Raw genomic sequence first — 58,946 nt, forward strand, 5'->3', positions numbered from 1 at the left:
AAGAAAAGACTCAAGAGGTCGCATAAATAGCCAAGAAGTGGGAAACCTTTTCTTGGAGGGTCCATATCAAAGGATGGGCAGGTAATGGGTGATGAGGGCTTCAGCCCCCCAAAAAAATATTGAGGGGGGTACCACTGCTGGGCCCCATCTCCCCGCCCTACAGCGAGGATGAACACCACACATTGCAGCAGCTCTCTGCCGCCAACTGTTCACTCCAAGGAAGCTGCACAGCTCCCTCACAGGCCGAAGCCAGGCTCCGATGGGAGCCTGTTGAGGGGAGGGGGCTGGTCACGCGTACAATGTGTTGGGCGCCTGGCAGGTAGATAAAAGAAGAGGCTTAGAGAAAACTATTGCCTGTTGTCCTTGGACACATTGTGAGCCAGCCAGTTGACTTTGGTTTTCCAGCTCTCCCGCAGGGCTTCGTTAAACTTGAGTTGGAAGTGTTTCCTTGCCTCTTCATCCGTCTTCCCTAATGCCAACGAGTCCTAAGGAAGGAGGAAAAAGAAACTAAATTTATTGTTTTATTTTTAGTTCAGTTTCTTACCCGCCCTTCACCATAAGGTCCCAGTAACTAAAAACACAGTATTAAAAACAATTTAAGACATGGGTTCTCAAACTGGTCAGTGGACCACAGCATTGTCCATGCTCCATAACCACATTGATTTTTGACTCCGTTTTTATTGCTGCTTTCATTTCTTACATATTAATTTGTTGTGTTCTCTGGAATTGTAAACCCAGTACAACATGTAAGAAATGAAGGTACAGAAACATGATTGAAAATCGTGCAGCACCTAACAATTGCTGTGGCAGGCAGACAAATTCAGTGGTCCGTGGGGGGTGGAATTTTGGAGAAAACAAGGTCAGCCTGCTGTAAAGGTGGGTCCTTGCCTGACCTTAAGGTTTCCTTGAAACCTGCCTGATCTCTCTCTCACCTTGAGATACTGGATGTCTTTGGAGCAGCTTAGCTCTGGCAGCCCCGCTGCTTTCATCAGTGCAAACAGGTGTAGAAAGAGGAGGCCGTGGCATCGGAGGATCATGTAGGCTCTTTCGCAGTACTCTCTGAATCTGGAAGGAAAGAGGTATGAAATGGAAGTGAATGGATGGGAGGACAATGCTTCCCCCCCCAAATAAAATAAAATAAATTGTGCAACTTAACTAGGATTTGCACTAGATACAATTCAGGAACAATTGTACACAGCAACACACTGCAACATATACATGGGGGAACTTGGGCTTCGTGGACCGCTTAGTACAGCCCATTGCCAGAACCCAACTATACATTTGCTTGTTTTTATAGACAAGGTGTGTAATTAGTTAGATAATTTGTAATACCTCTTACACCACTGATTTATTAATTGCCTTCTGGGCCATAGTCTTAAGGTTATTACGTGCAAGGTAATTAAAAGCAATTTAACACACAAAAACAACGAATACATTTAAAACAAGACTAAAACCCTAGCAAGTGGCCTTAACGCGCGTTACAGACCATTCATCAAGCGGGGTTGGTGGGTGTCTTCAACTGTTTCCAAAAGTGCAGATAGTGGGCTCCTGCCGTATCTCAAAATGCTATTCCACAGAAGGCATCCACAATAAATGCCCTACTCTGAGTTACTGCAGTGATCTACTGGGTGTGTAAGGCACAAGGCGGCCTCTCAAGTAACCTGGTTCTGAGCTGTATACGGACTTATGTGTTAGCACCATATGTAGGTGTATTTCTGTCTTTTTAATATAAAGGTGGCCCATTAACTTTAGTGGGTCTGCTCTGAGTAGGACATTGGGTGCCAGCCCATAAACTTCCTCCCGTGTGCAGGTGTTAATACACAGAGATTCTACACAGACTCTCACTGTGCGTGTGCATACACCTTTTACGCACAACATCCATTGTATATAGTCCATCTCTCTGGCTATGTTTCTCAGTTACCAGCCACTTCCATCCTAAGCCCCAGGCAAGTTGGGGACGGGAGAGCCCAGCCAGATTAAATTGGAGGCAACTTTCAAAGCAACACAGAGCTCATCCTTTACCTTTCAAACTTCTCGCTGTTGCTGGTTTTGCCCTGCTGGATCACGTGGACGAAGTCGTAGGTCAAGATGAAAGGGACCCGCTCACGATTGATCCCGAACTTGGTCTTGAAATTTCCCAGGAAGTGACCAAAATCAATGTGAAACAGCTGGAAACAAATTTGGGGGGGGGGGGGGAGCAGGTTAGGGCTTCTAACTGCAAGCCTGGCAGCATCATCCTGAATGGCCTAGAATTTCCCCACACACAAAACGGACCCAAAGCTACTTGCACCATTCTAAAAACCAATAAATTCTGCACTAAGAAATAACACAATAGGTTTTGCAAGCCTTACAGCAACTGGTATTCAGAAGCATTACTGCCTCAGACAATGGAGGCAAAGAATAGCCCTCATGACTAGTGGCCATTAGCAGCCCCCTCCACAAATTTGTCCAATCCTCTTTTAAAGCCATCCAAGTTGGAGGTCATCTCTGCCTCCTGCGGAAGCAAGTTCTAATGTGAGGGGGTGGGGATTTTATCTATCGGCTGTCTCCATGCCATGAGTAAATTTACAAGCTGCTAATGTGTAGCCTCTTCGTTGCCTTTTTCTCTTTAAAAAAGTCCCTAACGCTGCAACCTCTCCTTGTGGGAGAATTTGAAAGCCACTGAAGAAGTTCAAGGGGTTACCTTCCTTATTGGTATAAAACTACCTCACAGGGTTTTTGAGAGGATTCAAAAAGAGGTGGGAAGAAATTAACCAGCTGCATCGCCCCTTGAAGGCGTATCAGATTGCCAATACCTGGCCGTTCTCTCGGATCATGATGTTGTCACTGTGGCGGTCTCCAATGCCAAGCACGTAGGTGGCGACGCAGTATCCAGCACAGGAGAGCGTGAATTCCTCAATGGCTCGGTCCAGCGCATCACTACACAAGAGGCAGGGAACAAAAACCCACTGAAGATAAGCTGGAGCTCATCCTTGCAAGGCAATGTAACCTTGCAGCCAGTGTGGTATAGTGGTTAAAGTGCCGGACTAGGACCTGGGAGACCAGGATTCAAATCTCCGCTCCGTCATGAAGTTCGCTGGATGCATACCTAATCTACCTCACAGGGTTGTGGGCGGGTAAAATGGGGAGGTGGTGAAACCATGTATGCTGTCGCCTCAAGTTCCTTGGTGGGACATAAATGATTCAAAATAACAATGGAGTGAGCTAGGTCAGAGAAAATCGCCAGCTTCTCCATGGCTGCACGTACATACACCATATGCATTTAAAGAGCATGACTTCCTCCCAGGAACTAGTTTGTTATGGGTACTGGGAATTCTAGGGGTAAAACTACAGTTCCCAGGATTCTTTGGAGGATGGAGCCATGTGCTTTAAATGTATAGTGTGTATGCCCCATACATTTCTGTTACAACCACAAATGGGATGTAATTGCTTGGGGGGGGGGTTGCCTTCTCTCATATATACCAGCCTCAGACACTGAGATCAGGTAAAACACCTTAAACCAGCCCCAAACATAATGTGTCAATGCAGGAAGGGATGTTCTCAGTTGCAGCACTCATTACACAACAGCCTCCCCTTCACAGATCTGGCAGGTGCCAACCCCAATGGGTTTAAGCCATCTTTTAAAAGATATTTATCCAGGTATTTAGATGATATGTTGCTGGGGCTGACAGTGCGATGCGCAGAACTTCCCACACTCACAAGGTGCTGAGGGTGGTCACTTTTTTCTGTTGAAAAGTAGATAGGACTGGAGGAGGAAGCTGGGTAAGTGACTCTCTTTCCCACTTCCTCTTTCAGCTTTATGTACTTTTCAAGGCTCCCAATAAACCCTCCAATGTACTCGAGGCACCAGCTCAAAAATTCTGCATGTGCCCAGTAAGCCTATCAAAGGTTGGCGACCCTTCATCTATTTGGGAAGTCATGAGGGTTTTTTTTAACCCTCCCTAAACCATTTTGCAATTTGATTTATATTTGTGGGCTTGAATCCACAGCAGCACTAAGCCTCTCATTCCATTCGTGCAAGCATTTACGCCAGGGGTCAGCAAACCTTTTCAGCAGGGGGCCAGTCCACTGTCCCTCAGACCTTGGGGGGGGGGGACAGACTATATTTTGAAAAAAATATATGAACGAATTCCTATGCCCCACAAATAACCCAGAAATGCATTTTAAATAAAAAGACACATTCTACTTATGTAAAAACACGCTGATTCCCGGACCATCCGCGAGCTGCATTTAGAAGGCGACTGGGCCTCATCCTGCCCCCGGGCCTTAGTTTGGGGACCCCTGATTTACGCCAGCACAACACAACCTCCCTCCCTCACCTCCTCTGGAGAAGATCTGGGGATGGAGTGGAGTGGAGGGCAGAGAGAGCAGTTCGCATGTGTGAACTCAAATCCTTGCACTAATTGAACAAGAGGCCTTAGATACAACCTACTGTTCTTACTTGCTCTAATGATAATTAAAAAATAACAGTAGTCATAGTAAGGAAATAGAATTGTAGAGTTGTAAGGGGGCCATCTATTCCAACCCCCTGCAATGCAGGAAGAAGTGTTCTTTGATGTTCCCTGCTTTGGGATTTATTTTAAATCAAGAGCGGACTAAGATAAAATAATACAAAAACTTACCCTGGGTTCTTGGACTTCAGCCAGTTCAACAGGGCGTCCTTGTTGAAGGCAGCAGTGGCCGCCATATTGCTCTTGTTGAGCTGAATGTTGGCAATCGTGTCCGAGTCCATGACCACTTCTATCAGTCCTGTCTTGTCTCCCGTGGAAAGGCAGCCATAAGGAGTCATCCTTAAAGAAGGTAAGAGTGAGGGGAAGATGTCAGGACCCTTTTAAAAAAAATCTGGGTGTTTTGCAGGGAAGCCACTGCCAGCCCAAGTGAGCAGGTACATAGCCAAAAAAAGGAAACAAAAACCCAAGCTCTTAAAAGGCCCAAGCCACAGTCACTGTTGGGGGAAGAGAGCAGGGACTCAAGGCTGTCCTGATGCCAGAGATAAATTTCAAAGACTCTGGAGCAGCGGTAGGCAACCTAAGGCCAGAGGGCTGGATGTGGCCCAATCGCTTTCTAAATCTGGCCTGCAGACAGTCCGGGAATCAGCATGTTTTCACTTGAGTAGAACGTGTCCTTTTATTTAAAATGCATCTCTGGGTTATTTGTGGGACCTGCCTGGTGTTTTTACATGAGTAGAATGTGTGCTTTTATTTTTTTTAAAAAAATATCTGGGTTATTTGTGGGGCATAGGAATTCGTTCATTTCCCCCCCTTCAAAATATAGTCTGCCCCCCCCACAAGGTCTGAGGGACAGTGGGACGGCCCACGGCTGAAAAAGGTTGCTGACCCCTGCTCTGGAGCAAGCCCTGAGGCAAGGGCTTTTATATACCCTGGTTGGGCAGTCAGGTGACAGAATGCTTGGACTGTGTTGAGTTTCTGTGCCTTAAAAGTGCCATTTTATGCTGGGCTATCAGTCTGCTCTGATTGCAGCAGACACAGAGGTAGTGCACCATTAGCAGCCTGGTTTGAGACTGCCCTACATACATAAACACACACCCCTACACCCAGGGTTAATTTGCAAATATCAAGAGAGACAGGAGTGAGAGACCCAAGCCAGCTTCAATGGCTTGCTCTTTTGTGGATCAGTAGCTATATAGATCTCTCAGCCCTAATCAACCTCAGAGGGTTGTTGTGAAGGTAATTTTTTTTTGGGGGGGTGGAGAACAGAAGAGAGAACTATGTATGCAGCCTTAAGGACCTTGGATGAAAGAGGGGGTATAAACATCATAATTGTTTATTTTGGAACTCACCTGAGATCTAGCCCTTCTTTCTTCCACAGGATATCCATCAGCTGGATCATCTGCAGGGTCAACATATCCTGACGGAGATCTGAAAAATTAAGAAACATTTCTCTTTTTTCCTCTATTCATCCCATGATTTCCCCCATTTCATCAGCGGTTATGATGATCAGAACATTTGCCTTTGTGTGTTCTTCATCTGGCCACAAGGGGGCACTAACAACATGCAGATTTGTGCATTCCCTGTTTTAGGGTGCTCTGATGATTAAAACTGGGAAAGTTGGGGTAGCATTGTGACTAAGAGACTAAGGGTTGTAACCAGCATTAGTTCTACTCAGAGTAGACTCCGTGCACATTAAAAGCAAATAGCCAAATCAAGAGGTAAATATATAATACTGTAACCTGCAAACTGTCACAAATATGGATGTAGATAGATATGCACATGCCCCAGAACAGCCTCTATGCAACCGCACCTCTTAATTCCCTTGTCAAAACTCACTAGTTTTAATAAAAAGCCAGAGCAGGCACGCATGCAGAGACACAGCAGACAGCCTCTTTCCTGAAAGGTGCTCCTAGGAGCCTTAAGTCCAGGAATGGGCAACCTGCAGCCTTCCAGATGTTGCTGGACCACAAACTCCTTATTCCTGCCTTATTGTAACAAAGCCAGAGTAAACGTAGTTGAAATAGTCACATACACTTCTAATTTCCCCCATCCTCTGCTCTTTCCCAGTGTCTATATTAAACTGTAAGCTGCTTGGGGCAAGGACCTGCCATATCGCTGTTTGTAAAAACACTACACAAAGACGGCATCCAACAGATAAGTGATAGCCAGCTGCGTAGTTTAACTACATGCTCCTTAGTTATCATGACCACTGCTACTGGGAGAGGTGTCTCCCTGGGAAAAAGAGGCTCATCCTATATCCCCAACCCAGCAAGAAGCTGTTCTGTGGTTTCCTTACCATCTCCATTTTTGAAGATGATCCCCACGTTGCTGGTGCCGCCTATCTCTTCATTGTTAAACACGATCCACAGAGGCTTCATCTTCGAGTCCATGAAAGTGCAAAGCTCCACACTAGAAAAATTGCACACACACATATATATATGAAAACCAACTGAAAACCTCCACCCACCTGCAAAAGCTTGGAGGTAAGAAGGGGTGAAAATAATAAAACTTTTAAATGGTGCAAGATAGACTCTTTCTACATAGCCATGCTGTGTTGTCAAGCTGCTCTACTGGATCCCTGGCAGAAGGAGGGAGATCTTTCCCCCCCAACACCTGCTGCCAGGTCCTTTAAAATCAGGGTTTCCTAAACTTTAGTCACCAGTTGCTTTTGGACTACAACACCCACCACCCCTAGCTAGCAGGACCAGTGATCAGGGATGATGGGAATTGTAGTCCAATAACAGCTGGGGACCCAAGTTTGGGAAGCCCTGCTTTAAAAGGAGAGGCTAGAGATCAAACCCAGGCCCTTCTACATGCAAGGCATGTGCTCTACTACCGGTAGTCACCTACAGCCCTTCCCTTGAGGTGTAAGAACAAAAGGAAGCTGTTTTATACAGGGTCAAACCAATAGGTCCATCTAGTTCAATACTGCCTGTAATGACTGGCAGTGGCTCTCCAGGGTTTCAGGCAGGGAATCTTTCCCAGCCCTACCTGGAGACACCAATGGGGATTGAACCTGGGTCATTCTGCTTGCAAAGAAGATGCTCTACCGCTGAGCTCAGAGCCCTCCTGGGTCAACACCATCCTAGGCCCAGATTGCGCAAAATGGCTACAGCCAAACTGTTGGTGGGGGATGATGGCTGCCAGCACTGAACTCCGGTGCTTAAAAGTTTGTACCGGCTGCACGACTGCTACCAGCTCAAATTTGAGGTTCTTGTACTAATTTATAAATCCCTTCACAACTTGGGCCCAGGGGGCTGCTTATACCCCTTGTATCCCTGCCTGATTACTGAGCCCTTCCGGGAAGTCACTGTCAGTAGTCCCCCGCAAGGCGCACAGCTCATATCTGTGTGTTTGGTTTTGGGGAAACACTTCTGAGGAGCAACCTCCCAGCAGAGATCACACAGACCCCCCTCTCCCTGTTGAACTTCCAACTCCTGTTAAAGAACCGTATTATTCCAACAGGCCTTGTGAATTCCCCGATTTGATGTTTTAAAATAGCATCTTGGGCTTTTTTTTCATCCGCCTTTTTTCATCTTTGTCCGGTCCTGGGCAGTATAAACTGCTGAAATCGATAAAATGAAACCGGCCCACTCTGAGCAACCACAAGCTCTGGTGCAATCCAAAGTATCCCCTTGTGTCAGCAATGGGAAATCCTTTTCAGACCAGGGGCCACGTTGCCTCCTAGGCAACCTTTCAGGGGTCACATGCCAGTGGTGGGCAGGGCCAGAAGCAAAAGTGGGGCGGAGCCACACGTAAATTTACTCTATCCTTCCTCCAGGCAAGCGAGAGGCATTATCAGCAACACATTCTAGCCAGGAGGATGCAAAGCAGTGCTGGTGAGGGCTGTGGGCTGTGAAGGGGTGTAGCCTAGGGAGAGTTACAAGGGGGTCTGGAGGGCTCCTTGCCTGAGGATCCCCAGCCCTGCCTTACCTGACTTTTGCCAGGATGACACTGGGGTTCAAGGGAGACTGAAGGTTGGAGAGAGCTTCCAGGTAGGTCTCTTGCCGCAAACAGGTGTGCATGAACTCCTTAGTTTGAGGCTTGGGGTTCTTTAGGGCACTTAATTTGACGATGCCATTCAAGGCCTTCATCTTGTTGAGGGCTTCACTCTGCATTGGGAGGCAGGATGAAAAATTACAACCATAGCCAAATCAACTCATTTCGTTCTGTTAGAAATATTTAAGGCGTCCAAATAAGATCCCGCTGACATTCCATTTGGCCTCTGTACGTGAAATAAAAGCACTATTTAATCCGCCGGGGCTCTATTCAGACCTTTCGAGACCCTAAACACTTAAAAGATTTTGGTGCCTCCATATATAATACAACCCACAAGATAAAATTTAATTTTTCGAAATGAAACAAAACCTACAGTAAGAAGGAAAATTATATTTGAATTTTTTCCTCCTACTTCTAATCACAATGGGAAATTTCTGTGGTGCCCCTTTTCTCTTGATGCCATGGCCTAAGCACATGCTTATTTTGCTTAATGGTGAATCCAGCCCTGGGGCCTGCCCTGTACCAACCTGCTGGGTTGAAAAAGTGCATCCCCTTTGGACAAGCCAGCTGCTTACCTGCCTCATCAGAGATTTCATGTGGTGGGTGCTCCCTTGGCAATAAGCTTCTAGGATCAGGCCAAACCTTAAGGCCACAGATGGGACGTGCATTTCAGATCTAAGTGGCGATAGTGAGAGGAGGAAATTGACATTTTAGGATGATGGTGATCTTTTTAAAAGAAATATCCTTCACCCAAAATGCTCCCACGGAAATAGCTTGTTGTCGAAAATGATAAGAATGTTGGTGCCAGTGATTACGGGGATGGATATATTCTAAAGTTGGATGGGAGCCGCTACAGATAAAGTCCCTGCCCATTTGTTCAAGCATATAAACACACCTCAGCAAGTGAGGGCCCTCAGAGAAAGGCCTCTGTTGAAAATGTTGAAAAGGGCCAACAAAATTACTTCTTGATTAATTATAATTTGTTGATGGTTTTATCCATCCTTCACCAGAAAGTCCCAAAGTGGGTTACAGCCACATTAAAAATACAATATTAAAATCAGTTGACACAGTTTGGGTCTTTAGCAACAGTAACAACAACAACAAGCGGGTGGGGAGGAGATTTTCATTGGGACCACAGCTGGTCGGGGGGGGGGGAGGGTGAGGAATAAGGAAAGAATTAAACTCCGTATTCCTTCCCTGCCGCAGCTTGTGTCATGCGGTTAGCTTTTAACTGTACACAAAGTACTTCCTTACCTGAGGTGCCAGAACAGGAAGTGCCCTATTTTGCGATTGGATAAGGCCCTGTCCAACAGGAACTTGGTCAATTCGCAGTCTAAATAAGATTCGTACTTCAGCACTTGAACCAGCTGGAGGAGGTACTGGAACAATTCGGCATCTCTGCAGAAGGAGAGGCGGCAGCAGAGGAGTCATTTCCACACCACAAGTGCAGAGGCATCAGTTGACACGCAGCACAGGGCTATTGTAAACCAGCAAACCCACCTCTTCCTCCCCGTTGTTCTTACTCCCTTCATCTACTTATTTTTATTTCCCCGTGGGGATTTTGGGGGTGGGTGGGTGAGGGAGACAGACTGCTGGGGCAGAAGGCACGGAGCCCAACAGCAGAAGTAGCCAGAGCGAATGACAGGAAAGGATATGGCTGGCTGGTGTGCCTTGGACAGAAGCATTCCATGCTGCAACATTCAGTTACAGTTCTCACAGGTTTCAACTTTTCTTCCAGCAACTTTGTGGGCATGGCAGAGAGTTATGCAGACAGTTCCATAACCACTCATGACTCCACCCTGGGGTAGGCGTGGGTTAGCTTTTCTGCCCTCTTGTTTGCTTGGCCCAACCCCTTTGCTGGTTCCCATTGGGACTGGTAGGGCATAAAAATGAGGCCAAGAAAGAATTAGGGCCAGCAGGAACCTACACATTTTAGTTTTATCCCCATGCACCTCCCTACAGAGTTGTACAAGGGCAACACTGAGATTGAGGAGGAGCTTAACTGGATGTAAGCAAGAAGGCAAGCAGGTGGGGGGCTGGCTGATGATACTGAGATTGATGGGGCAGCACCCAATTTGCCTTAACAGACCAGCTTCTGATGCGCTCTCTCTCTCTCTCTCTCACACACACACACCCCGACAGCAGGCAACAAGTTATTGCAAAAACGAAGATGCAGAAGATAACAAATTGGTTTTACTGATATTACTCCTCATGCTTTTATCCTATCCTTCCACCAAGGAGTTCAAGGGGGTGCACAACGTTTCCTTGCCTGCCACCCCCAATTTTTTGTGGTGTGGTTCAGAGACTTTTGCTGTACTGTTTTTGACGCCTGCTACAAGCTTCCTTGTTTAGACAAGCGTACCTAGCCCTGTTAAGTTCATTATGTGCTTTTGTTTATAAATACTGTGGGAAGGGTGGAATTGCTGAATACTGATTACATACTGCGTAAATAAATATTGAATAAATGAACATTGATTACATACTGCATAAATAAATGGAAACAATAAAATGTTTTTTTTTCCCCCAGGAGGGAAATAAAAAAAATAAATTCAATTGATTTTATCTATATTTTGGTCATTTTATTGCATCCACTTTTTAAAAGTCTGTTGGTCTTTCTGCTATTTTTTTAAAATGAGCATTTTGTACCATTGTATGCAAAATAGGGTCTGCGGCTGCTGCTTGTGTTGCTCACCTACCCCCACTTGCCAAACGTCTATTGGCGGCCACGCAAACTGCAGCATGAAGACACCTTACGTTTTTATGTATATAAGAAGAAAACTTTGGGTTGCTGCCAACCAAGTCCTACTCAGAGTACTAATGGGCCTAACTTAGTCATCCCGGTTAATTTTCAGCAGGTCTACTCCATTAGGCAAACTCTCCCCTCAACCATCATCTAGGGGAAGCCATTCCAGAAATGGGAGAGGTGGAAAGCCATTCCACCAAGCTGTCTCAGTGGGAGAGATAGGAAACAGAAGGCTCGTTTCATCCACTTTGCTGGAGACCTAGCTCCATCAAGCACCTCCCGTGCCCCCTGAACTGTGCTAACTGCTTAGAAACTGGGGCCCGAGTTTTGGTTTTGATTCTCCCCCCCCCCCCCCGCTCTCTTTTGCCTTGCGTGTCGCCTTTTTCCAGACTGCAAGCCTGAGGGTAGTGACCGTCTTGTTTTGATTGTACGTAAGCCACTGTAGGAGCATTTTTGGCTGAGGAGCAGGGTACAAATGCTGCCAATAAATAAATAAATGTAAGCAGGCATTGGCTACATTCCACCTTTCGTGTTATCAAATGGCATATGAATCTAGCCAAATGAGTAACGTCAGGCAAACGTCCGTTTTACTCACGTCAACTTTTTCAGCGAGTTGACTGTGAAGGAACCTACGTAGCGATCGGGGAAGTTGAAATCCAGCAGCTCTAAGGCGTTGAGAACGGGCAGCTCCGGCCAAGACTGTAACAAGTGGATCATCTGCAAAGTGGACATTTTTTTTTTATAAAAAAAGACAAACTGAAAACAATAAAATACTTGGGGTGGGAGGGAAAGAAGATAGATTGACAAACTGGAACACGTCCAGAGGTTGTTGGAGGGTCCAGAACCTCTTTCTGCCCAAGGGCCGCATTCTATTTTTGGCAACCTCCCGGGGGCCACATGCCAGCAGTGGGCAGAGCCAGGGGGAAGTGGGTGGAGCAAAAATCAAAACTTTTGCCTTTGTATGTTAGTTTGATTGCCACACCAGCTCACAAACCCCTCTTTCCTCTCTCTAGACAAGCAAGAGGCATTGCTAGACACATTTCAGTTAGGCACAAAAGAAGTCCTGTGAGGACCAAGTCCTACGAACAACGGTTGAAAGATATGAGAAAGGAGCAAGGCCTTCTGGTAAGCTGAAAAGGCTTAAGCTGAAGCATACCAGCTCAAGCACTCTGCTGGCTACCTTGTGCAGAAGGGATCACCTTTGGCCCTTTCTCAGAGCTTGGAGGAGGTTGTGGGGAAATGAAGTTGGTGTCAAAAACTCCACTGCCACAAACAGGAAATTGGGGGATGCAGTGGGTGGGGGGAGGGAAGGCAGCTGACCAAAGAGGATGGAGGGAGTAACAGAGTTGCCACCCACCATTGTGCAAAGGATGGATTCTTTTTAACTTGTTGGCTTTGAAGAAAAAAAAACTTTTTCCTAGCATGGTTTCACATATTCTGCCATTCTGTATAATTCAGCAATTTAAAAACATATACACATGCATAGATAGATAGATAGATAGATAGATAGATAAAGATTCTAGAATCCATGTTTGGCTTGAACATCTGTGTGCAACACCTGAATGTTCATTTTCTGCCAACTGCTGCCCTGGGTCCCAAGCAAGAACTTCTCACCTGAGCAACATCTTCGTGTTTGTTCCATTTGGTTACAACCAGCAGCTTCGCCAGGGCACCTGGGTACTGGTCCCGCATCTGATGCCTCATCTTCCACACAAGGTCTTTCTCGTGCTCGTAGAGTTCGGTGTGAGATCGGCGCTCCAGAATCTCTTTCAGCTGTTGTTTCTGAACCGTGGGGATTGGTACAATATTGACTTAGCACAATTATACCCTAGTTTTCCTTCAGGGAGCTCCTCCTCCCTCCTCGCCTTATCCTTGCGGCAACCCCGTGAGGCAGGTTAGGCTGAGAGAGAGTGAATGGTCACACCCAGTGAGCTTTGTGGCTGATTGGGGGATTCGAACCCTGGTCTCCAAATTCCTAGACTGACACTCTCTAACCCCTACACCACACTGCCTTTGCCTCCATGAATTTGTCTAATCCTCTTTTAAAGCCATTTGTGAGGGGGTAGCACGGTGTTGCGGATGCAGGCAACTGAAAATGCATTGTTATTGAGACTGAGGTCTGGGCTCTATTAATTGGAAACCTACTAGCTTTTTCACACTCCAACACCCTAAACAACACGCCATCCAGTTTTTAAAAATAATATTGAAGATAATGTCTATCTTCAGGTTTTTGGGGTGTATCCAGGTCAGTTCTACTCAGGGCAGACCCACAGAAATTAGTGGACCTAAGTTAATCATGTCCATTCACTTCAATGGGTCTACTCTGAGTAGGACTAGCAGTGCCTACAGCACCTAGACAGCATCTTAAAAAGCAAAGACATCACCTTGCCGACAAAGGTCCGTATAGTTAAAGCTATGGTTTTCCCAGTAGTAATGTACGGAAGTGAGAGCTGGACCATAAAGAAGGCTGATCGCCGAAGAATTGATGCTTTTGAATTATGGTGCTGAAGGAGACTCTTGAGAGTCCCATGGACTGCAAGAAGATCAAACCTATCCATTCTCAAAGAAATCAGCCCTGAGTGCTCACTAGAAGGACAGATCCTGAAGTTGAGGCTCCAGTACTTTGGCCACCTCATGAGAAGAGAAGACTCCCTAGAAAAGACCCTGATGTTGGGAAAGATGGAGGGCACAAGGAGAAGGGGACGACAGAGGACGAGATGGTTGGACAGTGTTCTCGAAGCTACTAACATGAGTTTGGCCAAACTGCGAGAGGCAGTGAAGGATAGGCGTGCCTGGCGTGCTCTGGTCCATGGGGTCACGAAGAGTCGGACACGACTGAACGACTGAACAACAACAGCAGTGCCTACAAGCTTTGTTTTGTCTTTTGATGGCATCAGGTCTAGCTGGGTGTCACTTGATGTGGCCTCACTCAGCCTCATTGGACAGCATTGAGCAAGTCTCCCTCTTTCACCTCACAGGGCTGTTGGGAAGATCAAACAGGATAATCCCAATGGACACACTTGCCACAACGGAGCTCATTGAAGGAAGGGGATGTGCTGACACTTCATTAATAAATCAGCAAAACACCAGCTAAACTGTATCCTGCACCCCAGATGATCCCAAGCGATTGAGATTCAAACTGGCTCCTATTTGCATAGCCCCACCCCCAGCTCCTGTTCCTTGGTCACACTGGGGTGTGACGGAATGTTGAACTGGATTTGAAAACGGATGCGCAGGAAGATGTGCTCACCTCTTCTGGGTCCTCCGACATGTACCGGGGGCACTGCCCGTTCCTTCCATGCTCCATGATCTGAAACGCAAAGATAAAACAGAATGTGTACAATGACATTTAAACACTGTTGTTATTAATTATTATTACTGTAAAGGCTCCATCATCATCATCATCATTATTATTTGCACATCTTGGCTTTCCCCCCCTACGAAAAATAAACGCAATGTGATTTACAATAATGTATGGAACTGTTATGTACAAAGGATATATATGCATGCTGTTACATTCTGCCCCAATCTCCAAGCAACGAGAGAATCCAGGGGTCCCAAATGCTTACATTGGAATTTAGGTCAGCAGAGACTGTGATATCTTTAGGATTTTTGGCTTTATTTACACACATATACAACCTGAACGTAAGATGGAGGGGTTCATAGCATTAAAGGATCTTGCCTCTCCAGCAGGTACAGAGCAAGCATACCTCTGTCTCTCCAGCTTCCAGCCTGCTTCCAGCCCAGATCACACACAGTTTATTGCTGATTTTTATCTCTTTCAATGTTTTAAAGAGTTATTTTTACTGATGTTATTGTTTTTATTCCCACTGTAAGCTGCCCAATCAAGCAGTGGGTAAATATTATGAAATAAACAAACAAACAAATAAAATGCAAGCCTAATAAATCAGTCGAACTGGCAGCCCTATATGAGAATGGGATTCCACACTCAGTAATGGGAGGCAGATCCCTCTTAAGACTGAATGGAGGTGACCCACTTTTTCCATTGACCCAGAAAGCAGACTAAACTGGCCAGGGGCGGGGGTGCAAACCGCCACCTTCTTACCTGTTCAAAGGACGGATAGTAGACCGGGTACAGCGAAATACCAGGGAAGCGGATGACCAAGGCTGCGGCACTTTCCGTATTGGGGTTGGTCTGGACGGTGCCCGTTGGGTTCAGTAGCTCTCCTTTCTCGTCTGGAAAGCAAGCAGGGTGAGGCTCCCTAAGAAACGTGGCGCCATCCAGTGGCCAACGAACGGAACATGAATGCCATACACTGTGAAATAGTGGTACCTCATGTTGCGAATGGGATCCGTTCCGGAGCCCCGTTCGCAACATGAGCAGAACGCAACATGAATTGCCGCGCTTGCGCATGTGCGCAGCGCAATTCAGCACTTCTGCGCATGTGTGAACCGCCGAACCCGGAAGTAACCCGTTCCAGTACCTATCCTGTGACAAACACAACCCGCAGCGGCCGTAACATGAGGTATGACTGTACTCGGCTAAGTCACAGTCAGAGGAACATAGGAAGCTGCCTCATATTTTTTTTAAGTGTGGCAGCACCTACACTTTGGAACTCCCTGCCTATTGGTATCAGGCAGAAGTACCTCTTTTAAGAGTCTGCTAAAAACATTTTTTTATTTTATTTTTAGCTTACTGTTATTTTAGCTTTTCAGATGTCTTAAAAGTATCGTTGTTAATTTTTCATATGGGCAATTTCATTGCTTTACCCTTTTTCAGGTGGTGGTTGTCTTTTTACAATCATGCGGTGTGTAAGTTTTATGAAATAAAGTAAATACTTTTCAGCCCAACCGGTCCATTGAGCTAAGCACTGTCTGCACTGATTAGCAGCAGCTCTCCAGGGTTGCCACATCCCCCCCCCCCCCGCTCTCTCTCTCACACAGAGAAAGGTTCCCCCCCCCCAGCCCCACCTGAAGCTGCCATTGGGGACTGAAGCTGGGACCCTCTGCTTTCCAAGCTGATGTTCTATCTTTGAGTTACGTCCCTTTCCCATATATTCTATCACCCAGGATGAAAACAACAGTAATATGAGGGAGCTGCCTTATATACCTGGAAATGATGACCACATTGGCAGGCAGCACTCTCCAGTTTTCAACTGGTCTTGATAGTCAAACAGCATGATGTTCACCCAGGCAATTGGGCAGTCCTGCAGGGAGGGTGATGAAGATTTAGTGGGTCAGGTCCACGCAGCTGGTATAACATTCAATGACTCTGGTCAAGCCACGCCCACTGGCCATATACCCTTCTAGGCACCAGGGTGCAGCATGCCCATAGCTATTTGTAAGGACTGAAGATAAGCTCATCTGCAGCACTTGCAAAAATCTGCCTGCAGTGCTTTAGAGACATTAGGTGAACTGCTTTCCCGGTGGCGCTGTGGTCTAAACCACTGAGCTTCTTGGGCTTGGCGGTTCGAATCTGCGCGACAGGGTGAGCTCCCGTTGCTCTGTCCCAGTTTTGGTGAACCTAGTCGTTCGAAAGCATACCAGTGCAAGTAGATAAATAGGTACCGCTGTGGCAGGAAGGTAAGCAGCATTTCCATGCGCCCTGGCACTCATCACGGTGTCCCGTTGCACCAGAAGCGGTTTAGTCATGCTGGTCACATGACCCAGAAAGCTGCCTGTGGACAAACGCTGGCTCCCTTGGCCTGAAGCGAGATGAGTGCCGCACCCCATAGTTGCCTTTGACTGGACTTAACTGTCCAGCGGTCCTTTACCATTTACCTTTATTAGGTGACATATTTTCCTGGTGCAATGCTGCTTTGAAGGCCTGGCAATCAGCTGATAGTTGGACCTTCAAAGCAGCGTGCACCAGGGAAACATGTCACCTGATGCCACTGTGATATCAGGTGATGGACAGGTGGGTGGTCCTGCCCACCCATCAAACATGGCCTGTAAGAAGGGGAGGTAAGGATTGGGCTCACTGATCAGATCCAATTACTCACTCCACCCTTTTTTAAAGCTGCTTTTTTTGGCTCTGGTATGCTACTGGGTCTTGAACTTGTCTGCTATCTTTAAAAAACACACAGAGAGAGAGAGAAAATTCAAAACCCAGTAGCACACCAGAGCCCAAAGTGGCTTTTTAAAAAATGAAAACAAACAAGTTCAAGAGTCAGTAACACGGCCAAAGCAGCTTTTAAAAACTCTGAAGAAAAACGAAGGCACTTTAGCTACTGATTATTATTTTTTAGTTGTACTGTGTTTTATATATTTATATTTTATTCAAGGGTGGGGTTGGCTTTTGGAGGAGTTGGTAAGATGCCCATACAATGCATTCATTGAAAAGCAGGGCCCACATTTTCACATCAACTCGGAACTGCTACTGGGTCTTGAACTTGTTTGTTTAGATTCCCTCTGTGTCCGGTGTGCTTTTGTCATTAGAAATTTGCAGCTCAGTCCCTTAGCCTTGGAAGGGGGACAGTTAGAACTGGTTCAACTGGTCTTTTTTTAATAAAAAAAAACAAGAAGAAGAAGCAAACAAAAAAATCTGCAGAGTAAACAGGGCCGGGGGATTAATCTGGCTGCAAACACCCTCCTCTGTTTTCTTTCGCAATGCTCACTTCCAGCACATATCCAAGAAAATAAATACCCAGAAAGATTGCCTCACCTCTCTACTTCTAACTGCCTCCCTTCTTTCAACTTCTAAGCCTTCTTAAGAGTCACCCAGCCAAAACAGCAGAAGGCCTGGCTCCTGACCAAGCCCTACATGATGAGATCTTTGGTGGAGATGGTCCAAGAAGTGAATGACTCGGCACCTTCCAAGGAAGCAACGGAGAATAGCTGCAGCATGACTCAGCAGAGCATGATGCAGTCCAAGGGCTCAAGCCGCCTGCCCAGTTCCTGTAGCTTGTTCTCACTGGATTTTTGTACGTAAGGAATTTGCAACTCTCAAAAAAGCTACACACTTTTTCATTTAAGGCTGTGTACACAGTCCTGTTCACTCTCCATCCAGCGTTGCTCCCGCTGGTTTGTAAATGCCCCGATCCACATCTGTCCTGTTAGTTCCTTAAGAAACGTGGTCTTTGAAAATGGAAGTCGTATGAAGACATCCACACTCCCTCTCCAACCCCTGGTGTGGATTGGAAGTGGCAACTTGGAAAGATATCCCACTGCACTGATGTGTATAACAGAATGCAAGTGTGATTTGAAGCAGTGGGGGTGAGGACTGACCCTGCTGCATTTTAAGCCTGCATTGTGAACAGATGTCAAAAAGATCAGTGGCACCAATAAGGCTACCTATCTTATCTATCTTGCTAGCTAACATGCTAGCTTTCTATCTATCTGCTAACTAGCCAGTTTTACACCTAGGTAGTTAACTTTCTATACTGCTTCCTAGCTAGCTAGCTTTATATAGCTATCTTGTTTTCTATCTTTCTTGCTACCTAGCTAACCTTCTGTCTATCTAGCTATCTTGCTAGATATGATAGCTAACTTTCTATCTATCATCTAGCTAGCTACTTTGCTAGCTGTCTAACTAACTTCCTATATATCTTGCTATCTATCTAGCTAAGTATCTATCTTGCTAACTACCTATGGGCAATCATTTAGATCAAGGATATTTGAACCTATTGTAAGTTAGACCAGGATTTCAGACAAGGCTTGTAAGCCCATGTTTTAAAGATGGAGATAAAGGAGTGCAGAGAGAGAAGCAGGAGGGGGTGGGGGGAGGGGGGAACTCAGTGAAGGGCAACAACCAACACCCACTGAATCACCCCCCTGCCCATCTACAGCTACTCAGCCCCACCCAGCCACATCCTTTGGGGGATGCTATCACACACTTTAAAGTGATCACTGTGTCCTAACATAGATAACAGACCCAAGTTGTAAACAACCCGAGCCACACTTTGGAGAAATTGACCTGCTTCACCCTCATCTCCCTCATCCACATGTTTTATGGCTCCCTAATTCTAAGACCGCCACAGGATGGAAGTGGAAAGAATCTTGAAGGCGTAGCGTAGAATTAACAGTTTCAGACAGTGCCTGAAGGAAGAAATACGCCGTTTTGGGAAGGTTCTTACATTAAAAAAAAAAAATCTCTTGCAAGAAGAAAGCGAATTCATCAGGGAAACAGGTTTCAGCCCTCTCCCCTTCTGGTCTAGATTTCTATTTGCAGGGTGTTTTTAAGAGGACGAAACTCTCTCACACACAACCAGCAGTTAAGTGGTACATTCCACCCTGCCACTGCACAAGACTGCACCACCTCGTTTGGTTATGTGGGGTGGATCCAGGCCAATGCAGAAGGAGGAGGAGGAGGAGGAGGAGGAGGAGTTTGAATTTGATATCCTGCTTTTCACTACCCGAAGGAGTCTCAAAGTGGCTAACATTCTCCTTTCCCTTCCTCCCCCACAACGAACACTCTGTGAGGTGAGTGGGGCTGAGAGACTTCAAAGAAGTGTGGCTAGCCTAAGGTCACTCAGCAGCTGCATGTGGAGGAGTGGAGACACGAACCCGGTTCCCCAGATTACGAGTCTACCGCACTTAACCACTACACCACAGTGCAGTGAACCCTAGGAGGGACTTACAGCTTTCTTTGACTTCTTCTTGGTAGACCTTGCCTTCTTGGCTTTCTCCACCACGGCGTAGAGCGCCAGGCACAGCCGGGCCATGCGAGGTAGGTCGCAGACGTTAATCTCGAATTCAAGCCTCTGCCCCCACACGGGCTCCGAACAGACATTGACTTCAGAGCTGCACACCATCTTGCAGAGCATCTCGTGGCCGTGGTACAGGCCCGCCTGGACCACCAGCTGAGAAAGGGAGATGCAAGGACAAGGGTGAGCAAAGCCATCCAACTTCACAGCTCTGTGCATGCGTGCGCCATGCGCTCAACCCATGTGCGCTTCAAAAGGTAACAAGTAGAGAAACGTGTAGGCAAAGGAAAATGACACAAATCAGTCTCTGTTGCTTAGTAAACAGGGCAGGGGGGAAATACTTCATCGACCTGCATTTCAGCTGAGTTGCTGCTGGCAAAACCCAATGAACATATTGCTCTATAGTGGTGATGAATGCCAGTCAATGGGATCAGGTCGGGCTCCCAGCAGAAATACAAAGCACCCCAAGGGTCATGTAGTCCAACATGCTACAACGCAGGAATCACTGCTATGTTATATGATTGTTTTGGTTGTTAATTGCTTCAACATGGGGGCAGACCGTAGTAGCTCAGTGGGTAGAGCATCTGCTTACATGCAGAAGGTCCCAGGTTCAATCCCCAGCAGCTCCAAGTAGGGCTGGGAGAGACCTCCTGCCTGAAACCCTGGAGAGCTGCTGCCAGCCAGTGTAAACAGCACTGAGCTAGATGAACTAACGGCCTGATTCCGGACAAGGCAGCTGCCTATGTTTTATAGAAATGGAAATAAATAAGTAACATAATTAAGTAACAACCAGTTGTGTCCAGTGCTCATCCTACTCAAAGCAGATCCACTGATGTTAACAGCCATGGCTAACTTCGGCACATGCAATCCAATGGGTCTACTCTAACTTAAGCTGAACAAAACCCTACATAGATAAACAATAGTACTTCAGGTTGCAGGTTCCTATTTCAGGCAGGCCTTTGTAAAGTAAGGTGCAGGCAATGCTGATCAGTGGGCAAACTGGGTTTTAACTGCTGGTTTTAGATGTGTTCTATGTATCTTAATTAATGTTTTGAGCTAGCTAGTTTGGCTTTATTCCTTTGTATTGTATAATGCCGTTTTAAATGTTGGTAGCCATTTTGAATCCCAGCCTTGGAGGAAGACAGGATATAAATACATTAAATCATCAACATCATCATAATGTCATTTTTGACAGCTCTTCAACCTAATAAAAAGAACTACAACCCTCCCTGCTAGCAGAAAGGTAGCACCTTCAAGAAGCAAAGTTCCAGCCTTCCCTGCACCTTGAAGAGCCAATTTTCTACATCTATGAAGGTGTCAGCTTTTGTGGGTTCCTTTTTTTGTCTTTTTTTGGCTTTGTATCATGCAGGAGCACATTTAAAAAAAAAACCCCAAAAACCAGTGATCTCCCACGCAGCCAGAAATTTCTAAGAACTCTCCTTCTGCAGAATGCTGATCAACAACCCTCCCCTTTCCTGTAGTGAGAAGCCACTGACACAAATTTAAGAGCTGAATGAAAGTCTCATGTAGGCTGGTGGTGGTTGGGAAGAGAAGTCAGCACATGACTTCTGCCTTTTGATCTCAGCATTTTTTAAACAACAAGCAGTAAACAACAAGGCAGGAAGAGGAAAAGCAGCCACAGAAAGTCTAGCAGAAAGAAAGAAAGAAAGAAAGAAAGAAAGAAAGAAAGAAAGGGGGTGTGGGGGGGAGAGTACCTTCATCCGTTCATCAGCATTCACCTTACTGCCCTGCACCAAGTCGATATAGTAAGGCTGCTCAAGTGACCACAGAGAGGTGGAGTTGGGCTAGCATGTGGGGTTGGGGTGGTGGGAGGAAAGGGAGAGAGGTAAACATCACCAATAAAGCATAGGAGGCAACCATCAACCAAATTATTTAGATAAGCTGGCAAAGCTATACACCAAGCATTGAGATATATTTAATTTCCGTTATTCTGTCCAGACTTAATTATTATTCAGGTCGCTACACCGACCCTTCCGTCGAGCTATCATGGGATGGCTTACAGGAGGCGGTGGGGAAATTTTGCCATCCAGGGGCCACATTCTCCTGGGCAAGTTTCTGGGGGCCACATGCCAGTGGTGGGGCAAGGCCAGAGGCAAAATTGGGTGGAGCAACAACTGTGAATTTTACTTTTGTGGAGTCGGCTGGTTTCTGCCCACACCCCACTCTGGCCTCCCATCAAGGCAAGAAAGAGGTATTGTCAGAGTTCAAGAACTGATTCCAGGCATACCCAAGAGAGATGCAGGCAAGGAGGGAGGTGTGGCCTGGGAAGAGGTCTGAGGGCCACAGGCTGAGGCATGGAGGGCCGCATCCAACACCCAGGACTGAGCTTCCGCCACTCCTAGCTTGCAATGATTTTCTTTAACTTAACAACCCTATGAGGTAGGTCGAAGCTTCAAAACTTCCTGCAAACACTGTATCATTTCCACAAGTGAGGGTGGGAGGGAGACGTACAAAAAAATTAAACCCACGTACTCCATATGGACTACGAACTTCGCACGTTCCGTTTCAAAGACTGGGGAAAACCAGTGTCTGGACATGCCTTTCTCGTTTGTTTGTTTATCATGGCTTACCTTTTTCTTGGGGACTGGAGGAGGTTTGGGGGACGCTTTTGAGGGATGAGTGATCCCATTGGTTTGTTCTTCCCACAGAGCCATGATGGAAGTGGAGTGCACCATTGTGAGATGTGGCAGGAGGCCACGGTGCAAACAGTCACGGATGTACTGCGGGAATGGATCAAAGAAGTTTAGCACATATAGCAGGAGCTCAAAACGCTAAATGTACGAGAGGAGAAAAGGAGCGCAAGGATACAGGAATTGGGAACGGCGGCCAAGTCAGGGTGGGAGGCCCAGATTATGTTCTCAGAGAAAAGATACAGTAATTACAGAATCCTGAGAATCTCATTTTTTTAAATAAAAAACAACCACCACATTTCTAGCCCATATGAGAAAAACGCTGAATTCCAATCCACTGCCCCCCTCCTGAAATGACAGAATGGTGGGTACGTGTGCATTGGTATCCATAGCACAGAGAGAGTTTGCACTCATCTCTATGGCCTCCTTCCTGGTGTCCCCCAGTGAACTAAATGGTTCTCCTTGTGATCACTTTGGCATGCAATTTTTAAGCTGTGCCGAGGGCAAAGCAGCATGTACGTGTCAAAATAAATTTTAAAAATAGATAGAATATAGGAATAAATCAGAGGCTTGCCTTGCTATAAAAGTAAAATAAACTGGACATGTATATTCTTAAAGGCAGGCCAAGTGGGGCTGGGAAAGATTCCTATATTAAATCCTAGAGAGCTGCTGCCAGTCCATGTAAACTGCACTGAGCACAACGGACCAATGGTCTGAGTCAGTAAAAGGCAGCTTCCTATGTTCCTAGGTCTTAAGGGAGGGGTTGTAGCTCAGTGATACAGCATCTGCCTTGTGTGCAAGATGTCTTCGGTTCAATCCCTGGCATCGCCAGATAGGGCTGGGAAAGTATGAAGAGTCTCTGTACACAGTACAGAGTTAGATAGACCACTGGCTTGGCCCAGTGGCTTCCCAAACAGGGTCCTCCCAGAAAGCGAAAAGCCCATTCTGCTCAGGGAACTAATATCCTTTGCCTTCTCTGTCCTTTCTCAGCTAGTCAGTGAGATGAAAGGTAGGAGAGGGGAGCACACACCTGGAACTGGTACAGAGGGTAGTTCCCGTACAGATATTCACATTTCCCGTTAACCTGCAGGGCGTATTCCTCCGGGCTATTCATTCTTTGGTGCCGAAAAATTGTGGCTTGCTTCTTGACAGCATAGCTCATCAGTGTCACGGGGAATTCCTTGGGAGAGATCTGGAAGGTGAAACTTTCCTGCAGGGAAGGAAATGTAATGAGCAAAACACAGGAAGCTGCTCTACCAGGGAGTTATGGCCTATTTCCATGCAAAAAAAAAAAAAAAAATTATGACTCTAGTCCTCATGGTTCTCAGTAAAATGCCAGAATTAAATAGTGACATATTAGTAGTAGTAATATTAATTAAATTTGTATACTGCCCTTCATCCATAGATCAAGGCGGTTCACAACATAAAATTACAATACTGTATTAAAAACACAAAATACATAATAAAAATAAGTACAAAACGAAACCAATAATCTTATGATTTGTCAGTATAGACAGCACTATCTACCCATATTTTATATATAGCTTTAAATTTTCTGATTTTAATTGTTATTTACTGTTGCATTTTATCACGCTAAGTCACTCTGAGAGGCTTTTTTTTCCTTTGTAAAGTTACTAACAAATAAATATGATAATAATAAAACTGCCTTATGACATTATGCAAGACAGATATGCATCTAGGTCAGTGTTGTCTATGCTAATCTATAGATTTCATACAGGGAGTCTCTCCCAGACCAACCTGGTGATGCTGGGGATTGAACCTGGGACCTTCTGCATGCAAAAGCAGGTGCCTGACCACTTATGACATAGGAAGCTGCCTTATGCTGCACATTTTCCTCATGTTTATGCCCTGCTTCCTCCTCTCTCTGTTTCCCCTTATGCCAAATCTTATATTGTAAGCTCTTTGCGGGCAGAGATCTGTCCTCGTGCAAACTGCAAAAGCTGCATGCATTCCACATTAAATAAATAAGAGTATTTTTTTTAAAAAGTTGCTAAGATTGAAAAGGCTCGTGGATTTACCCCTCCGGACTCAAATTTAACATTGACAAAGATGTTCCTGTTGGGGACTTGGAGGGGGCTCTTTCTTCCGAGACTGCTGGACGAGGGTTCCAGTTGCACAGGGAAGCTGTATTCCATCCAGGCTTTCCAGCTCAGCTGCTGCCGCCTGGTCACTCTCTCTTCACAGAACTGGTGCATTTTGGTGCGGAAGTCGTTCACTTCTGGGTCGGACAAGGCGTCAAACTCATGCAGGCCTGACAATAGTAAATCCCAATTTTTAAAATAATAATAATAATAGTTTTTTTGAGTGTGGGGGATGCCATCTGTGATGTAGAACCAGGCAACGACATCACTCTTAAGAATGGCATCTTTTAAATATTTCTGAACTTTTAAGTTCCCAGTCCTTATGAAAGCATTGGTGGGTGGGCGCTTAAAAATGGATGGCCAGCACCCATAGAAGAGTCATAAACTGAAATGATTTTGGAATTGGGTTTATTAGAGTTCTGAGTTGTTGTTCTTGTAAATATTTTTATTTCACTTCATAATGTATATAAAACAGAGAGACCAATTTTAACAACACGGGAAAAATAAAAGAGGAAAACAAACTACAAATCAGGCATGCAGAATGAGTTAATATGTTGTTTTTAAGCTTTACAGGGGTTCTGCTTCCACTGCCCTAACTACTCTATTTTCAGACAAATCATAGAATTGGAAAAATGTTCAGAAAGGGGCAACCAAAACAACAGATGGGATTGAGCAACTTTTGAAAGTGCTCTCACATCAGTGTCTCCAAACACTCAGCCATGCAGCTCACTGGGGTGGTCACCTTCTCTTGGCCTGAGCTCCCTCACAGGGTTGTTGTGAAGATTAAACTATACCCCAGTTCCTTAGAGGAAAGGTGGGATATAAGTATAACAACAACAACAACAACAATATAATTATTACTACTATCCAGCTGATGAGAGTCCAAAACACCAGGGGCTGATGGGATTTGAAGGCCCTGGCACCAGGGGCTGATGGGAGTCATAGTCCAAACCAACTGGAAGGTGGCAGGCAGGGCAAGGCTGGGTTAATCCAATCCAAATTACCACCCCTCGAGGTTGGGCCTCACCTTTGCCAATGAGGAGGCTGATCTGAGAGTTGATCAGCTTCTTAACTCGGTCGCCTTCACGGGCCACAAGCCGCAGGACCGGCAGGAAGGGCTGGACATCGCAGAGCCTCCGCTGCTCGTCCTCCAACTCCTGCTGCTCGGCTGTCTGGTTGACACAGGTGAAGACGTAGGACTCTGGGCCACTGAGCATGTGGAAGAGGGGCTCAAACTGAGCATGGTGCCAGACCATCTGAAACACAGGGAGAGGAGGAGGAGAAGATGCTTTATTCTGGGATCAGAATATCTGCCCCTCTAGAGCCAGGACTGCCCACACCAACCTGCTCCCCTCTAGGGTTGTTCTGGACTACAACTCGCCACCAGCCACAGTCAGCACGTGTTGTTGGAATCCAACAACATTTGGAGGGCAACAGGTACTCTATTCCTGCCTTACAAACTTATTTTTAAAGAAAAGAAATAGTTCCCGTTTCTTTGCACTGGGTTTGTATTGAATATTAGTCTTACTCACAGGAGAACCATTGAAATTAATGGGCATGACTAACTTAATCTCAACAGGCTTACTCTGAATAGGACAAACAATGGATCCAACCCTTTATTTCCTTTTTTGTTTGTTTTCTTTTAAATAAATAGCAATTGTTAGGCTGCTTCTGGTGTTCACACACATAAAGCGAATCATCAGCAGGTTTGATATTTATGCTAATCACAAAAATAGAGCATTTTTTTGTACATCTAAGGAAGGAAATGCTTTAAAAATACTAATGTGACTGATCAATTAAACAACAAGAAGTCTCTCTATCTGGGTGAAAAGAAATCTGTTCACAGCCGTTAAAACAGATCAAATCACTTCCAGCCTCACTCCTTTCTATCATGACCACAATCTAACCTAAATAGAGCTGTCATACCATTTTTATTTTTATTTTAAACAAACTTAGTTACATTGGTAGCATATTTGTGCGTCTCTGTATAAATCAGATGCTGTGTTTCGTTGTTTGCTCTTCCTTTTTGGATTGCAAAGACCTTTGGATCTGAGCAGTACAGTTTGTAAGGTAAAGCAGTTGGCAATTTGTACTCAGATCCTTGGTATTCAAAGTCCACTGAAGATAGTATTCTTTTGACACTACACTGCTTTTTTCTGGGGGGACGCATACCCCTAAACATTTTGTAAATCTAAGTTGGGCCTCATTGAGGGGCAGTATTTCAATATGAGTAGGAAAATGAGAGTACCCCTAAACATTTTTTATATAAAAAAGCACTGTATACACCTTGTTCCCTCCCCCATTCCTTGCTCCCATCGGCACTATACATTTAAAGCACGATGACACCACTTTAAACACTCATGGCTTCCCCAAAGAATACTGGGAGCTGTAGTTTGTTAAGGGTGCTGAGAGTTGGCAAGAGAGACCCCCCCCCAATTCCCCTCACAGAGTGGCTTAACAACCTATACGCCTTTCCCATGGAACTCTGGGAAGTGTAGTTCTATGAGGGGAATGGAAACTCCTAACAAATCTTGGCACCCTTAACAAACTACAGTTCCCAGGATTCTTTGTGGAGGAAGCCATTGCTGTTTGGAGTGGTATGATGCTGCTTCTTCAAGTGCATAGTGCAGATGAGGCCCTCGTTTGAGTTGCCCCATCAACATCTGAACAGGTGCCTTCCCTAAGATGGGAGTCCAATCAAGGCAGCTAGCCGAGTTCAAGTTTGTTCACAGGGTGAATTCTGTTGAAAGGGATGGGAAATACTTAAATGATGAACTAGGAATCCTCTGTGTTTAAAGCAGGTGTTCTACCACTGAGACTTTCCCTTATGATATACGAAATTGCCTTATATTGAGCCAATAGTTAAGACCCACAGATGCATACTGTAAACATACTTGAAATGTGCTTAAAAAAAACCAACCCCATAAAAATAAGGCAATAAAGAATTAAACTACGGAACGACTACATTTTACGTTGTTCGTATTTTGAATTACATTACAGATCACAGAATCACAGGATTGTAAGGTTGGAAGGGATCCCCAAGGGTCATCTAGTCCAACCCCGTGCAGTGCAAGAATATTTTGCCCAGCATGGGGTTCAAACCCACAACCCTGTGATTAAGAGTCTCATGCTCTACCAGCTCATTCATATATATATAACTATACATTATATAAATTATAAATATATTGATATTTTTATATAATTTATATTTCTGAGGGTCTTATTCCTGGTCGTGTTTGTTACATAAGGAAAATCACAACACAAATTGTACATTATACCAAGTAGGACCATTTATCCGTCTAGCTCACAATCGTCTACACTGGCTGCTCTCTGGGGTTTCAGGTAGGAGACACTCCCAGATGCCAGGGATTGAACCTCAGACCTATGTGCAAAGCAGATGCACTGACACTGAGCTGAAACCTTTCCCTTAAGACATAGAAAGCTGTCTTATACTGAGTTAGACAACTGGTCCCTTGAGCTCAATATTACCCACACTGGCCGACAGCAGTTCTCCAGGATTTCAGGCACGAGGACCTTCCCAGCCCCACTTAGAGATGCTGGTGAATTTAACCTGGGGCTTTTACGTACAACATACTCATCCAAACTACTCCATCCCATTACTCTACATGCACACACACACGGGGGTTCTTAAAACATCCTAGCATTTTCACCGTTGCAAAATAAATGCATTTCTTTCCATTTCTCTGCCGTGCCTTATATCATTCCTGTAATCTGCTTTGATTGTGTGCGGTTAGGGTTATTTTATTCCGTTTATTTTGTCATTTTGTATTGCGTAAAACCAGTGGCACGAGGAAAGAAAGAATTGCTCTCCATTCAAACAATGCCAAGTGTTCTTTCTCCTGCACAGAACGTTGTTCACGAAACATACCTTCGGACAATGCCCAGATTCTGGGAAAGAACTGCTTACGTTGTTTTGTTTGAAGGCAGTTCTGAAAACAACAGATGTATAAACATAGGAAGCCTTATGACTTCCAGAGCTTTGCGTCATGTGACAGTGGACCTTTGATTTGGTTTTAATTCTGTTAGCTTAACCAATAACATCGGGGGAGCTTCAGACCAGGGGTGGGGAGCCGGCCCTCAAAGCCTCTCTTATCTGGCCCTCAGAACTCTCTCCAAACCACACTCCCTCTCCCGAGGCCACAACTTCCCTGGTCCTTCTTTACTGCACTCTGAGCATCTTGCCTGCCTGGAACGTGTCCTTGAAATATGATAAAGTTAAGCCAAATCGCCACCAAGTTGCTTTAATTTGTCCCCTGAGTAAGTTGGAGTTTTGTGGTAATTTTTCACCATGGCAACATGACGCATTTCATGATAACAACGCTCCATGGTGCCCCCACCCCATGAATCTTTCTGGTGCCTTGCCATAGCTAGCCAGGCCACTGGTACCCAAAATCAGGATCATACTCCTGAAATTTTTGCCCTGTCCTGTAAACTAATTCAAATGCGCTAACTGGCGTATCACAGCACGTTTTTGACGTAAAAGTCCTGGGGGGTGAGGGAATCAAATAAACTGCTTGGATTGTTTTTTTAGCAACAGAGAAACAGGTAGGTAAGTAAAACTAAATGTGGGCATTTTCTGGAATAAGATGAGGTCTTAGATGCACCTGCAAAGGTGCAATCTTGAATCTTTTAAGAAGGGGAAATGCAACCTCACCTCGAACAGGTCAACTGCCACTTCCTTTATTTGATAAACAGACAGTGACTTTCTGCTGTGCCCAAGTTGCATTTGTAACAAAACGGCCGGCTGCTAAGCTCCAAGGCTAGGGAAATACAAGGATTTCTGCCTTTCATGCTGGCTGCTGGCGGGGGGGGGGTGTCTGAAAGGCGCATACAGTTCTCTGCAAGGGCCAGAAGGTGGACAGGGAACCATTCTCAAATAGAGCACCGCATTCCCTTCTGGGCAGCTTTCCAGGGGCTGCATTCTGATGGTGGGAGGGGCCAGAGGGAAAAGTAGGTGGGGCGATGAATGCAAATTTCATCTCTGTATACAGTAGTAGACTACACACAGAGAGAGATCCGTCTCTGTCCTCCGTCCAGGAAAGGAAGCAAGAGGCATGCTCAGAGTTCAATGACCTAGCCTAGCTGGGAATAATAATAATAATAATAATAATAATAATAATAATAATAATAATAGTTGTTGTTGTTGCAGCAGCAGTACCCTGCCCATCTGACTAGGTAAGGAGGGAGCAGGGCAGGGCTGTTGAGAGGTGTGTTTTGGGAGAGAGTCCAGGGGGCCAAACGGAGAAGCTTAGAAGGCCACATTTGGCCCTTGGGTGAATATGTTGTTAGTTCTTTTCACTAACAACACTTTAGCTTCGTGGAATTTTTCCAGCCCTGGCTTGGGATGCATCAGAGAACCTCGGGACCTTGCACAATCTCTTGCTTACAGAAAACATGTGGAATGAGTTTGGCAACTCCGTCGCGATGGAGAAAGATAAAAAGAGAAAGAGCTGAGTACCTGTTTGATGGTGTTAAGACTTGCATTGCAGGAAATGGAGAGGGTCAAGTAAATGCCAGTGGGTAAGAGGAAGTCTACTTGAATGCTCTGGTTCGCTTCTTTGGACCAAAATTCTACAGGGCAAGCAATCCCAGGGGGCATCCTGCTCCGGTCTCAGCTACAACCTGCCACCAAGGAGAAGCAGAGAGGACAAGTTAAACTTACCGTACCGTATGTATCTGTAAGGTCTCAAGACAGATAGAAATGTGATGGTTTTCAGTTTTGCTCCCAAACAGGCCGCACTAGCCAGGGGTTTATAAACAAAGAATTTAGCACCTGGATCATCTTTTCGTCTTTCCTGACAAGCAAGTTTGCAGTCCTTATGAGAAGGAACGTAATCCTAAGGACTAGAAACGTAACCCAAAAAAGAGAGAGCAAAATAATACCAAGAAGTTTGGGAGGCTGGATTCGCCACCTGATCATTAGCTGAAATTAATGCTAATAAAAATATCACCAGGATCGTGGCGGTTGTCGGGAGATGTCCTATTTTTTTTTCTGGACCCATAAGTAGTAAAGGGAAGTCACTGGTTGCCTAGCACACCCAAATTCAAACTTCCACCTCCACAATTATTGGAAAGAGATCTCCCTTTCAATTGGAATGGGATGGGATGGATGCAATAATAATTATGCCTCTCTGCAAGTTTCCAATGCTTAATTCTGAAAGGTACCATGTCTCAAAAAGATTACCCCATCTTGCACCCTTTCCCAAGAGAGCTACACAAGAGGCAGAGATTCAACAGGTGAGGTTTCTTCCCAGTGCAGCATCTCCATGTAAATCCTGACGGTGCCAGGTGTTGACTTTCTAACCACAATACACCTGCTAAAGGACTAGGAGGCACCAGAACCTTCTGGGAAAGTGTGGGACGTGTGTGTTGTGTGTTGTGTGTGTGAAGCAACAACCCACCCTACCCCAAAAAATAATGCAGCTTGCAGGACCCTCGGGTGCCATTTGTCAAGCTTCACCACTTTTGCATGCCAGCCCCTCAGAGCGCGTGCCGTTTCTTCATCTGTTGCTAAGCTGGGTGCAAAAATTCCCAGAAATGCAGGCTGTGGTTCTTGCTTTAAAAAAAAAAATTAAAAAAATATTATCTGTTGAGCCCTTTTGGTATCGCTTCAAGTCCAGATGCAGCCACCACAAACCACACATTCAACTTCCTAGGAAGGGAAGGAAATATAAGTACGGGGGGGGGGAACTGAGTGGCTGGGGGTAGGGTGGGGGCTCAGTAGAGGAAATAGAGAAGAGGCTTCACTGACACCCTCCCTGTCCTCTGCAGCCGGGAAACACAGATCAAACCCCAGACATGTTTACAATATGAGCATGCCAGAAGCATTTATGACTGTTGCTTGTTTTGAGTTACAGATGCATAAGCAGAGCCAGGGATGACTCGGAGGGGGTGAGCGGGACAAACACACATTTGATGCCACCCCAGGAGACTCCATCTGTATTTGAAATATATTAGCGCAGGGTGAGAGGTGGCGTGGGAGTTAGCAATTCCTGCTCACGTCACATCACCTGAAATGACTACAAATCCCTAACACATTTAAGGCACATGATACTCCCCCAGCAAAGAAGAATCCTGGGAACTGTTGTTTACTCCCACACAGAGCTACAATTCCCAGCCCTTTTAATAAATTGTGGTTCCCAGGATTCTTTGGGAACTACTTTACCCCACCCCCCACAGAGCTACAATTCTGAGAGCCTTTAACAAACGAAGGTGGCCAGGATTCTTTGGAGGAATCGTTCTTGGAACCGTAGCTTACTTCTATGGAACTACAATTCCCAGCACCCTTAGCAAACTGCAGTTCCCAGGATTATTTTGAGGGGTGCCATGTGTTTTCAATGTGCATTCAATGTGTTTTTAAATGTGGATGCCAACTAAGCATGACCACGACTCTGGATTCACCTGCTCTGACAGGCAGCAAATTTCCAAAGTCTCAGACAGAGAGGATTTTTTCCCTGTCACCTGTCAACAAAACGATGCTTTTATTTTTCACATTTTCTATCCCATATGTCCTCCAAAGAGTTCAAGGCTCCCAGATGAAGTACCTGGTTCTCTTCCTCTCTTCCACCTCTACCCCACCCACCCACTGCATTTCAGAATTTTCACAACAGCCTTGTGAGGTAGGTAAGAAGCCCGAGAGATAGCCGAGTGGTAGATTTTGAACTTGGAAGTTCTCTCATCGTTCTCTCACCGCTGCACCACACTTCTAAGCAGAGATGGCAGGCTAAGGAGGCTTTGCTGGACTCCAGCTCCCATCAGCCCCAACCAGCAGGGCCAGCGGTGAGAGATGGTGGGATCGCAGTCCAGCAACATTTAGAGGAAGGCAGAGTTGAGGCTGGATAGCTCAGTCGGTAGAGCATGAGACTCAAGCTCAGGATCGTGGGTTCGAGCCCCACATTGGGCGAAAGATTCCTGCACTGCAGGGGGTTGGAGTAGATTACCATTGTGCTCCTTTCCAACTCTATGATTCTATGGTTCAAACTCAGGGCAGTGAAGGGAAGTGATGGAGGCAGGTAGGGGCAGTAAAGGAAAGTGGCAGTCTAGTTCCGGGATGGGGAACCTGCAGCCCTCTAGGTTTAGTTGGGCTCCCAACTCCCACCAGCCAATGGTTAGAGATGGTTAGGGCAAACTGAAAACATCTAGAGGACCACTGGTTCCTCACCCCTTTGATAAAGACTGAATTTCGGACTTCCCACATGCTCCCCAAACATGTCCATCACTGAACTCAGGTGGAACAACACTAGACGTAGGTGGAACAATGGTTACAGCTCATCTTTCCAATGCTGACAAAACATCCAAGGCAGCCAATGGCACTGAAAATACCGCACAATGAAAATTCAAAATAGCTCTGCTTCAGAGCATGCCGTCCAAATGATTGTGGGGGGGACGGACAGACAGATTGCTGCAGAATCAGATGTTCCCTCCCGACGGTAGCGTTTGTGCCGAACACTGAGTAACAAGCAGAATGTAATGCTGTTTGGGGTCACTTGAGTTTTTTTAAATAAAAAAACCAGACCAGATCGTTTCCAAGCAGAGTCCACAGCCATCAATAAAATCAGTCCAGACAGTGCCTGTTCTCAGTTAAGTTCCCTTTTCCCAGCACAGGCGAAATTGCAAAGAACAGTTGCTGAGAAACAGGAGTTCTTGACACAGCAAGCAAATACTCCCCCCCCCCCCCCGCGCCTCTCCCTGCAGGGAGAGATGTTTTGTTCTGGCAGCACATGGAGCTAAAGGCCAGTGCCGGTGACGTCATAGCTGTGACATCATGAGTCCACGGCTGCTGACCTCCCATTCCATTTCTGGAATCTTATGCCACCTTCCTGGATTTTTCTCTTCGACCTTCAGAGGGGGTGTGCTCATGTGCTTCAGCACTTCGCTCAATGGGGTGTGTATAGAATCCAGCTTACCCCACACACAACGGACCCCAGGAGCAAAGCTAAGTTTACCAGCCAGCCCTGTCCATTTACAGGTCACAGAGGCAGAAATATTACTCCAATAGCTAAGAGAGCGAATTATTATTCCCCTTGATAACGCAGTAGCCCTACACTAAGTGCTTTGTTATTATAAATCTGACTTGCCAGGCACTTACGATGCCAGGCAAACTTGCACTTAGAATAGCAAAAAAAAAAAACAACAACAACAACACATGAAACAAAAACCTCTACAGGCCACACTGGAGGGTGGGGGGAGACATCTGCAAAGTTGAAGCATTTATTTGCCGGGGCATTTTCAGAGCATAACAGGAAGAGGATGATTTATTCCGGAGATTGATAATAAAGCTGGGAGGAGACCAATATAATGCATGTTTGTATATGCCGATACATAATTCAAAGGAAGATTAAACCTTTTCCAGCAGCCAAATGCTGCCCATATGTTTCACAAGCTTTCCCCACCCCCTGTAACAATGAGGACTAGAACCTTAGAAATGCAAGCCCTCTTATAAATAAATACATACTGAAATTCTCAGAATACTGAATCTCGCACAGGAGTACGGATTAGCTTTGTCAAGCTTCTCTCTATAGCAATGAAGACTAAAGTCTTATAAATGCATGCCCCTTTAAAATAAAGAAAGAAATGAGAAGATTCGCAGAATACCAGATCTTGCCCCAAAATAGGGATTAGCTTCAAGGCTGAGATAAACAAACCAGTTCGGACTCGACCTGTGGTGTTATTTATTTCTTGCCTGGGTTAAAACTGAAGAGCATGGCATATAATACTTCTGCTTCTTCTTCTTTGTAAAAATCAAAGTAAAACTATTTTCAGAACATACCATACTTCAAAAGGTTGAGGAGAAAGAAGCAAACAGTTGGTCCCACAATGAAGATTAACAACCCCATAGCTCTTGAGCTACAGAGAGCTCAGCATCCTTAAAAAAATATCAAGTCTGCTCCATACAAAGATATACACACCCGGCCGGCAGTAAGATCACTCCTCCCCTCTCCCCATACCACTGAAGCAACAATATGTACCACCCCAACTGCAAAATTGACATCCTTTATTTCAGACCTCTAAGCCCCAATTTTAACATTTTATATGCTTTGCAACAGTCCTCCAGCTTTTCAGATCAAGGCTAAACCTTTAGCCCAAACATAATTTTGGGGACCCACTTTTTAATCCGATAATATAAGTGTGTCTGGTGACCCAACTTAGGTCAGGATGCTGAGAGGCAGGCAAATACTATTATCATTATTTTAATTTGTTTTTATTTAAAGATGTTCATGTATAACAAAGGTACATATAATGTCACAACCTTCTGACACAGACCCCTTGCATCCCTAATGGCCAAATCTGAAATGTTTAATGGCTCACAGAAACAGAAGGTCTCCCAGCATCTCCAGTTAAAATAAATCGGAACACCAGGCTGAATAAACAGTTTGAGTTGGTAGAAGACAGTGTTCTAAGGGCACTCTGAACATGCTCAGAGGCACTGCACTCAAGGTCTCATAGCAACCGTTAGAAACTAATCTAGAATAGATTCCCATTCACCTCCATTTCACATTTACCCCTGTGAGTAACTCCCAAGAGCTGAAATTCAGCCCAGAGAAGTCCCACCCCACCCCCTTCAAAAAAGGAAAAGAAAGAGCATCACAGCGAAAAACAAGCATCATGTGTTCCTAAATTGGGAGAGGAATGGAATGGGGTGGAATTCAAAGTCAGGGGGTTGCATCCCTGCTAGATTTTACTCACGAGTACACCCATTCAAAAGTATTGCGCCTGGGCTAGTCTTCCCCATTAATCTCAACGGGTCTACTCTGAGTAAGGGCTGGATACAACCCAGAATAAACCAAGCGTTGCCGCCTGCTACGATCTCAGAGTAAGGAAATTCATGAGCCTAAACGAGCCGAGCCCATTAACTTCAATGGGTCTACTCCGAGTAGGACCAGCTGCTGGAGAAGACTGAATTCCTGGGAGGGCAGAGGCTGACATACAGTGTCAAATCTTTATTCATGATGCGCCCACCACCCCTTCTACTGACCTGAGGATAGCATCCATGATCCCTTCCTCAGCAGGAAAGCAAGCGGATCTCTTAACCGGCGCCGACTGAAAATTAAAAATAAAAATAAAAATGAACGGAACTGAACTGAACTGAAAAAAATAAAATAAACCTTGCCAGGGATAATCTGGAGAACGCCGGCCTAGGAAGTCTTCGGCACCCCCTCCTTTCCGAAGGCTGGGCTTGGCGCTTTCCAAGGGACCGTTTGCAAAGTCTCTGCGGCAACAGGAAGCGTTTGCAGACAACTTTTTCTCGCAGGCAACAGGCACAAAAAGCAACACGTTAGGGTCAGCCTTCCTCAACCGGCTACCTTCCAGATGGTTCTGGACTACAACTCCCATCAGCCCTCAAGCCCAGGCAACCACCCCGGCCTGAACAGCCTCCAAGGGCAGCCCCACACAGGATGCGCTGCGGCATTGCCATTGCTTCTTGAATTTGCATCGTGCCTTCCCTCCTCAAGGAGCGCAGGGCGCCAAAGAGATGCAATGTCTGAAAACGGAAGCAAAGTCCTAAAGCGGTTAAAACATTAACGTCTTTCACTTTAAAACATTCTTCCAGCTTATTGCTGCTGTTTTATCCAGAGTGCCGAGTGATTCAAGATTTCTGAAAAGTCGATTTAAACATTTGACTTTTCTCTGCCAATATTTATTTATTTTTTTAAAAAAAGTTTATGCACCATTTTAGCTGTTAAACATGTTCTATGCAGCACACTGAGCATCAGTGGCCTTTTAGATATAGGGCCTTTAACAAAATATTGCAATGTGGAGTCCTCTTGTTCATGGTGCTAGCCGGACAACACCCCTTATTCAGAATACTCCATTCCATCCCCCTATAGGAGGGGTTGCCAGTCCAGTGCCTATTACCACCATGGGGCCAATAACTTGTCCCAGACTCTCAGATTTCAGGGGGGGGGGGGGAATCCATAATCATGAGCAGTATAACATACCCTCAGGTATCTCTAATTTTTTGTTATACCGTACAATGCTCCTCATGTCCACCATTATTATTATTATTATTATTATTATTATTATTATTATTTTAGTATTTATTTTAAAAAAATATTATTTCATTATATATAAAACAGAGTGAACAATTATAACAGACGGAAAATAAAAGGTGAAAAGCCAAACTATGAAAACAGGCATGTAGAATCAGTGGTTGCAGACGTGTTAAAATTGAAGTGAAGACCATCACCTTTAACAAAGCTGGGGTGGCTTTTGTGGTTCCAGGACTGTCTGTAAAATAGGGACACTTGGAGGGTATGCTACTGATACCTCCCCACTCTTCATTGGTACTGCATGGAAGATCCCCACACTGAAAATGACCTCGCTGTAAGAATGCAGAACTGAAAAAAGGTGTAAGGCAGTGTTTAAGAAATGAGAGATTCTGTTCCTTGTCAGGAGGAAATACCATTTCTGCTAGCAGGTTTCTCTTTCAGTCGGGGTGGCATTACATACGTCTGAACGAAAATAGCCTCCATTTTTATTTTTATTTCAAATGAAACTCTGTGCAATTAGCTCTTTGCCAACCAGTCCAACTTTTGCTGCCCCTCCAGGTGAGAGTGATGAAAGTTCCATGCACCTGGTGCGTACTACATTGGCAGATGCCATGCTAATCTACAGCTATAGCTGATGCATCCACTGATTAGACCAACATAATCTTTCGGCTCTAATTCTATCAACAGTGTACAGTGGTACTTCGGTTTTTGAACGTAATCCGTTCTGAAACGTTCGAAAACCGAAACCTCAATAGCCAACAGCTATGCCTCCAGATCTTGATGTCGCATATCATGTTCAACTTCTGAGGCTTCTTCAAGAACCGAAGCATTTACTTCCGGGTTTTCAGGGTTCAAAAACCAAAGCATTCAACTTCCAGGACGTTCGAAAACCACTGTACAAAAATCTAACAAATCACTACATATGTATCCATGAAGAACACATTGGGTTATAAAAATAATATGTAATTATATTCAAGACAACAGGCTTTCCTTCAGGGTTCTCTGTGCCCCTCCTACAATCCCCTTTCATGGTTTCATTGTCTTATATTTTTAAGATTGTACTTGCAATCTGCTTTACAACTCCATATTCCCTTCAATCTTTGGAAGCTGCAGAAAAGCAGAAAATGCCTTTAATAAGGGTATAATTGTTTAGCCATCACAAACCTCTCTACAGAGCTTCTCTGAGGTTGTTGTTGTTGATGATGAATCCTTCAACCCTGCCTTGCTATATGTGGAGATATTTCTGTAAGTCACTGTTTACCAGAGGACAACTTCTGCTTATTTGAAGAAGTGTCACGGTTCAATTATTTTTGAACGTCTGACACAGAAGTTGCTGTGCACTAATTGTTAAATGGGTGGTTGCTAACTTTTCAGCTGCCCATTGTAGCTTTGGCACCTCAAATAATAATTTGATTATGATGCCCCCGCTATCTCTCTCTCTACACACACACACACAGTGATTTCTGCATCTCACACTGCCTATAAAGGCATAAGAACAGACCCAGCTTTCCCCCTCTGCTCAGTGGGCATCCTTACTTGGCAGCCACAAATAAGGCATTGGGGGAGACTGTTCTATCACACCCCACATTTTATTTGAGTAACGTATTGGCCTAACTCAGTCGGTCAAGCATGAGACTCTTCTCATTTATTAAATAAAATAAACCATGAGGACTAGAATATTTGCTTTACTTTTAAGAGGGAGTTTCACAGCTGAGTGGTAGAGCCTCCGCCTTATATGCAAAAGATCCCTGGTTCAATCACCAGTGGCATCTCCCAGTAGGGTTGGAGAAATCCTGGCAAGCCATTCCCTCCTAGAGATATTTTAGAATACAACTTGCATCTGTCCCAGGGCAGCAGAGCTATAGTCCAAAACATACTGAGGGCACCAGGCTGGTGAAGGATGGGACAGAGATGATACCAAGCTAAATGGACCAAGGAAGTCAGTATAATAATATAGTTCCTGACCTTCTAGGAATCTGCCCAACATCCCAAAGGCTGCCGCTTTTTCTTTTTTAGAAAAAGCTCTTGTTGCAATTATGGCCAATTAGGCAACTTAAAAAGCTAATTGTGCATCACCCATTCCTCGCCTTTTCAACACCCTAATAGGCGAACGGGACAAAGTAAAATGTTTTTGAAGGCCGCCTGGTTAATTGCAACCACAAGACAAACAGGAAGGCTGGTTAGTCTTTGGAGACTGCCATCTTCCACAGCTGGACAGCTGTTTTCAGCACCACCTGCAACTCCTGCCTTTGTGCTACAGTTTATTAAAGGGCCCAGTCAGGTGCACATGGGTGCAGAACCAGGCTGGGTCCGCCTTTCTTAAATGCTCGGCCCCATAAACCATATATAACAAGCTTATATCCCATTTAAAAAGCAAAAGCAAAATGAACACATTAAACTAATGAAAACAACACAACCATCCATGCAAATAGCAAACAATTAGCAATGCACCCAATAGACCAGGGATTAAAATAAAATCTGCGTCCACATCCTGTTAGCAGTGCCTGCCTTGATCCCCTGTAATCTTAGGAACACCTTCCCATTACACCAAAACACATCACTATAATAAAGGCAGTGGTGGCTGGTGACTATTGAGACACAGCTACATTAGTAAAGAAACAATTATTTGAATGCGCTATAAACATGCAACACCAATGACGCTAGAAAGCAGGAAGTTTTAATACGCATTTTCCCACAGGGGTTTTAAAATTCTGTTATAACGATCTAATTTCTGACTTATTTATAGCATTTTTTTCCCTGTGTGTAGATCCACCTTTGCAGTTGGCAGGGCAGAAGACAGCTAAGAAGATGTAGAATGGGGCAATAATAGGTGGTGCTAAAAGTAGAGCACTGCAAGGCTGCACAGCCACATGAGCACACACTGGCTGTGTACACACCATCCATTTAAAACACATGGCTTAAAAAATTAAGAATCCTGAGAACTGTAGCTTGTTAACAGTGCTGGGAATCATAGCTCTGCGAGACGTAAACTACGGTTCCCAAGTTTATTTGGGGACGTCGTGTGCTTTAAACATGTTGGGGTGTGTTATGTAGTCTTTTTGCTAAGTAAAATGCATAGGATTGTTTCAGTAAAAGCACAGAGGAAATATTTATATGTTTAAGGACAAACTGGGCAATTCACTTCTCCTGGTAATTGATTTTTTACCTTCAACGTTTTAATTAAATTTACTTTAAGCCTGATTAAAATGTTACCAGTTTTCAACAACCACCTGGGTTGTGGAGGAGAGGAAACATTTAACTCTGCAGCTATTTCCCCCCTGCAATCTAACACATTTTAACTTTGCAGAGACACTCAAACCTCCTTCTAGAAGGTGACTCATTTTATTCATTGCCCTTTTCCCCAGCTTAGCCTAAATGTCTTTTGCATGTTTCAGTGAAGCCACAGAAATTATCAGCGTTGTTTCTTTTCTGCAACCAAGGTGTAATTTGGAGAGCCTTTGTGCAGCTTAATCCAACCCTAGGAACATCTACTCACATGGGATTTACTCCTGGGTTAGTGAGCATCCGTGGGAGCAATCCTCATTCAATAAACGGGGATTTACTTCTGCATAAAGTTGTGCAGAATTCTGCTGTTAGATAACAGATAAAAATGCAATCCGAATTTTAATTGGTAGATTAAACAACTAATCCCAGTATTGTGTTGATTAATCAACTTAACTACTGTACTGGATGATTGCTCTTGGACTGGTAGAGGCTGGTGGACTTTGCCAGCTCTGCATTTAGGGCAGGGCAGGTGGTTCCCAAGGGGTCGCAAAATTGAGAAGATCCGTTTGGGGGAGCCAAATTTTGGCCTCACACAGGGCGTCGTGTTAAGAAAGATTATCAAAGTCTACCCCTGACTCTGCTTGCCATCCCCACTAAAAAGCTTTCCTAGCCGCCATGCTCACTTGCCTGCTTGCTGTCCCACTGGAGTCAATGTGGCCATCTGTTGGCAGCCATGCAAACTACAGTGTGACAACAGTCTTGCATTTTTATGTAAATAGAAAGATTATTCATTCTGATGTCGATTTGCACGCACTATAAGCAGTGTTACTTTTCAAGAAAAAGAGGTGCCAGAGCTCACCATGAACTTCTCCCTTGTTCTCTTAGAATGGCAATGGTGTCCACCTGAGAGGTGCTGGAGCTGAGCTCCGGTGAGCTCCAGCAGAAGGAAAGCCCTGGCTATAAGCTACTCTGTGGGCCTCATATGCATCAGAAAAACTGAATGCAATCACCATAAATAAATAAAATTAAGTTGCATTGATTTATTTTAAACCATTCTCCAGTTGCATTGATTTATTTTAAACCTTTCTCCAGTTATAAACTTCCAGAGTGATTTACAATAACTCATAAAATGAAATAGCAATAATCAATAAAATAGTTAAAATGTAGCACCAAAACCAACAAAGCAGCAGCAGTAGCGAGATATAGGCTGCTATTATGCAAAAGTAAGTCCAGTTTGGTTTCCCATCCCAATTAAAATGTGCATTGTAATGTGATGCTTTCTTATATAAGTTTGAAAAACAAATAAGTAAACGAATAAATACACAGGAGTTGGCTGACAGCTCTATAGTCCTAAAAGTTATAACAACACTTTAGTATTAGTGCATCCTGTGTTGATATGCTTTATAATTTATACTATGGGTCACATGTCCAGGTTTTGACATTTCCCATTGGCTGGGGCATGTAGCAGAGCTACCCATGGTCTCTCCTGCTTTTTGACCTGGCCATAAAACCTGTCCATGGAGCTTTGGCCCTGGAAGCAGATGATGATATAAAAGGTTTTGAATTATTTGGAAAAACCCATCTTATCAATATTTTGCAGGCGATGCTGCGCTATTCCTTTCTGATCCTGAAACTTCATTACCTGCTGTTATGTACCAGCTTGCTATATATGGCACGATATCTGGGTTAACTGTTAACTACGCCTAATCTGAGTTGGTGTGTATATACACTGTGCCAGACCTACAACTGCATTAGCACAAAACAACTGTCCTGAAACAATGTAATATACAGGTGAAACTCGAAAAATTAGAATATCGTGGAAAACTCCATTTATGTAAGGAATTGTTTTCATTAGCTACTAGAGTTTAATATATGAGATAAGACTCATGACATGCAAAACGAGATATGTCAAGCCTTTGTTTGTTACAATTGTGATGATTATGGCGTACAGCTGATGAAAACCCCCCAAGTTGAAATTGTTAATTTGGGGTTCTCATCAGCTGTACGCCATAATCATCACAATTATAACAAATAAAGGCTTGACGTATCTCGCTTTGCATGTCATGATTCTATCTCATATATTAGTTTCACCTTTTAAGTTGAATTACTGAAAGAAATGAACCTTTCCACGATATTCTAATTTTTCGAGTTTCACCTGTACCTAAGAATCTATCTAAACTAGAACAACCAGGGGCGGAGCAAGCCTCTTGGCCGCCCGGGGCAGCAAACGCCGCGTGGAGGCACCCCCTGGGGGCGGGGCGTCCTGATGTCACAACGCACGTCGGATGGACTGCGAATGCGCGGAAATGTCACGAATGCGCAATCCATCCAGGCTGGTGCTGCTGCTCCCGCGACAACCGAGCAAGCGGCAGCTAGTGGGGCTGCCCCGTCCGTGCTGCTTTATGGACGGCTGGGGCAGCCCCACGAGCTGTGGGGTGCCAGGTGGCAGGGTTCGGCTTGGGAGTGCCAGGAGAGGCCACCAAGTGTCACCCCCCTCCCCTGAAACCCGGGGTGCCCCGCCCCCATCGCCCCTCCCTTGCTACGCCACTGAGAACAACTGAATTTTACTCCCTTGCAAAAGATTTAACAAACAAGCTCAACAATTGGTCAAAGCTAACATTGTCATGGTTGTGGGCAGTTTCTATAACAAAAATGATGCTATTACCTTGCTTTTCTTTTACTTATTATGAGTCTTACCAATAAACACACCTAATTTTCATGTTAATAATTGGCAAGAAATATATGCTAACAAGAGATCACGGCTACCTTTATAGGGTCAAGAAAGGAGATATAGCAATACCTATGCTAAAATGATATGAAGACTCTGCTGACTTATACAATATTCTTTTGATTTTACAAGGCTCAGACCAGGTCACATGGTTAAAATTGGAGGATAATAGGGGCTGATACTTTTATGTGTTCACTCTCTTATCGGAAAATGGAGAGGAAGACATTGTTATCCTCTTTTGATTCCACTTTATTCCCAATAACTCAACACTCCTCCTTTTGCGCAGCAGCCAAATCAGGCTCATTAATCAAATGATTAAACAATTGTTATGACCAGATCCAAAATTAGCCCTACTCAGGAGTACCATTTGCGGGTGCCAAGGGGCCAAAGCCCCCCCCAAAAAAAATTTCAAGGAGGGTGCTGGGCCCCCTCAATATTATGCAGCCTGCGGCAGGCAGCCGCAACAGGTCCCATCAGTTATCGGTATGTTTTGTCACTTGAAATTAAAAACCAGTTTTTTTAAAAGTTGTAACACCAGTGGCGTTCTGAAAAGCTAGTGTTTTGGGATAACACACAGCAAAACAGATAACAAACAAACAAACGAGGTTTAGGCTACTCAGGAAAACAAGAAGAATGTAAATCTACAAGAACAAAAACCACATTAGCTTTACAAAAATGCTGGATTTCCCTACAGGTGGAGAAACATTGACCGCAAACAATTTCCTTACCAAAAACCGGAGGTCCAGACAGACTAGTTATAATATTGCAGCTCAGGTAGTTTAGATGCAGCTGCTATCACTGACTTGAAAGCAGAGGATTCTGCTAGTATATTTCTACAATATTACTATGTATTTTGGAAAGTGGTTGGTCTGTTTCCTATGCATTTTGTCACCTCTTATCATAGCCAAATTTTGCACAATGGTTGGTGAGATGAAGGAGCGGGTTTTTGTCTATGTTTGGATACAGTTGGACGCCATTTTGAACAAAGATGGCGGACTACCCCCTTCAAACACACTGATTTTTACCGAATTTTTAGTAACATTTTTAACCAAAAATTTTAATCAAATTTTGCGGAATCGTTCCTGAGATCAAGGATAAGCTTTTTGTCTATATCTGGATACAGTTGACCAACATGTTGATGCAAAATTGCACTGATTTTAACCACTATTTCAAAACTGCCTTTTGACTTTTGTTTGCTTCATTTTTTATAATACTCAATCAATGCCTGGTGTGAGGTTAGTGCTTTACAGGAAAATAAAGCTCTCAGTTACAAGTTTAGGGTGCAGCAATATCCCTACTTACCTGCGACCGGAGTAAGCCTCACTGAATTCAACAGCACTTGTTTCTGAGTAGACACAATCAGGAGCGCACTGTTAAGTGAGATTTGCAGTGATCCGGAATTTTAACCAAACTCATTTTTTTCAGTTATATTTCCAAAGGTTGTAAGGTATGACCAAGAAGAGGCTAATCCAAAGTGAGTATAGAGTAGACTACAGTCAACAGGGCCAGCCCTCTCATTAGCCAGAGCGAGGCAGCCACCTCAGGCAGCTGATTTGGGATGTCGTGAGAGGGCAGCAAAATATTAAGTTCGTTATTATTGTACTTTTATAGTTGGGGAGAGGTTCTTGTGGGGTTTTCTATGCACTCTGACTTGTCAGGGTGTGTGGGTGGGTGCTATTTACTGGTAGGCCTCGGGCAACAGAATTTATTGACCTGCCAGTTGAGCTATTCACATCCTGCATGCTGGGTTTCTTCTAAGGCAACTTTTAAAGCACATCCTTCTGCCCCTCAAAGAATTTTGGCCAATGTAGTTTGACCCAGTGTTATTTTTCTAGAAAAAGAGGTGCCGGGGGGGGGGGATCACTAGGAACACCTTCCTCGTTCTCTTAGAATGGCAATGGCGCCCACCAGAGAGGTGGCAGAACAGAGTTCCGGCAAGTTCTGGCTGAGGAACAGTTCCAGTTTCACGTTACCCTTAAACTACAGTTCCCAGAATTCTTTGAGGCAAAGAATGTGCTCCAAATATAATCTAAAGTTACAGTGTGTGCACAGCCTAAAAGTAGGCCTTGTGGGGGGGGGACCTTTTTCTTCCATCCAAGAGCCTCATTCCCTCACATTCAAAAGTGGGTGTTTGCAAATGATGTGACCTTTAGGTCAGTGCAGTAGGGGTCAGACCTGCAACGATCAGAGGGTTGTGTTTGTTTGGTTTTACACACATCCACCCAGGTAAGCAAGAGGCGTTACCACCATTCAAAAGGGCACCTGCGAGCCACTCAAAAGCATGCAAGGAAAGGTCCCGAGAGGAGGGGTGAAAGGACCACAGGAAGGCTTACCAGAGGCCTAGGGGGTCACAATTACAGTCCCTCCAAGTGTCCCTATTTTCCAGGAACAGTCCTGTAATTATAGAAGCCATCCTGGTTTCTGATTTGACCCCGGAATGTCCCGCTTTTCCTTAGGACGTCCCTATTTTCATCGGAGAAATATTAGACAGTATGGAGTTATGCAATGCCGAAGCCAAACAAATAAATAACTATATAACCTTAGAAGACATCTGAAGGCAGCCCTGTATAGTTTTATTATGCTTTCATATGTGTTGGAAGCCACTCAGAGTGGCTGGGGCAACCCAGTCGGGTGGATAGGGTAAATAATAATAATAATAATAATAATAATAATAATAATAATAATAATTTTATTATTATGGAGTAGGACATTCCTATTTTCATTGGAGAAAAGTTGGAAGGTTTGGAATTAGGCCCCTGCCTGAACGTCCTCACCAAAGGTCGCTGGGACCCCTGCCCACCCCACCCCCACCACAGACAAGTTTATCGGCCTGGTGCATAGCTGACCAGAGAAGAATCTGCCCCTTCATACCCTCCATCCAGGCCAAAAAGAGACATTCTTGGACATATTCCAGCCAGGCAAAGAAAAGTCAGTGACAAGTGTGGCCTGAGGACAGCAGGTGTGTGGCTATCCCTATGGAGCAGACGCTTTACCAGGTGAACCTCTGCCTGCCACAAGACAGTGGCACACTTTTCTGCCAAGGAGGAAATTGAAGTTAAGAAGCGAAGAGGCAAATAAGGAACCCTGGCTAAGTGGATGCAAAATAACCAGTTGAGCCGTGGGGGGGGGGGGCACTTCAATCCTGATGCACAAGGGGAAATGTTCAGAGGCGCAAATTCTCCTGCAGGCCTGGTGACAAGAAGACATCTTCGCCCACCCACTTCCTTTGCAACTGATCAGCCTGGTTATAGCAGAGAGAGCTGCCTTATCTCTGCTTTGCTCTGCCCTCTTGTCGATTTGGAGAGGCAGAGATGATGAGCCCCCCCCTCCTTTTTAGAAGTATAAAATAAAACCAAAAGGAAGTTAGACAAGTGAGGAAGAGAGAGAGAGAAAATAGCATCTCCCCCCCTCCCCACATATTACCGCAAGCCTCTGGCGGGGGGGGGGGGGAGAGAAATTAACCAGCCCTGCTGGGAAACAGTCGGCCAAAGAAACCCCAAAGAGAGGGAAACCAGCAGCTTGAGAGGAAACTGCTGTTCACCACAGCACAAAACAAGGTTTCAGGGTTTTGTTCTGAGTTTTCAGCATGATAAACAAGTCAAAGCGGGTGCCACAGGGCCTTTGAGGTCAGGGCTACATGATGTGCATGTACCTCCCCCCCCCCCATATCATGCTATGCTACTTATCACCCAGCAATCGCAATGCTCTGAGAATCTCAGCCATTTCTTACAAAGAAAAAAGGTTGCTAGTCCTCAAGGCATTAAAAAAAACATTTAAAAAATAAATTGCAAGTCCTCAGGGCTAAAAACGCACTACTTAAAGAAAGCAGTCCCCAACCTTTTTTTGTGGGCAGGGGGATGCTGGGGACATATCTGGAATCACAGAATTGTAGAGTAGGCAGGGACCACCCGGGTCATCTAGTCCAACCCCCTGCAATGCAGGAATCCTCTGCCGAACGTGCGGCTCAATCTCACAACCATGAGATTAAGAGTGGCACTGTGTGTTAAACCACAGAGCCTAGGGCTTGCCGATCAGAAGGTTGGCAGTTCAAATCCCCGCGACGGGGTGAGCTCCCGTTGTTCGGTCCCAGCTCCTGCCCACCTAGCAGTTCAAAAGCATGAAGTGCAAGTAGATAAATAGGTACCACTCTGGCGGGAAGGTAAATGGCGTTTCTGTGTGCTACTCTGGTTCGCCAGAAGCGGCTTAGTCATGCAGCCCACATGACCCGGAAGCTGTACGCTGGCTCCCTCGGCCAGTAAAGCGAGATGAGCGTCGCAACCCCAGAGTTGTCCGCGACTGGACCTAATGGTCAGGGGTCCCTTTACCTTTTACTCTACCAAATGAGCTATCCAGCAACTAACCTAATAAACTTTTGCTTCATGGGCTATTTTATTTTTTTATTATTACATTTATATCCTGACTTTTCCCCAAAGAATTCAAGGTGGCATACATACCGGTACTTCTCTCCCTATCCGATTTATCCTGACAACAACCTTGTGAGGTAGGTTAGACTGAGAAACAGTGACTGACACAAAGTCACCCAGTGGGCTTCATGGCTGATTTGAACCCTGGACTCAAAACCATTATTCCACACTGGCTCCCTATGTACGCATTAGTGGCTTGAAATGCAGTGAGGTGTTATGCTACTTATCAGCTGACAATCACAATGGTGTGAGAATCTCAGCTTTTAAAAATATAAGAAACAGGTTTTTTTAAAGGTTGCTAGTCTGCAAAGTTTTATTATTATTATTATTATTATTATTATTAAATGAAAACAATTGCTAGACGTAAAGGCCAAAAACACACGGGAAATTCAGAGGAAATAAGGCATAGACCAGGAGTCCCCAACCTCTTGGGCGCTTGGGATACATTTGCAAATCTAATAAACTTTCATTTCTTAAGCTATGGACTGATTTGTGACTGCAGGAGCAGTGAAGTCGTTTCACCCCACTGAGTCCCAAGTCACATTTGTTCACCTGATGCGCGTTTCCCTGGTGCTGAACAACCAATTATGTGACAAACAGGCAGCAACATTTCTCAAGAAGCTGCAGGATACCTACAGACTGTGACCAGCATCACATGTACTCGGCTTCAAACCTCAGCGGTGGTAGCGCATTGGATGAGGAGTCAATGCTATTGTATGCACATTACACAGCCCTTTTTGCTATCCACGTCCCCAACATTAGTCCATTTTTCTTCCTCTCTCCCACCATGCCTGATGAAGACTTTTGAAGAACGACAAAGCTTGCCCACTACTTTGTAACAATTGGTAAAATAAAAATTTAAAAAATACTTCTTCTTGGTCTGAAGAAATGTGCATGCACACGAAAGCTCATACCAAAAACAAACTTAGTTGGTCTCTAAGGTGCTACTGGAAGGAATTTTTTGATTTTTTGATTTTATATTTTCTTTTGACTATGGCAGACCAACACGGCTACCTACCTGTAATTGTAACAATTGGGTTGGCCTAGTCAATGTATTTTTTTTTAAATACAGAATTATAGAGTTGGAAGGGATCCAAGGGTCATCTAGTCCAACCCCTTTGCAATGCAGGAATCTCCGCTAAAGAACTCCTGACAGATGGCCATCCAGCCTGTTTAAAACCCTCCAGTGGAGAGCCCCCACATCCTTGCACCATTTCCCATGTGACAGCCCTTCTCACATTTAATTTCCTTACATTTAATTTAACCTTGGTTAAATAAGTGCATGCACAACACCATACATTTAAAGCACACACACACACCCCAGGATCTTGGGAACTGTAGTTGGCTAAGGATGCTGAGAATGGAAATGCTTTGAAAGGCAAGCTATATAGTTCCTATGACTCATTGGAGGGGGGAAATGTGTTTTAATGCACAAGTTCTCTGGCACTGGAAGCAAATTGCACTTGGAGAGGGTGGGGAAGAGAGGGGAGAGAATAGAATTGTAGCGTTGGAAGGCACCCAAAGGGTAATTATGCAATGAAGGAATATGTGGTTCAACTATTGTGATTTGAAGGCCTTTGCAAAAGTATTCCTATGGGCTGATCCACAGGTGCACACATTCATCGCCCAAGAACTACAACCTGAGTGTAGTGAAATAGCTTGATCTCAGATCAAACAAACAATGGGGTTTTTCCTCCTCTCCAAAGAGGTATGCAAAGACAGGCTCCAATGGATTGAGTGGATGAGACCAATAGTGGGTTCTCCAATGGTCAAGAAGGCGATTTCTGCAATTGAGGGGGCAGGTGGGTCTTGTCAACCTAGGAATGCAGCCAGGAAGGAAAACTCTTGAACCTAAACTTCCGCTGCCTTGCAGGGTATACAGTAGCTTCCAGGAGCTATTGTGGGGCGTGGCACGGATGTGACAATTTCCAAGTGGCCAATGTTTCACGGGAGACTGACCACGAGGAGGAATAAATGGCTTTGATTTAGGAATCCAAGCCTGGGTGGTTCGTTGGCGCCACCTGGTGGCGACAGAAGGCAAAATGAGAAAAGATACATTAATGTAGGGGTTCTCCAAGGGGGTGGCGTTCCTAACGGTGAACTGATATCTTCTTGAGAACCCACCCTAATCCTGTGATGACAGTGGTTTGTTTTAAATGTTTTAAATATTGAATTTTAATTTGTTGTAGAGTAGTCTCGGACTAGGACCTGGGATACCATGGCTCAAACCCCACTCAAATACAGAAAACTCACTAAATGACCTTGGGGGAGACACTGCCTCTCAGCCGAACCTACCTCACAGGGTTGTTGTGAGGATTACATTCGGAGAACCATGTAGGCTACCTTGAATGCCTTGCAGAAATCAGTCAACGGTGAAGGGCAGGTAATTACTTGATTTATAGTAATAATAGTCAGTGCTTTTTTGATAGGGGTACTATCATTTTCCTACTCATATTGAAATACTGCCCCCCCCGCCAAACTTAGATTCACAAAAATGTTTCGAGGTATGCGTCCCCTCAGGGGGGAAAATGCACTGGTAATAGTAATAATCGCCGAAGAATTGATGCTTTTGAATTATGGTGCTGGAGGAGACTCTTGAGAGTCCCATGGACTGCAAGAAGATCAAACCTATCCATTCTCAAGGAAATCGGCCCTGAGTGCTCACTAGAAGGACTCCAGTACTTTGGCCACCTCATGAGAAGAGAAGACTCCCTGGAAAAGACCCTGATGTTGGGAAAGATGGAGGGCACAAGGAGAAGGGGAAGACAGAGGATGAGATGGTTGGACAGTGGTCTCGAAGCTACTAGCATGAGTTTGGCCAAACTGCGGGAGGCAGTGAAGGATAGGCGTGCCTGGCGTGCTCTGGTCCATGGGGTCACGAAGAGTCGGACACGACTGAACGACTGAACAACAACAAATAGTAATAATAATTATGTGTGTACTTGTTATTCTGGAGCCAAATGACAACATGTAGAAAGAAGCTTCAGCCAGCTTGGTGAAAACAGCGAAGTTTTCAGAAATGCAAAATATATTTAGGAAAATAAATCTGAGGAGTGACTCTCACCAACCCCACCACAATGAGAACACAACACTAGAGGTTTTGAAACACAGACTGGATGTTTAACTGCCAGTGATTCTTCATCTGTGAATCCTGCATTGCAGGGGGTTGGACTAGATGAGCCTTGGGGGTCCCCTTACCATTCCATGATTCCATGCTAAATGGGCAGAGAATGCTAACAGAGAGGCGGGACAAGGGGGAACTGAGGAATGGAATGGAGAATCCAGGGAGATGGTTCTACTTGCTATTCCCAGTTGCTCAGTACATGGGCTCTTCGATACCAGAAATGGGAACCAGTTTCAAAGCTGTCTCAGTTAAGAGTAAGACCATCAAAACCCAGTGGGTAAGACCTGCAAAGGACTGGGAGTTCTGATTTGAGGTGGCAGTGGTGAACATTGAAGCAGCTTATTATTTATTCCCAGTTGGTTAACTCAGTGCACTTGGGTCTCTGGCTTCACCCACTACTGGCAAGTGGCCCTCAGATGATTTCCTCTGGTGGAATGTGGCCCTCAGACAGAAAAATAGCAGCCCAGCCCTGCATTAAAATGACATCACTTGCTATTAAATTTTTTTTATTGTCCAGTAACCATTAAAAAACCAATAGTTCCAGTGTAACCGAACTAGAAAACTTAAACACAAAAGGGAGGTCCATTCACATCCCTACTCCAACAAACACTTAATTCTTCCCAGTGAAAAAAAAATGATATCTGGTTTCTTTTAGGGTGGGTGACACATTTACAACACTTGTTGCATTTCAAATACTGTTTTAAACACAGGAAGTGACATAAAACAACTTTTTAAAACTTTTGCACAATTTAGCTTTACAGGCAGAATTCATCCAACAGTCTGAGCTGCAGAAATAAGCAAAGGGGGCCTTTTTATAACATGATGGAGATTAGGGTGATCCCACCAAGACAATGTTTGCAGGATCAAACTTTTGTTAAAGGTAGAGGAGCAGGAGCCAGCACAAGATGTTGGCAACCCCTTTTTTCGAAAGCAAAGTAGCCTCCCTTGCATTGCAATTTTCAGACATGTCCAGACTGGAAAAATCCGTTCTCTAGGCTCTGTCCTTAAGTTTCCAACATTGCAGCAAGTTTCAGTAAGTCCTAAATGTAACCAGGTGAAATGCTTTCTACTCACCAATGACCCAGGAACCCCAGCACAAAAGGAGGGGGGGAAACACTTCAATCATCCCTCAAAGCCACAAATGACTCATAAATAATAATAATAATAATAATAATAATAATAATAATAATAATAATAATAATACAATTGGAAAAACTTTTACCAAACCCTTTCAAACTAAGAATCTAAACTTCCAAATGCTGGTCCCCACCCCACCTAAAAGAAGTAAATACTCTTGGCAGCATTTAGGTGCTACTCAGAATAAACATATTGAAATTAATTTCAATGGCTCTACTCTGCGTAGATTAAACATTTGCTAGAACTCAATTATTTTAGGGGGGGGAGTGGTTACCATGCTTTGTGGAAATAAAGAGCCATTGTTAGGATATAGGAACCACAGGCACTTTTTAATCCAAAAATCATTTAAAGTAATTTTATTCAAGTTAACAGAACTTCCTTGGAGTGTGTGTGTGTTTGTGTTTGTGTGTGTGTGTTTAATAAACTAAATCTGGAGTACCCTACTTGAAAAGTAACCTAGGGAGGAGTTTCAAGATTTCTCCTCCCAAACATTTTAAACACATAATGCAATATCTTGTCAATTTCCACTGCAGGCTATTTATGCTGCCTTTGGAAACGGCTAATTCCCACATTTGAAATCATTACACAACTCCCAACTAGAAACAAAAAGCAAGATCCTTCTTCTGTTTCACAGCTGAAAATCTCCACTTTAGTCAAACCAGGTGGTACCAGTACTTTGGCCCTGAGCACTGAGCAGTGCTTGACACCAATTTTAAATGCAACATTTCACCTGTGACAACTGTCTACGTGAGCCACTTACTTAGGAAGCAAGTCCCAATGCGCTAAATGGAACTTACTTCCAAAATATACTTAAAAGGACTATAATGGCCATGTCTGCCTGCCTGCTGCCACACTTGTAGCTCGCTTGCGTCTAAGCAGCAATTTAAAAAGCTGAAAGTCAACAGGTGAAGTTATGAAGTTGCAGCTCTGCAACAGGCACGTTAGGCAGGTTTTTTGTTTTGTTTGGGGGGGGGGTCACTGTAATGGAAACATCAGTTTTGTTACTTTGAATTGGACAGGGGAGATTTTTAACCTCCTCTAGACAAGGGTTGCCAACTTTTCAGCCTGTCCCCAGTGCTGTGCTTTGAAGTACTGACAAATTAGATGGTTCATAGAGTAGGTAAAAAGCATCCGGCATCTTCTAATCCCTGCAGATCAGACCATTCTTTGAGCCACAAGGAGCAGGGACTGGTTGAAAAGTTGGCAACTGGCTTGGTAACTCCTCCCAACCTCCCTCAAAACCCAGCCAATAAAAATAAAAATAAAAATGGCTGGGTTCTTCACGGGGGTGGTGGTGGAGGGGAAGAGACCTGATATCTCTCACCAAGGCTTTCTTCTAAAGGAAGATTGCCCAGTTCCTCATCAACATACCCTTTCCAGGTGTGGCAAACCGAGTCCAAGCACAGTTGCCAGCTGACCAGACAGTTACCTGCTCCTACTCTTTCAGCAAAACATTCAGCTGCAGAAATCAGCAACTACGTCCCCAGCTCCGCATTATACCAGATGTGGTCGTAAATATGTCGCCAGCTCTCTTCTCAGATTTGAAATAATCGTGCCCCGTTGCTTTTCAGATACCAAGCTCCCCCCCCCCCAATCCTGCCCGTCCCGTCCCCCCACAAGCGCTGAGACCTTAAGAGGTAGTGAGACACAACTGAGGCTGTCCATTAGGTGCTGCTCCGAATCAAGTCGTCCTCTCTTTAGAAGTCCGTGCGGGCGCAGGGGGTCCTCTCTTGCCAATTCCAACCGCGCAAAAGGGATAGGTCGGGGGGCGACTGGAAAGGAGCGACGGGCCCCCCTGCAACCGGGCTCGGCGGCTGCTGGGCCGCCCCGCCGGGAAGCAGGAATGTGGGGTAGGGTCCGTAGCCGCCGACGGGCCCCATAGCTGGGAGGCAGCCGCTCACCGGGTAAGGCTGGGAGAGCTGCGCCACACCTGATCCGGCCAAAAGATAGGCAGGAGGCGGAAGCGGACTCTGAGGATATGGGTGATAAGAGCAGTAAGTGGGCGCAGGTGTCTCCGGGCAGGTGTAACAAGGCGCCGTCGGCGGAGGCGCAGGGGCTAGATCCCGCGAGCGCTTCCGGATGCGCCTCCGGCGCAGGTAATTCCCCTGCTCGAACATGCCTTCGAAAGCCGGATCCAGCATCCAGTCGTTGCCCTTGCGCCCGGCTCCCTCCCGGGACACCTTCAGGAAGCACTCGTTGAGGCTGAGGTTGTGCCGGATGCTGTTCTGCCAGCTCTTTTGGCTCAAATTGTAGTAAGGGAACCGCTGGGAGATGTACCGGTAAATGTCGCGCAGGGCCAAGCGCTGTCCGGGGCTGTCTCGGATGGCCATGGTGATCAGAGCGATGTAGGAATACGGGGGCTTTTGGAGAGGAGCAGGCGGCGCGGCAGCGTTACACTCTCCGTCTGCAAGCTGCTCCTTCGTCCCCGATGTCGCCTCGACGGCTCCCGCGCTCGCAGCTTCCTCCATGGAGCTTCTGCCTGAAGGACAGGGGGTGGTAGCGGTGGATCGAGTCCTTTGCAATTTCTAAAGTCCCATTCCCACACCCCTGGTTGCCACCCCCAATCCGCCAAGCGCCGAATGCGCCCCGCTCTTCCCTTTCTCCAGGTTGCCGGTGCGCTTTCCTTACCTCTCCAAAAGCGCGCCTGGAGCTCCGTGCGTAATTCTCTCCCACTCCGTCTCCCTCAGAAAACCAAAATTGCGCCCAAGTTTAGCGGGCAAAAAAAACAAACGGGAGTTTCGCAAACACTTTTTGTAATACCAAATGTTTGAGTTCGTTTTCTTTTTGTTTTGACTGGAGAGTTGGATCTTTGAAATATGCTACAATTTCTTTCAAATGTGCTACAATTTTTCGTGACCTGCGTGTGAACCCCGAAGAGGGGGTCACGGCTGCCCGGGACTTGAATGCACCTGGGCGCTGTGCCAGTTTTGGCCAACAGACACATTTTCTTGCGCGGAGCCAAAAATCCAAGAGTCAAGAGGAGCCAGGGGGAGGAAATAATTCAAATACTCCCATGAATTGTCATTTGCTGATGAGAGACTACGGAGAAGCAAGAATCGCTCTCCAATTAGGATCATTTCAACTAAACTCTTGCTATTTTTAAATGGATTTCTTTTTATGACGTTGCTTTGCCCAAAAGTGCCAAGGATCCTGACTCTCCGTCCAAAATAGGTTTTTACCCATTACTTCTATGGCTTGGATCCTAATTTATTTCCCTGTGGTAAAGCTTTAAACTTTTGTCCCAGCCTACGCGAAACAAAGGCAAAACGGCAGAACTTGATTGGAACCCGGAGCTGAGCCTAGGGTTGTTTCCATCCAAGTTCTACTCTGAGCCCTTGAAGTGAGTGGAGCTAAGTTAGCCATGCCCATTCATTTCAATGGGTCTGCTGCTGCTGCTGCTCTGAGTAGGGTGAATGTTGGGTTGCAACTCTTTGCTTCAGGCTCTCTGTCCCCTGAGCAGCGGTTCCAGCCTGAGGCATGCAAAGCAATAACCAAGAGAACATGTGTAGAGAGTGTTTTCTCTTTCACCTAGTCCAGCCTCCTGCAATGCAGGAATCTCAACTACCGGTAGATCATACATGCCAGATGGCCATCCAACCTCTGCTCAACAATCTTTGATGAAGGAGAGACCACCACATTTCATAGGAGACCATTCCACAGTCAGCTGCTCTTACTGTCAGAAAGTTATTCCTGATGTTAATCAGAATCTCCTTTCTTGTAACTTGAAGGCACTGGTTCGAATCCTACCCTCTGGAGTGAGAGAAAACAAGCTTGCCCCGTCTTCTGTGTGACAGCCCTTTCAGTGAACAGAACTGCCATTAATAAAAACATACATGGAACATAAAAAATGTGGCTTCATCCTTTTCTCTGTTATAATTACTGTAGTTTTTAAATAAATAAATGCATCTCCATTTGTACAAAGAGGACCAACACACAGCATACAATTTGATCCAAGTGACTCAAAATGGGCATTCATTTGCAGTTGTGCTTGCAGCCTAGCAGAGGTGGCATCAGAAAATGCTATGGGGAAGGGCAGTGGAAGAGCACCTGCTTGGCATGCAGAAGGTCCTAGGTTCAACCCCCAGCGTCTCCAGGTAGGGCTGGGAGAGACTTCCTACCTGTTGTCCTGGAGAGCTGCTGCCAGTCAGTGCAGACAACACCAAGCTAGATGGACCAGTGGTCTGACTTAGTATAAGGGAGCATCCTATGTCTCTGTATCTGGGTGGGGGAGATGGAAGACAACGAAAGGGGCAAAGTTCAGATTAGGGGGAAGTGCAAACTTTGGTCCAAATTAATATTAAAGATTCACATTAATTCCCCTGCCCTAAGCTTGGACAGGCTCTTTAGAATAGCAGGCTTATTTTCATTGCCATTTTCATTACTATATTTTGTGTGTGAAAAATGCCTTTCTGTCACCTAACCACTGAGGGACAGAGATGGTTTTGTGTGTTGGAGGTAGTGGGGTGGGTGGGTGGGTGGGTGGGCGAAATTGCTCCCCCTGCCCCTGTATCCCTAAGGAATGTGATGCTAGGGGCATAAGGGAGCTTTGTGAACCTCCGCTTTTAAATTTGGAGATAAAAAAAAAACCAACCTCAAGTTTTTAGCCCTTATGATTTCCACAATACAGTAGTACCTCTGGTTAAGTACTTAATTCGTTCCGGAGGTCCGTTCTTAACCTGAAACTGTTCTTAACCTGAAGCACCACTTTAGCTAATGGGGCCTCCTGCTGCTGCTGCGCCACCAGAGCACGATTTCTGTTCTTATCCTGAAGCAAAGTTCTTAACCTGAAGCGTTATTTCTGGGTTAGCGGAGTCTGTAACCTGAAGCGTATGTAACCCGAGGTACCACTGCTCACTTTAACATCAAAGAACCAGTGTAGAGCAGTGGTTAGAGTGCTGGATCTGGGAGACCCATATTTGAATCCCCAATCAGCCATGAAGCCCCCTGGGTGACTTTCGGCCAGTTACCATCTCTCAGCCTAAACTACCTCAAAGGGTTGTTGTGAGGATGAAAATGGAGAGAAGTTTGCATGTGGCCACCTTGAGCGCTGGATAAAAGGATATAACCATAACAATTGAATAAATCAGATTGCTATGCCTGCGCCTAGCAGAATTAAACTTAGAAAAGTTATAAAGTACGTAAAACAAACAAGCAGGATCACTTTACAAATGCAAGCTGCATGCAGATGATAATTCAGATCTAATTTTTTGGCATAGATTATGGAGAGCTTTTATTTGTTAGAAGCAGAGAGTACGTACAAGCTTCGCCTACCATCCAAAATATCTCTTTCAAGCACTGGCAGGATTAGGCCACTACCAAAAAGGGTATTAGTTCAAATGGGTAATTAAGAGCACACAAAACGGTGGGAGGAGGCTGTCCAACAGGTTTGCCTCTTCTAAGCACAGTGGGCAAGGAGAACATACGTTTTCTGCTTGGTACATTTCTGGAGGCGTTCTGAGAAGCCGAGAGTGCTGTCTGTTTAGCAGATATTACAACAGCGAGAATAGGGAACTTGTGTCCCCGCCTCCAAATGCTGCTGGGACTACAAGCCCTATTATCCATGACCAAGGCTGATGGGAGGGTCAAAGGTTCTCCCACTCCCGTTTCCAATCTATCTTAACAAAAGCCAGAGCAGCCACTCATGCAGAGTTGCAGCAGGGAGTCTCCTTCCTGGATAGGGCTTCTGGTTCCCAGGGTTGGGGAACACGCGTCATGCTCAGCATGGCCCTGATCGAAGGTACCTTCTTTTGTTTCTATACCCTGTTCAAGCACTTGATATGTGGCGCTTCCAATTAAAAGGATCTCCAGGTCGCAGAGGAGAGTAAAGACTACTGCAATGCGCTCTATGTGGGGCTACCTTTGAAGGTGACCTGGAAACTGCAATTAATTCAGAATGCGGCAGCTAGACTGGTGACTGGGAGTGGCCGCCAGGACCACATAACACCTGTCCTGAGAGATCTACATTGGCTCCCAGTATGTTTCCAAGCACAATTCAAAGTGTTGGTGCTGACCATTAAAGCCCTAAACGGCCTTGGTCCTGTATACCTGAAGGAGTGTCTCCACCCCCATCATTCAGCCCGGACACTGAGATCCAGCGCCGAGGGCCTTCTGTCGGTTCCCTCACTGCAAGAAGCAAAGCTACAGGGAACCAGGCAAAGGGCCTTCTCGGTAGTGGTGCCTGCCCTGTGGAATGCCCTCCCATGAGAGGTCAAGGGAATAAACAACTACCTGACATTCAGAAAACACCTGAAGGCAGACCTGTTTAGGGTAGTTTTTAACCTGTGATATTTTAAATGTATTTTAATATTTGATGGAAGCCGCCCAGAGAGGCTGGGGAGACCCAGCCAGATGGGCGGGGTACAAATAAATTACTGGTATTATTATTATTATTATTATTATTATTATTATTATTATTATTTCTTGCTTCAGACCCTGGCGAACTGCTGCCGGTCAGAGTAGACAATATTGGCCTATATAAACAACCTGGCCTAAGGTAGCTTCTGTGTTCCAGCTCCATACAGATTCCATTTTCACCCCTTGAACCACATAAAATAAAAAAAATACCCAATAGGAGAGGTTAGAACAGCAATAAACATCAACAAACATCACCATGAGCTTACCTGGCAAGGATGATCAAAAGAGCTTGGGCAACTGAATCCCCAACACACCTTATGGAACAATAAGCAAATTGTTATCTGTGGCATCTATCAACAGAAAGGAGGTTTGACACAACCACGCAACCCAAGAAGCAGAACCCGTATGTTTGTGTAGAAGGTGGATCCCGCAAAGCTTGCTTGCTTCACCCTTGCCGATACAAAATGAGACTAACATGCCAGGTCAAAGGATTCTCTCTCGGCGCCAAAACCAGAGCTGGTTTAGTTCACAAAGGTGGTAAACCTGTGACAAGCTGCAGGCAGGGCCCCATGACCTGGTAAAGCAATACCCTTCAACTCAGTATGTTGAGAAATATTGCAAGATGTTAGCTTGAACATACCGTGGTTTATTAAGCTAGTTTAAAATAATAATAATTAAACCATAGTTCAGCTTCCACTATGGAGATACTGTATTAACTATGGTGAAAGGCTACTTGTTAACCAGGGTTTGTAGTTGGTTTATAAACCAACTTAACATTGACCTGTTAGGTCAACTTAACCAGGCCTACATGAAGTTTATGCAGAAAGAAGTACTTTGTCAAGGGAGTCCCCCAGATGCTGCTGGCTTAAATGGCACTGCCTAGACACAGATTTGAAGCCCCCAAGTATGGACATCAGACAGGCGGGGGCCTTGGTTGCATTCTTTTTGGCATCTGCTGAAAACATTTTTGTTTTAGGCAAACCTAACCAGAAACAAAAATGGCAAGGTGTTTTAACCTCTTTCTAGTCTTAAGTTTTATTATTTTTAAATATATTTTTAATTACTTGCTTTTATGTGTTTTTTATTGATACTTTTAATATTGCTTGTAAACAGTGAGGTGTGCCAGTCTTCCATCCTAATTAACCTTCAGGAGGAATTGGAAAACATACCTGTTTACCCTGCCGTTTGATGGCGGAGGAATCCTGTTCCTGGAAACCCTGAGATCAATGGATGGAATGATTTTTTAAAAATTGCAGCTGCTTTTGCACTTTTTTTAAATAAAAAACTGAAACTGCTTTTGCAAAGTTTCCAATTGTAATTGTTTTTAGGCTTCAGTCTGTTTTAGAATGCTTTCGCTTTTAAACTGTATAGGTGTTTGTCGCCCTGTTTGC

At 45.0% G+C, this 58,946-nt stretch overlaps 1 protein-coding gene across 1 annotated transcript; it reads right to left on the reverse strand.

Annotated features, from left to right (window-relative positions):
* Nucleotides 1–289: 289 nt before the first annotated feature.
* Nucleotides 290–35,632, reverse strand: PIK3CD (phosphatidylinositol-4,5-bisphosphate 3-kinase catalytic subunit delta). Its single transcript, XM_033156240.1, has 23 exons — nt 35,549–35,632; nt 30,032–30,195; nt 25,580–25,808; nt 24,490–24,722; nt 23,481–23,660; nt 22,391–22,540; nt 21,515–21,604; nt 19,734–19,955; nt 16,265–16,361; nt 15,260–15,390; nt 14,444–14,503; nt 12,808–12,975; nt 11,789–11,910; nt 9,705–9,848; nt 9,026–9,125; nt 8,385–8,563; nt 6,748–6,860; nt 5,801–5,879; nt 4,623–4,790; nt 2,796–2,919; nt 2,023–2,168; nt 933–1,065; nt 290–485 (listed from the first exon to the last, which is right to left on the reverse strand). Exons 2-23 carry the CDS (start codon nt 30,170–30,172, stop codon nt 348–350), a joined length of 3,147 nt encoding a protein of 1,048 aa, XP_033012131.1. The 5' UTR covers nt 30,173–30,195; nt 35,549–35,632; the 3' UTR covers nt 290–347.
* Nucleotides 35,633–58,946: the final 23,314 nt, after the last annotated feature.

Source organism: Lacerta agilis, chromosome 8 (assembly GCF_009819535.1).
Source record: "Lacerta agilis isolate rLacAgi1 chromosome 8, rLacAgi1.pri, whole genome shotgun sequence".
Classification (NCBI taxonomy): Eukaryota; Metazoa; Chordata; class Lepidosauria; order Squamata; family Lacertidae; genus Lacerta; species Lacerta agilis.

Excerpts from the sequence above, each read along its gene's own strand:
- PIK3CD (XM_033156240.1), bottom strand. The coding sequence starts at position 30,172 with ATGCCCCCTGGGATTGCTTGCCCTGTAGAATTTTGGTCCAAAGAAGCG. Across the intron at positions 16,362-19,733 it reads AGAAGAAGTCAAAGAAAGCT|GACTGCCCAATTGCCTGGGT; the intron begins GTAAGTCCCTCC and ends CCCTCCCTGCAG. Across the intron at positions 5,880-6,747 it reads CATCTTCAAAAATGGAGATG|ATCTCCGTCAGGATATGTTG; the intron begins GTAAGGAAACCA and ends TTAATTTTTCAG.